General features: G+C 42.3%; 7 protein-coding genes and 1 long non-coding RNA gene across 10 annotated transcripts in view; 6 read left to right on the top strand and 2 right to left on the bottom strand.

The window, feature by feature from the left end:
• The first annotated feature begins 2049 nt into the window (after positions 1 to 2049).
• On the top strand, positions 2050 to 4386 carry LOC113576216 (mast cell protease 1A-like). Its single transcript, XM_027008180.2, has 5 exons — positions 2050 to 2122; positions 2221 to 2371; positions 2818 to 2953; positions 3712 to 3963; positions 4104 to 4386. The coding sequence occupies exons 1-5, from the start codon at positions 2065 to 2067 to the stop codon at positions 4251 to 4253; spliced, it is 747 nt and encodes a 248-aa protein (XP_026863981.2). The 5' UTR covers positions 2050 to 2064; the 3' UTR covers positions 4254 to 4386.
• Positions 4387 to 14349: 9963 nt separating this feature from the next.
• On the bottom strand, positions 14350 to 18741 carry LOC113576181 (mast cell protease 4-like). The gene is made up of 5 exons (XM_027008135.2): positions 18659 to 18741; positions 18341 to 18491; positions 17471 to 17606; positions 14689 to 14940; positions 14350 to 14539 (listed from the first exon to the last, which is right to left on the bottom strand). Exons 1-5 carry the CDS (start codon positions 18714 to 18716, stop codon positions 14381 to 14383), a joined length of 756 nt encoding a protein of 251 aa, XP_026863936.2. The 5' UTR covers positions 18717 to 18741; the 3' UTR covers positions 14350 to 14380.
• A 3587-nt stretch (positions 18742 to 22328) lies between these two features.
• Positions 22329 to 26980, top strand: LOC113576180 (granzyme B(G,H)-like). The gene is made up of 5 exons (XM_027008134.2): positions 22329 to 22386; positions 22553 to 22706; positions 23691 to 23829; positions 24246 to 24500; positions 26478 to 26980. Exons 1-5 carry the CDS (start codon positions 22329 to 22331, stop codon positions 26634 to 26636), a joined length of 765 nt encoding a protein of 254 aa, XP_026863935.2. The 3' UTR covers positions 26637 to 26980.
• A 6209-nt stretch (positions 26981 to 33189) lies between these two features.
• Positions 33190 to 41337, top strand: LOC113576206. Its single transcript, XM_027008170.2, has 11 exons — positions 33190 to 33412; positions 33851 to 34001; positions 34269 to 34410; positions 35665 to 35904; positions 36029 to 36173; positions 36600 to 36634; positions 37812 to 37869; positions 37958 to 38108; positions 38200 to 38338; positions 38440 to 38703; positions 38828 to 41337. The coding sequence occupies exons 1-11, from the start codon at positions 33355 to 33357 to the stop codon at positions 38984 to 38986; spliced, it is 1542 nt and encodes a 513-aa protein (XP_026863971.2). The 5' UTR covers positions 33190 to 33354; the 3' UTR covers positions 38987 to 41337.
• Positions 41338 to 41444: 107 nt separating this feature from the next.
• Positions 41445 to 43198, bottom strand: micos13 (mitochondrial contact site and cristae organizing system subunit 13). The gene is made up of 4 exons (XM_027008137.2): positions 42994 to 43198; positions 42405 to 42561; positions 42099 to 42150; positions 41445 to 41985 (listed from the first exon to the last, which is right to left on the bottom strand). Exons 1-4 carry the CDS (start codon positions 43017 to 43019, stop codon positions 41888 to 41890), a joined length of 333 nt encoding a protein of 110 aa, XP_026863938.1. The 5' UTR covers positions 43020 to 43198; the 3' UTR covers positions 41445 to 41887.
• Positions 43199 to 43922: 724 nt separating this feature from the next.
• On the top strand, positions 43923 to 47557 carry hsd11b1la (hydroxysteroid (11-beta) dehydrogenase 1-like a). Its single transcript, XM_027008128.2, has 6 exons — positions 43923 to 44265; positions 44649 to 44779; positions 45032 to 45235; positions 45549 to 45642; positions 45726 to 45891; positions 46718 to 47557. The coding sequence occupies exons 1-6, from the start codon at positions 44178 to 44180 to the stop codon at positions 46899 to 46901; spliced, it is 867 nt and encodes a 288-aa protein (XP_026863929.1). The 5' UTR covers positions 43923 to 44177; the 3' UTR covers positions 46902 to 47557.
• Positions 47558 to 56871: 9314 nt separating this feature from the next.
• On the top strand, positions 56872 to 59704 carry LOC113576218. The gene is made up of 3 exons (XR_003410487.2): positions 56872 to 58427; positions 59047 to 59168; positions 59332 to 59704. It is a non-coding gene; the product is annotated as an uncharacterized LOC113576218 (long non-coding RNA).
• An 8386-nt stretch (positions 59705 to 68090) lies between these two features.
• Positions 68091 to 69761, top strand: part of rgmd (RGM domain family, member D) — an 11006-nt gene continuing 9335 nt past the window's right edge. For 2 of the 3 annotated variants that reach the window (XM_035523381.1, XM_035523379.1), the window contains exon 1: positions 68091 to 68391. The gene's annotated coding sequence lies outside the window, so the exon portion shown is untranslated. The other variant, XM_035523380.1, reaches the window with a different exon arrangement.

Raw genomic sequence — 69761 nt, 5'->3', positions numbered from 1 at the left:
ACCCAGGTTGTCCGTCTTCATGGGCTGCCTAGCCACATCGTGTCAGACTGCCAGCCTCAATTCACCAGCCGGTTCTGGAAGGCCTTTTGTCGGTTGTTGGGGGCAGAAGCAAGCTTGTCCTCTGGCTTCCATCCCCAATCCAGCAGCCAGAATAAGAGAGTTAACCAGGACCTAGAGTGCACCCTCTGCTGTCTGGCTTCTTCCTGCCCATCCTCTTGGTCTGAGCACCTATTTTGGGTGGAGTTTGCCCACAACACCATGTGGCACTCCTCCTTAGGCATGTCACCGTTCAAGTGCCAATTCAGGTATGCTCCGCCTATGTTTCCCGACCAAGAGGCTGTAGGAGACATAGGTGTACGGTCTGCTGAGCAGACAGTCAGGCGCTGCTCCCTAGCCTGGTGAAGAGCACGCAGGGCTCTCTTATCTTCTGCTGCTGCTGCTCAAAAGCATTATGCTGGCAAGAGAATGCAACCAGTGCCGACCTATCAGCCAGGACAGTGGGTTTGGCTATCAGCCAAGGACCTGCCTCTGCGTGGGTGTACTCGCAAACTCTCTCCTCGCTACATTGGACCGTTCGAGGTTCTTCACCACGTAAACCCTGTTTCCTATCGCTTTGCCCTTCCCACAGTGTTGCGGGTCCACCCCACCTTCCACATGTCTCGCCTTAGGCCCGTATTGGGTTCAGTGGGCCCCTCCGACCCTCCGGGCCCGCGCATGGTGGATGGTGCACCAGCATATACGGTAAAGCGTCTCTTGGACATCCGGCAGGTTTGTGGTGGAGTCCAGTATTTGGTGGACTGGGAGGGATACGGGCCTGAGGAGCGGTCCTGGGTCCCCTCCCATCACATCCTGGACCGTGAACCCATTCGGGCTTTTTGGCGAGATTGTGTGGCTCGCCTTGGGACGTCAGGAGCCACCCCTTTCGGGGGCGGTCTTGTAAGGGTTGGCACCAGGCCGAGGCCCCCTCCGGTCACCAGAGGGAGGCCTCAAGTCAACCACACTACTAATCAGGCTTGATGCCCAACAGCTGGGCTCGATCTATAAAAGCCCAGTGACCCAGTCACTCAGTGCTGGGTCTTTGCTAAAGTTCTGAGCCAAGCTCCTAGCTGGTAACTTCAGGAATTGAGGTCTTTGAGGCCTTGTACTACACTTTACTTCTGCGTTGCGAAGGTATTTTTTACCCCTTGCTTCCCCTCTCCTGTTTCCACTCTCAAGTCTGGCTCTCTCCCAAGGCTTCCCTTAGCCATTCAAGTTCCTCCTCATTTTCTGGTTTTGTATGGGAAGTTTTAGTTTGGTTTTCCCCAGTACATCGGGGCTGCAATTTCTTCCCGTGGCGTCCTTTGTTCTCCCCTTTTCCACGCTCGGCGTGGTGTTTAGTTTTTCCTTTTGTTTCACCTGATCCAAGATCGAACTGTTCTGCACACGGGACCACCATTGGTAGTGTGTGGTTGCTCACCCAGTAAGCTGTTGGTCATCACCCATCTGACCTGGGTTCGAGCTCATGTGCCAATTTATGTATATTACAAAATATCTATTATTCATTTTGCAAAATATTTTGAGATTTGGCACATTTAATTTAAAGATTCAATCAATTACACCTGTAAAAAGACCTACCTCTATTCATCAAAAATAACATATTTAGAAGTTATTTCCAAGAACAATCCCCTAATGGCATAAAATTGGTTTATATGTAACTCTAAATCTTTGTCTTCATTAATTTCATGTGATGTACACAAATAATTAACTCTTTCTGTTTGTTTGTCACATCAGGGCCGATAAAGGCTCCATTGAGGTCGGTCAGAGGCCAGTTACACTTATTCACCACGATATTAACCTATAGCTTCTTTTCCCATGATGTGTCATCAGAATGGTTTTATAGTGAGACCGCAGGTTCACAGAGAAAGGTTCCACATAAACAAACATACTGGTTTACTAAGGTCACAGTGGACAATTCTGAGAAAAGGAAACCTGTCACATGTAAGGGTGGTTATGAGAAACTCTACCTCTCTCTCTGCTATTTAAAGCTTCATTTTCACGGAGGACCCACTCAGTCTCTGTTGCGTCATGATTCTCGTCTCCTTGCTACTGCTGGCTGGCCTGCTGCCATACTTGGCCCTCTCTGGTAAGTAACACAAACACAATTCTGCTTTTTTTGCTATTTCATTTGCAATTTGAGAAACAAATGATGTAGATAGCTCCTCCACCTTCTTGCTTCCTCAGCCAGTGTGAATGTTGGCATAGTGAACGGCACAGAGGCTAAACCCCACTCCAGACCCTACATGGTTTCTGTCCAGAAAGATGGGGAACACATCTGTGGTGGCTTCCTCGTGTCGGAGTGGTTTGTCATAACAGCTGCACATTGTAGGACACTGTAAGCACTTCCTTTCGCTATCTACATTCACAAGCGTTTTTTTTAAACCAGAGTTTGACTTTGATTTCTCAGAGACAACTAAAGTCAGGGTGTACTTTATCTAGTGAGGGCAAACATATTTCCTTTCTCATCTGTATCCAGATTTTATTGACATATTTAAAATTCAAAGGTTTTGTCAATATCACAATATCAAAGTGTAACCACTTTGTAACAAATACAATAATTATAAAACATTTCAAATTTACAAAATTATATCAAAATACAGTTACACACTACCTAGAGCCTTCTATTCAAAGTGAAAATTATTTTTTAAGGAGAAGAATGTAACGTTTGTATTAACTATTATTTAAAACAAGATTATTCATACTTTATATTATTTGTATTTCATTGTTCATTTATTGTTACCAGGAACATAAGATATGTCACATACATGTTTTTCTAAATAGTGGAAGTAAGCTGACGGTGGTGATGGGAGCTCATCTGCTTGGCGAGACACATGGTTCTGAGCGCAGGGAAGTTGAGCCCTATGTCTATGAGAACTACAATGATGTTACGTTTGACAGCGATCTCATGCTTCTGAAGGTAAATAAATACACAAAAATGGTCATTTTAAATCTCTAGAAAGATTTTACACCAACCCCAAATCCAGAAACGATGAACAACAACCTTCTTGTATGTATTTCGCTACATTTTGGCTATTAGCATATAATGTATATGCAATGCTGTGTGAAACTAACATGGGCCTTAAATAATGAATTTAAATCAATCTGAGGTATTTGACCTCTTAAACTTCAAATGTGTTATTCAGTTATTGATTTTACAATCTTTTTGTTTCTTATGTTAGTAACAATGATTTAATGAAACCTAAATAAAATGGGTTTGAAATTGTATGTAGTTACAAAAGTGAGGAATCAAAGGCTGAAACTGCATACAATTCATTGCAGTTTAAAAGGTTAAATGTGTCTTTAAAGCAACTTCTAAGTACCTAGCCAAGATTTCATTTTGGTTCTATAGGAAAATGTCTTTCCATAAATATTGCTTATACAGACATTAATCCCAGACATTTGCAAGTTCTATTGATGTTGAACAGATATATACACATATGAGATCCACAGAAACGACAGATGATTCCACATTTTCTGATAACATCGTGAAAATGCATGAAGAGCAGTTGCCCCAGTGTCCAGCAGATAAGGGTTAATACGAGACAGCAATTTCTCTATGTGCACTGTGTATAATTTGCAGTGAGGATGGCAGTGTATAGAGAAATACTTGGTTTCTCAAGGGAAATAATTTAGATGTTAACATTTTTGCAAATAATACATGATTTTTCCATGTAGCTACGTAGAAAAGCCACTAAAAGTCCGACAGTGAGCTGGATCTCGCTCCCTAAATCTGAGGAAGACATTACAGCTGGATCAATCTGCAGTGTTGCTGGCTGGGGATATACAGGAGACAACAAACCTATCAGCAATGCGCTTAGGGAGACCAACGTCAGCATTGTAAGCACCGCAATATGTAACAGCATGTGGAGGGAATTTCAAATAACCCCAAGAATGATATGCGCATTCCATCCTGGAGGGTTTTGCCAGGTATGATATGAATATGTGCTGATTAATATGGGCTTTCTATTCGGTTTTGACAGAACATGTGAACTGTAACAATATGTTCACTGTAACAGCTACAAAGATAGTAAGGTATGAATTTGTTTCTCTTTTTGCGTTGTTAACAGGGAGACTCTGGAGGTCCTTTGGTGTGTAATAATATTGCAGTGGGAATTGTTTCCTTCAATGAGATGGGCAACTGTAACTCACCCAGGGTTCCAAATGTGTATACCAAAATATCTGCATTTCTTCCCTGGATCAAACGCTTTATTGGTTGAGCTGCCTTTGGAAAGAGAACACAACATTTAATAAATAAACCCCCCCCCCCAAAAAAGCATTATCTAAATTTTATCACAATAAACACACTTATCAAGCATATTCCTGTTTATCCCCAGTTTTAATGTTAAACACATTGTCGGAAAACATAAAGCTGATGTTTATAACTAATTAATAAATGACTGTTGCAAGTTAGTAGGTTTGGTAATACAGAATATCAGAACAGAACAGAAAATTAGAACAGATTAAATTCATCGTGAAGTTGTACATTTGATGTGTAAATACAGATACAACATTGTAAGGACAAAATTTGATGAACAGGCAAAAATGTCTCCAAGGTGGGCTTCTTGCCAAAATAATGCACACACTGCAGGCTCTAAAGTAACATAAAGCAAAAACCAAGCAAAGCGTAAAGTCTTTCCCTGACTCTGTCTAACTAATCAAAAACCAGGAGACAAAAGAAAAGAAAATTGCTCCCAGTGGTATAGTTCATAAAATGGTTTACACAATAACATGCTAACAAATTAGACTTTCCTGATTAATAATAAAGTTCTAATATATCACACTCCATAAACACAAATTCAGAAGCACAGACTAAGACTAGTCTACTGTGGAAAAAGCAACTGTAACGCATGGGAGGCTAAGCGGGATGGAGTGATGAGTCATAGGAAACAGGATGTAACGTTTATTAGCACAAAACAGTGAACGTAGCACTCAGGCACATGTAAGATTAAACACTGACAACATTCACACTTATAGACTTGCACACTAACAGGACTACATAAAGAATCACTGAACAGCCCGGGGAAGTTAACGGGAGCCTCAGCCAGTCCTCCTATCATCGGCTGGGTTGGAGTCCGCCCAGGCAGGGCGGGATCTTTCCTCAATGGCTTGGGTGGAGGCGGCTGCTTAGGCTTTAGCGCAAGCGTGTCCAGAAGCGGACCAGCTGATTTGTCTGTTTCAGGGGCGGGGACTGGTGACGTTTCCACCTTGCCTTTACGAGGCTTAGGTGTAGGCGCTTGACCTCAGGGGCTGCGTGCTCTCAGGGATGGAGTGTCCTCATTGGACAACGGCTCCTCTCTGCAAGCCCTACTGGGCAGCCTGCTTGTTCCGGAGCGGCGTCTCCTGTGCGGAGCCTTGGGTGGTAACTTGGGTGCCAGAGCTTCTTCGCTCTCAGAATCTGCTGACGTGGTGTCCATAACTGAGAGAGAATCCCTGTGGAGGTCCTCCTCCACCTCCATTGCCGGATTCTCCACTCGATCAGTCCGTTCATACTCCCTGTAGCTGTCCCGGTAGTCCCACTATGGATAATAGGACCCCGTGGAGTCCGGACCTGGATACTGGTCTTCCTCGTACCATTGATGGCCTGTAGGACTCCGCAGAGTCCGACCCTGTACTACACCCAGGGCTCCCCCAAAATTTTCCAGGAACACTCTCCCCTGTTGTAGCACTACCGAGAGTTCCCAAGAATACGGGTGCTTCCATTTAAGGGCTGGGAGCTGTTTGGGAGGAGGGGCCATACCGTGACAGCAACTGCATTGGGGCGCAAGACGCAAAACCAGCTTGGGGCAGATGTTAACAAAACCAGAATAGTATTTTATATATATATATATATATATATATATATATATATATATATATATATATATATATATATATATATATATATATATATATATAATGATCTCTACATATTTGTCTTGTAGTCTCCCTCAACACAATGACATCACCAATGCACTAGAGATTAGTGCATACCCCTCAGTAATATTAATTTACACATCCAGTTGCTATTCTCAAAGATACTTTCAGGTTCTGCAGACACTAAATTCACAGATTTTCACTGACATCCTGTCTTTTTGCATGATAAGGTAGAAACACCCTAAATAGTCTGAGATAGAGCTTATATGTTTTTTGCACTTCTAGGCATCAGCATTGATCCCTGTATTTCAACAGTGCTCTAGCTCAGTGATATCTTGAACTCTAACCTACTGTATCGGCTAGGATACATTATATGATTAAATGGTAAAGCACTTTTGTAAATGTAAATGAAATGGCATATAGCACAGTAACAATCATTTTTGGAAGAAGTTCTTTATGGGCAATAAATCCTCAAATGGTAAAGCAAATTTGCTAAACCTCAATAAAACAGCCTTGAACATGAACTGGTCACAGAGACACATGCTCCATCTAAAGGCAGTTAATATATGTAGTTTTAATGCACCCTCGTGTGATAGAATAACACATGGAATGGTGCTGACAGGCTTCTTTTCTCAGCTGCCAGATGACAACATAGCAGCTGCTGTCTCAGTATTTCCCCTGGTCAGCTGTGTTTGTCTCCATGTGCTTTGCTTTGTTTTGGTTCCTCTGCTTTACCACCTCCTAATGCATCTCACCTGAGCCTTGTCTCTAGTCCCGACCAGTAATTGTCTGCAGGTGTTTCTTGCTTGTTTTGGCTTTGGTTTGTTATTTGGTTTGTATTGTATATATGGCTTACTCTGCTTTTTGATCCTCGTGCGTTTTAGTCTCGTGAGTGTCTTCACTGGGTCTTATCTGTGTCTGTAGTTTTGTTCCTCAGTGTGTTCACCACGCACTGTAATTAGAGATGAGCAGAATGAGGCTTTTGAAGGAATAACACATCTGAAGCCAAAATAGTTTGGTCCTTCAAAGCATTTAAATCCCAGCTGTACTCTGTCATCTGCTGTGCATAAGTAAAAATACTACACCTCCATTGCTTGATTCACTTGTGTGTGTCTATAATAAACATTGCCCAAACCCATACCAGTGTTCCATCCCGAGATGTACACATCTTTTTCATTTTTAATTGAATATGTGTTTCTTCATTCTCCTCAAATGCAGATTATTCATGTTTGATCATATATGTTACTTTGATCATATTTGTGTAATGTTGTGGAGTTAGAGCAGGACGCAGGGATGAGTTTCATAGGCATACATTTATTAACACACAAAACACCAAAGACGTAGCACACAGGCTATCATGGTTAAACACCGACAACAGTAAAAGTCTATCGTTTACATGTTATACACGCATACTAATGACACACAACAAGGATCATGGAGAGCGTGACACACACACACACACACACACACACACACACACACACAGACGGTTGGGAGGAGGGGCCGTACCAGCACAGAGCCCCTCCCCAACAGCGCGCCAGCCTATCGGACTACGGCCCCGAAGCCAATGGCGAATGGCGAAGCCGGAGGACCGAGCGACCCGACACAGGCCAGCGCAAGCAGGACAGAGGAGGAAGGACAGGGACCAGGACGACAACAGACACGGGAACAGACACACTGACAGGTACAGGCACAGACACAAAGGGAGACAAACTGATTGGCCCAAACAACGTGATGGGGACAGACAGTGACAGGTACACGTATTAAACTACATAGAGGAGTGCTAGAGAGTCCAGGGAACCCAGCAAGACTGCCAGCCTGTCCCCCGGCCGCCAACTCACCTGTGGGGGATCGCCCCTCGCCAATTTGGGGGGCGGTGACTTCTGCGCACCTGTTTCAGGAGGCGCACCGGCTACTTTGCCTGTCTCTGGGGTGGGCACTGGTGTCGCCTCCTTCTTGCCTCTACGAGGCTCAGGTACGGGCTCACGAGTTCCGAGGGTGTGTGCCCTAGAGGAGGGAGTTTCCTCCTCGGACGACGGCGACACCTCTCTGAACGTCACACGGGGCAGCTTGCTTGCCTCAGAGCGCCGTGCCCTGGATGGAGCCTTGGACGGAACCTTGGCTACCAGCGGCCCGTCGCTCTGGTAGTCAGCAGACGCTGTGTCACTGACTGAGGGAGAGTCCCCATAGAGGAGCTCCTCCACCTCCATCGAAGGATCCTTCCCGCGGTCAAACTCAGAGTCTGACGGCAGACTAACATCTCCTAGTTCCTTTCATAATACACGTAGCCCTCGTGGTAGTCCATGGAAGGGTAGTAGGACCTTGCAGAGTCCTTCTTATGATAAGTACACTCTCTGAAGCTGACATCCCTCTCTCCCAGGACAGGTTAATGGTGGAACATCTGGAAGGTGCCGGTGCTCCTGGATGTTGGTTGACTAGCTCTCCATGCTACTCCAGCAGCTTTCCACTTCCTGTGCATGCTTTAGTGGCTTCCTCTCCTGTGGAATCTATAGTCCATCAGTAGCACTGCTTTTAAAAACGGAAAGTATTCTTGCTCTTAAACCAATCTTAGAAAGGCTGTATATTAATTCACGGGCTTATTAAAACTACAAAATTCAGTGTATGTGCAAAACAAAGCACATTGCATGAACCTAGCTTCTGCATGATTGCTATCATATTAGGTGTATATTTACATTTATCTGGCAATTTTATCCAAAACAACGTACAATTATGTCTGAGTACTATTTGTTCAATTGAGGGTTAAAGGTCTTGCCCAGGAGCCCAAGTGGTGGCAGTAGCAGGGCTTGAACTGGCAACTTTCAGATTACTAATCGAGTACCTTAACCACTGAGCTACCAAATGCATTCCCAGGGCACCACCCACAAGTTAGAGATGAGGTGAGTCATAGAGTTCTTAATGTTCTCTTCTGTTTGAGCTCTAGGCAATTTGGTCACACCAGGAACATTATACACAGCCTTTTCTTTTTCCATTGTACATCTGTATGCCACCATAATATTGAATCAATTGCTTGTAGGCAAGACAGGCTGGGTTCATCTTATTTACAAAAGGCCTCATTCTGGAGTTGACCAGAGCTTCATCTAGTTCTTCTGTCTGCCTAATAAATTGATACATTTTACAAATACATTGATAGAAATAAATGTCTGTATAGTCTATTATGAATACATACCTATACATATGTATACATGTGAATACATAACCTCTACATATGTACATAAATTTTATACCACAATTCTGTATATTCATTTGTAACAATTTTGGATGGAATAAATAAAATTTAAAAAGAGTTCACTTACAACAGAAAATACCTTTTTATTACTCAAATAAAGAGGTGTTATGCAAATATATCATTGGTGTGTCTGGTTTTACTAATAGCTATGTGTTTGAGTCTAATTAACATTTTTTACTTCATAAAACACTTTTCTGCCATTTTCCAAATAAAAATGATGACAACTAGTCAAAATTACAACAAACGAAATTAGCATTTTCAGACCTTGAATAATACAAACAAAACAAGTTCATATTCGTTTTTAAAAGAGTTCAGAAATCAATATTTGGCGCAATAACCGTAATTTTCAGCCACAGCTTTTGTAAATCTTGGCATGCTGTCCACTCTGTCAGAGTGCTTTTTAAATAAGATTGAATAAGATTAAGGATATTAGGGATCACCTAATCAGTACTTCATTAAACAGAATAAGGTGTGCCTGTGTTGCGATTCAGCAGGCAATAGACAGGCTGGATGTTTGAAAGATGTCTTGCTGTGTTCCTTTTAAAGAGCTGCACGAATCGCATTCCTGGCTAATGATATTTGATCACTGTTATTTCTTTCCTTGGCTATTTTAGGGAGCTAAATGTTTACGGATAAAACGTTTTATACTCGAATGTGGTTGTGATGATAACGGATGTGATATTTCTGGTGACTAAAGAAACAGAAATTTGCAAGACAGGAGGGTTCTAGTTTTCGGCAATTTAGTTTAGACACTTCTTAACAATACAAAATAAAATTAGCTCAAGGGCCGTAACTGAAAGACTCAAAATAATATTTCAACACACAATCTGCAAATAGCATTCAGCAAAACAATTTGTACAGATTCACCCCAGTGATACAGCACATTACATTCAGCGAGTCTCCCTAACCTGCGTTTCCAATTTATACACCTCTAGCTACGCCTACAGGAGTAAACCACTTTAGCTATAGGTATAGCAATGTCACAGTCATATAGTTCATCTTTAGTCCAAGGCCATTAGACTGTGATCACAGGTTAACTTGTATGCACAGGTAAGTCACATACAGTTGTAACTATTCTGTTTAAGTTCTGTGTACTATATACCAGGTCTCTGTAGCTTCCCTGTTCTCTGGCCTTGGAATCTACTGATTCTACGAGGTATATGTGCGATCCACGGCTTTGTGCCTAATGAAGAAAAGGGGAAGTACAGTGTAATTCATAAATAATAAAATTCTAAAAAACGTAATTAGCCATCAGGAGTTTGATAGCCTGGTGATGAGTGAGGCCAGCTGTCTCTCACAGTGGTGTTTTGTAAAGTTGATTTATTTGAAGAGAAACTGGGTGTCAAATCTCCCCAAATTAGTGACTTTTTCTCTCTGAGTTATACTGAGAGTGAGGGGGCGTTGTGCCTTGTGAAATGCAGTTCACTACATGGCTTTTGGTTTGAATTAAGTTTGTAATTCTTTCTTTTTTTTCTTCTTTTTTTTTTTTGGTGATTTCCTGATTCGGTGTTTGATTTGCAGCGATGTGAGTCAGTTTCCTTTTGTCCCAGAAGTTTAACTATTTAGTTAATACTATTAAAGTTTAAAGTTATACTGCTCATGTTTGAAGTTACAGTACTGTAGAGCAAACACTGCATATTGAGAAGACCCTAGGCTATCCAGTTTGTTATATTTTATTGTTCTTATTAAATGTGATGTTTTTTAAAAATGTGAAATGTTCAAGCCTCCCTGATTGTACTGGGGAAAGAGTCTAAGTTTGACATTAGTGACATCTAGTGGTGGACAAAAGTTGTAACGGTGATTTAAACATGGAAGTGTGCTCGACAATTTCTTAGTGGTAATGCTGTATGTACATAATAAAAATACAGTAGAAGGCAGTGTGTTTTCATTTTGATATCTACCATTTGTGTACAACCAGATAAGAACTATATATATATATATATATATATAATGTCAGCATTTGAGTTATGATAGGGCAAAGTGAAAGTGAATCATAGGGGATTCAGGGGAATTGTGGAAATAGCTGGTGCAAATATTTTCTTTTGTGGTGAACAATTTCACCAGCTTTTGAAAAGATCCTCTCACATGGCATAGAAGTAGTTGAAGTGCAGAGATACTGGATGGCCATGTTAATCAGGTGTGTACAGAAGACTTTCCAGGTGACAGTGGTGGCCAGGTTGCACCTTTTGGGTGACCCACTACTGTACTGTAGATTACATTATGTGCCACTGTAATCTGCCATTGCTGATTTAACCATGTGTGATCTATCATTGCTGTTTGTGAGGATTCCCTGTTGGAGGATGGTATGACCTGCGGGAATTCCAGGATTTACGCGTAGTTTTGTGGTAATGGGGTTCACTGCACCAAGAGTACAGGACACCTTCAGATAAACTTAGCATGCTCAAGTTATTAGTAAAATGGTGAAAATAAAGAAAAAAACAAATAAATGGTTTTAAAAGCAGTTCAGTAGGACTGTAATATTCCTCCAAATTAACCAACAGTCCTATTAATTAACACTGGACTAGACTTGAGTACCAGGCTGAAACAGAGTTGTATACCGCTCAGTCAGCAGGTAATCCTCCAATGAATATGCTTTCCATCTCACCATCCTCCACCTTCTGTTCTACACCCCTTAAACACAGGTTGGCTCACCACTGGTTTAGCCCCTGGGCTAAACCAATATCTCTGGAAGGTGACTCTACAGAAGGACAATAAAATCCACCTCAATATAATGCAGTGTGTCCATGTCAATCCTGTGCACCGTTCAATGGCAATTACATGAATATGTTTACCAGCAAATAGGACCATTTGCTGACTCGGTTCTTTTCTCTCCACAGGTGTTCGTACAGTCTTGGGCCCTTCCAACCTGTTGGAGCTGCTCCAGCTTCCACTCTTGAAAGCAGGACCTCAGGTGAGTGTGCTTCTTTGATTCACTGCATGTTGCCTCAAGTATCTTTACCGTCTGGCAGGGGACATGGTGATGGTGCAGGTCTCTGACTTCATCACACTTGTTTTGATAAGTAAATGTTCTTTCTGGAAGAAAAAAAAGCTATATTGACTAAATTCTTGAGAATATGCTAATAATGTGCTAAGACTGGATTTTCTTTCCTTACTAGCCATTTCATTTCAATTATTTTAAGAAATACCATGGTAATGATTAAAATAAAAAGATGTTTTCCTTTCCTTATTATGTTTGTCACAAGTGACTCATGCTGGCTGTCACGATCGCCCCTCCTTGGAGTCCTGTGTTTGGTTACCCTGTTTGTCGTTTTATTTTGTGTGTTTGGTTTGTTTGGTTATTGCACTGTTCTGTGGTTTACCCTGTGTTTGCTTATTTTATTGATTTCATTACAATATTCTTTTTGGCAAGATTTATTTCCCATACAAAAAGAAAAAGTTTTGTGTTTGATTTGTGATGAATTAATCAGTCACAAGCAAAAATAGGTTGGGGGTTAAATGCTATCAATTGCTTCCAACCTAACAATAGCTGCTACTAAAATAAATACATTCTCTGGCACATGTTACAAACAGTCTCATTTTACATTATACAAAACAGCTTACTGTACCATGGGATACTCTCACATGCTATGTGATGTATTTGGGCAGTTAGACACAAATCTTTTTAAACAACAAAGCTGTACTGGTTAACTGTAGCAACTGGGCGGGTCAGCTTCATTATAAACATGCATCCTTTTCCCATCTAAATACTACAAATGTGAAATTATTTCATAACTCACTGTAATGTTTGTAACCCTCTTTGGGAATGTCAGTCTATGCTTTCATACACACTGACCTGTTTGTTGCATCCTTCTTGCCTAATTAAGTTACTGATATTGGTTAATCTGGCTCAGTGTTAGACATTCCACAGACATTTATTCATGGTTACCGGTTAAAAGTTTCAATAGCCTAATTTATCACACAGGATTTAATAAAAGAATTAATTAACTCTAGTTAAGTGTCCCAAAACACAATCCAAACATGCAGGTTAGAGACCTGCAGTTGAACAATAAATACAGACGGAATCAATCAGAATCTGATGGAAAAAATCAGACTCCTAATCCTAATCTGACTGTTTGAAATCATTTGGGTTTTATCACACAATTTCAAATAAATATCAGAATTAAGGAATGATCCTTCATTAACCCACATTAAGCAAATACATGTAAACAGAATTTTGAACTTCAGTAAAAAGAAAGTGGATTCTTCTGCAGTATCTGTACAACTACAGCTGAACGCAGAGTGGGCACATCAGAGAACAGGTTAGAGCAATTGTAGTCTAATTAATTGCTTTTACTAATTATAAATTGATTTTATTCACTATATATGATTGTTCAATTATTTATAGCAGTATGGTAAACACTAAACATATATTTAAATGGTAGTGTCACTGCATGGCCCCCTCCTCCTAGACACCTCCCTGTGTGTGTGTGTGTGTGTGTGTGTGTGTGTGTGTGTGTGTGTGTGTGTGTGTGTGTGAGTGTGTGAGTGTGTGTGTGTGTGTGAGTGTGTGTGTGTGTGTGTGAGTGTGTGTGTGTGTGTGAGTGTGTGCGTGCGTGCGTGTGTGTGTGTGTGTGTGTGTGTGTGCGTGCGAGTGTGTGTGTGTGTGTATGTGTGTGTGTGTGTGTGTGTGTGTGTGTGTGTGTGTAAGTGTGTGTGTGTGTGTGTGTGTGCGAGTGTGTGTGTGTGTGTGTGTGTGTGTGTGTGTGAGTGTGTGTGTGTGTGTGTGTGTGTTCATATGCATGGCTGCAGCCCTCTCATGTATCACACCTGTTCCTCATTTCACGTTGTTACTGTGTATGTATATAAAGTCCTGTCTAGTCATTGGTGTTAGTCGGTGTTTGAGCCCACATAAACTGTGTGCTTCATTGTACTCGTCATGTTATGTGTGTTAAATAAACATCTGTGTCTGCAACACGGTTCATCTCTGCATCCTGCTCTGCCTTCCTGCATTACAGGTAGCTTAATATACTTACATATTGAGTATATATAAAGAGTTTAAGCTCAAGGCAACAGTTCGAATATTGGGTACACTGATCTGATACTGATGCGTTTTGGTGGGGCATTGTCACTTTTTTTGTTTTTGCTGCAAATTTAGAAAAATTAATGGCCAAGAAAACTTTTTAAAGATTAAAAATACCAAATAAAGATTAATAATTACACTCTGTACACATACTAGAATTTTTATTCAATGTAATGAATTTTTTATGTATTTATTCAATTATGCATCGGTTGCTTCATTGCTTTTCACTTCTTGGTCTTAATTATAGCCCTGATCCAGGGCAGAAATTTGGCGATCTTCGTATAGATATTTGGTTTGTGAGGGTAGTCACAGTTCTCCCACTCAAATTTTGATACAATACCAACTGCTTTGTTATTGCACACCAAAGGACCCCCAGAATCTCCCTGCAAAACATAAATAAATAAACAAATACATTTGAAAGTCATTTCTAGGTACTTATAAGTTCACATTGAGTAAAAAAAGCTCATTATGCTGCTGTAACACAGCAAAATTCAAAAGATTAAGGGCTCAGTGACTTAATTTCAAACTTTACCTTACAAAATCCTCCCCGACCTGCTGTACAGATCATGCTAGGAGCTGAGTAAAATTTATGCCAGGCCTTTGTGCACGCCTGTCTGCCCACGATGCTGACGTTCACCTCCATAAGTCTTGTGCTGGTGTGCCCATTAGTCATGTTTCTCCCCCAGCCAGCGATGCTGCAGATGGTTTTGTTCTTAATCTGTTGTCTTCTTTTTCTTAAGGGAATCCAGTTTATAACAGTGCTGTTTTTGACTATTCCTTTCAACTGGAAAAAACCATCAACATTTTAGTGAATATACCCGTGTGCTGTTGAGAATAAGGTGTAATGTCTCTCTCAATCATACTTAAGACACCTCTTCAAAGAGGAGCACACTCCTACTCTATTTTGCTAAATAATAAAAAAACTAAACTGAACAAAAAGAATGAATCATACCCAGCAACTGGGAGTCCTTTGAACGCACAGTGACATGGAACGCCACCCCTGACATTTCACATTTCTCTACATTTCAAGTGATGTGACAGGGCACTTCTGATCTCAGCGATGTTTCAGATATCAGTGATGTATGCACTTTTCAGATCATAATATTTTGTCTTATAGGTAATTTGTCTGATATTCTGTATGATATCTCATTTTTGTCAGATTTGTCTACCTACCCAGCCAAACAAACTCAGTCCAGAAAGGCTGAGTTACTTCATTTTTGTGTACTCTTATCTTAAGGTTGCTTTTACTGGTGATACTTTTTTTTTAACAAAATAAAACTTTTTAGTTTTTACTTATTTTTTCTCATGATTTCAAGATAACGAAAATTATTTTCTCTAAAGCACAACTCATTTTCCTCATAGTGTCAAATTGCATAATGTCACGATCAGTCCCTTCCGTGTTGTGTGTTCCGTGTTTGCCCTGTCTTGTGTTTAGTTCCGTTCCGTAGTTTTGTTTTGTCCTTACATTGACTGTCCCTCATTCCAAGTTCATGCATTTAAACTCTGTTGTGTGCCTTGATCGTGGCTGTTCATTGTTTCATGGTTTCATTGTTTGAATGCGTTTTGTTATGGTTGTTTCTTTGTGCTCCCTGTCTTTGTGTTTCCTAGCCTTGGTTCCTCTCCCACTCCCTGTGTGTGCCTTTGTGTGTTGGTTTTGTTTAATCATGTTTCCTCATACTCTCCATGTTGGCTCTATGATCCTGGACTGCCTAAACGACTCTGATTCTGGATTTGCCCATAATAAATCTTTCTCCTCTCCGCACGTGTCCGCCTCCTTACCGCTCTGCGTTACACATAATTAGATATAATTAGACATAGATTCTTTACATCATGGATGACTGCAGTCATTTAGGCTTAGTCGGTGCCTGATGCAGGGAGATGTGACAAAAATAATAAAAGCAAAGCGCTTTTATCTCTCTTGTTTTTTTTAATCAAATCATTGCTAATCCGTTCTCATTCCTTACTACACAGGGCAGTTTAGGGTAGCTTGTGAAGCATGGAACCAGCAGACTTCACAGTTATTATTATGTATCCATTGCTGAAAGTTGACAAGTCAGTGATTGAAATGTACAAAAAAACTCTACACATTGTCATAGCCTGCACAGTCTCTTTGGTTCCTAAAAATGGCATATTTCACTGCCAAGTTTGGTATTGCTGGTATTTTGAACTTCTGATGTCCACAAATTTCACAAGATTCAGGTCAAAGAAATTCCTGAATATGTCAATTTGTTTAAATTCTCACTGCAACAATTTGCACACTCTGCAACCTATAGATGAAGTTGTTTTGGTAGACCAGAAAGGAAAGAGTTTCATATGAATACACTGTTGAGCAAATGTCAAGGACTTTGGGTGTATTTGTCAGGTCATATAACACATTTTTGCAAACATTACTTATATGGTTCTTCATGCTAAGGAACACCCAGGTTTTGTGCAGTTTCTGTTTTTCACGCTTATTGCAACTGTCAGGAGGAAATGAAAATGATGAAAGATGAAAGTTGCCACCAAAGTGGCAAAGTGAAATGTTTGCTAATGATATATATATATATTTGCATGCAAGAACAGACATTCCAAAAGACTGTTTGGTTGAACATTTGAATTCTATTACAAAGTGGAACCCCCTTTCTAACAGTCCAGTGAGGTTTACACCAGTTCTTTTGAAGGGGACCTTGAACAGCTGAGGGGTTAACCAGCTGACACGCCTGACATGGTGCACACCACCTGCATACATTGCCTCAAATGCCGGACCCATAAAAAGAGCTTTAGTTGGTTTAATGTTTTGTCCTGTCCTATGTGCCCTGCCGTGGGGTTATTATGACTCACACAGAAAATCATTTCTTGTTGTTGTTTTTTTTTTCTGGAAGCAACAGCTGGGGCATTATCTCATCTGTCTGAAAGTCTCATTTCTCTATACAATCTATTGTTAATAATCGAGACGTGTGGATTTGACAGACCAACTCTGACGTGAACGTCAATTACCGTGAATCTCTCTCTTGGTTAGAAGTATGTTTCTTGCCTTAATGTAAAAACACCCATACAGCAGTCCTCTCTATGACCACCTGTGGGGAGGATTATCTCAGGGTGACGAGCAGTGGTTGGTTTGCCTCATATGGAAACACTTCACTTCACAGCCAGGCCCAAGCATATTTGTTTTAGAATCTTAAGAATCTACTGAGAGATGTACTTTAACAATGACTGAGCAGCACCTCTCATGCTTTTGAAGATGCTTGGGAATTGAAAGAAAGCCATAAATCATTAAGCAACTGATTTATTTGATTTTTTATCAAATGTGGATTCAAGCAAAAACAGCTGAATACCTGCAGCAGCATGATGTCATTGAACCCTTGAGGATTGTATTCTGGATAAATGTGGTAGAACTTCACTTCCATGTGGGTAGAAGAGTACTTTTCTGACAGATCATGAGCCCCCATCACTACTGTCATGTTGTCTCCGCTGAGAAGAGAAACCATTGCGCAAAATGTTTAGGTCAGTGTAACACATATATCTGCAAATTACTGTACAGCCTGTGAGCATTTGGCCAGTGACACATTTTGTTCTGTTATTTCTACACACTGGTTTTAGAATGTAACCATGATGAAAATACACGGTAGATGTATAGTACTGTAGGAACTGCACCATAAGTAAATGGAAAGTGGGCAGCTTAGGTTTTTCTTGGACAGCGTATGCACAAGAGAGTTAATGAAAGGATCGAGGTGTTGAGTCGATTACAGACGTCGTTTGTATCTTGAATCTGTTGCTGTCATTTGGCTAAATTAAACGCCAATGCCACAAGGAAGTAACCAGTCAAAACACTGTCTGTCAGTGTTAGTATCAACGGTTTGGTAAAGTGTTGAGAACTGGTCCACTGGTGAGCCTAAACAATAATAAATCACCAAGTAGACCATCGAAGTAGGTAATAATAGACCATTTCACACAATTTTTAGCTGCTCAAGAAGATGCTCCAGGACATAAACATAAACAGGACAAAACACTGACACAACCTGGGACTCAACCAGGTTCTTAGAATGAGAAGCCTAAACCGCAGGGCACACCAGTGGTCCAGAGCAACTATGAAAGCAAGCATGTCTATGAAACGTGGTGGCAGTGTATGAAGCATCCACAATGGTGTTATTGTCCAAATGCTTACAGATATATCAGTGGGGGGGGGAGATGTTTTAAAACCATACTATTTCCAGCAGTGTCCAGCTGTCATCACAAACTTGTCAGATATAAGGAAGCCACCACAGATGTGTTCCCCATCTTTCTGGAGAGAAACCATGTAGGGTCTGGAGTGGGGTTTAGCCTCTGTGCCGTTCACTATACCAACATGCGCATGAGCTGAGAAACAATGAAAGAGTTGAATCGATAACGGCTGAAAACCTCACACCATGCGTGCTTATTAAAGTAGTGTAGCTTTCTCGTGGTTGAGTTTTATGCATAGGTAGAGTTCTACACTGAAATCAAAGTCCAGGAGACCAGGGGTAGTTACAATGGACATCACTTACCGGCGTGGCCCAGGGACGGTAGCAGAGCGCACAGCAGAAATAACAGGATGATAGTCATAGTGCAGCAGAGAGAATGAGTCAGTCTTAGAACAGAAGAGGCAATTAGAGTGAAGGCAGTTTACTCCCCCCCCCCCAACCTTTTCCTGTAAATTACACAGAATGTTTGAAAAGTATTCTTAGCAACAAACATGCACTTAATAGCAGCAAGTGTGCAGCCTGCACCAACATAACCACATTTTGTGGGTGTGGCTGTCTCAAAAAAACATAGTGTTAGTTCCTTCTAAGAAGTGTCTCAAACCTGCCATGGCACAATAGAAACGCATGATGGTCATCACAGCAGTATGATGCATACATTTAAGCTTTAACGTCAGAGTCTTATCCTGTATTGTATAATGAAGTGGCATATAACATATAAGTAAGGTTTCTGTCATTTTTTTATGTTTGCATAAATGGCCTTTGCCTTTCAAACTATCCCCACTATGCATGGAGGCCTGTGTAATCTGTTCCCGGGTTTATCACAGATGTTTTAAAACTTTCAGTTATTGCCCTAATAGCACAGGCTGGAATTTTCAGGCATCTGTTTGCAGACACTCACTGCATCCATTACCTGTTTGCAGGAGACACAGGCAACAAGTAGATTCATGGAGAAAAATAGTTTATGGAATGAACAGCAACATCGTGTGAGCAAATGTTGGAGTACTTGTTACTGTTAAAAAGGGGCAAAACTTCATTGTGCCTTACGTTCTGGGGATTCCCAGGGAAACACAGCACCATGTAATGTATTTCACATATTTGATCCTACAACATGCTCAAAATACCCAGAAATAAGAAAAAAAGAAAAATGGATCAGAAACACAAGCAGGCAATCAGGAAAATAATGCTCTGTATGCACAGTAAACAATAGAGGCAATACTTTGCAAAAAATAATTTGGACATGGCAGGTTTAAATATACCGAGTCTACACTGTGTGCACAATTATTAGGCCAGAGAGTATTTTGATCATATCATCATTTTTATGCATATTTTCCAACACCAAGCTGTATAAACTTGAATGCTTATTGCATTTAAGCATATCGGGTGATGTGTGTTTGAGTAATGGGGGAGAATGTGGTCTAAGAAGATCAATACCCTATATCAATGTGTGCAAAAATATTAGGCAGCTTCTTTGCTTCAGGCAAAATGGGCCAAAAAAGAGATTTAACTGACTCTGGAAACAAAAATTGTAAAAAGTCCTTCAGAGGGGTGCAACACTCCTAGAATTGCGAAGATATTGGGGCGTGATTGCAGAACCAAGAAACATTTTGTTGCAAATAGTCAACAGGGTCGCAAGAAACGTCTTGAGAAAAGTAAAGACGCAAATTAACTGCCAAAGATTTGAGAAGAGTCAAACGTGAAGCGACCAGGAACCCATTATCCTCCAGTGCTGTCATACTCCAGACCTGCAAGCTACCTGGAGTGCCCAGAAGTACAAGTGTTCACTACTCAGAGACATGGCCAAGGTAAGGAAGGCTGAAACCCAACCACCACTGAACAAGACACACAAGGTGAAACATCAAGACGGCCAAAAAATGTCTGAAGACTGAAGGTTTTATGGACTAATGCGATGCGAGTGACTCTTGACAGACAGACGGATGGGCCCGTGGCTGGATCAGGAACGGCCACAGAGCTCCACCTCGACTCAGACCCCAGCAAGGTGGAGGTGGGGTACTGCTATGGGCTGGTATTATTAAAGATGAGCTAGGTGGACCTTTTCGGGTTCAAGATGAACTCAAAATCAACTCCCAAACCTACTGCTAGTTTTTAGAAGACACTTTCTTCAAGCAGTGGTACAGGAAAAAAAAAAATGTATGCAGGACAATGCTCCATCGCATGCATTGAAGTACTCCTCTGTATGGCTAGCCAGAAAAGGCTAAAAGGCTTAAAGTTGAAAGAATAACAGCATGGCCCCTATCCTCACCTGACCTAAACTCCATTGAGAACTTGTGGGTGCTTCTTAAACGGGAGATTTACGTTGTTGGAAACCAGTTCAGCTCTCTGAACAGTGTCTGGGAGGCTGTGGTTGCTGCTGCACAAAAGGTTGATCATCAACAGATCAAGAAACTAACAGACTCTATGACTGGTGTATGACTGTTATTGAAAAGAAGTGATTGGTTGGACTTTCCTCTGGGTGATGAACAGAATGTTGGGAGTTGTAGTGTATTGAGGACATGGGTGGCATGACACATTATAAATAAATATTGCTGTATGCTGGAAACACTTATTAAACCTTTAACGTCCACCCCTGGTGTCTGTCCCAGTACCTGCAAAACACTAACAGGGTGGATAATAACAGGAGGGACATTTTATGCTAACGTCAGTCATTAATACTTGCGATGAGCAACAGGCTAGTACATGGTGACTACAGAAGACAGAACTCTAAACCAATGGACTATACAACCACACATCTGCAGCGAGGGACTGGATTAGGTCTCATCCACACATGCTTAGTTTACTTCTCCCCATTTCTCAATCCTACTGAGGAATTATGTTCATGTTCGTGACTGGCCGTAGTACAGTGTTCCATCTTCTGTATGCTGTGTTCTATTTTCCAGTATATATTTTTCCATATATTACCATGTTCTAAGCCCTGCCTGGTATCCTGATTTAGATTTTGGTTTTGTTTCGTGTTTTGGCTTCCGTCTCCTGTTCCCTTCCTTACCATGTGTTCCGGCTGTATTCCATTTGTGGCATTCCCACCCTGGACTATTCTATGGACTATGTTGCTGGGTTTGCCCTCATTAAAAGTCGCTCCCCTCAGCATGTGCATCCTGGCCTCCCTCACCACTCATTACAACCACATGTTGTGATCTGGAGTTTGAGGCTTCGTCATCTCTGAGTTCTGTAGCTAGTATTTCTCCTGTGCATGGTTCATGAATGCTTGTGTGTGTCTACTGTTGAGCTGCTGTGTGTTACTGTTTGTGTGAGTTATACATTATACATTTTTGCACTGCGTAATTATTGTTATTGAAGGAATTTTGTAGAGAGGATGAGTTTTGCAAGAGGTGTTAGTGTTTTGTAGGTTATTTACTACTGGTTTGAGAACATTGTTACTATTTTGAGTTATGTGGTTGAGCACCTGTGAAAAAGAAAAAAAGACTAACACCTTCAACTAGCTATGAAAATTGAAAAGAGTTTGGGGACAGCTTTGTTGCTGACGCTGAGTAAATTCATGCCATCGGTTTCATAAGGTAGATGATACTTTGAGTAGGCATGTTAGAACCCCAGAAAGAGCATTTTGTTCAAAATGTTATCTATGTCAGATATCTCCTTTGTCCTGGCTCCAGTGGAACGAACTTTCACGGGCTGCCTGAATAGCAGGGTCCATCAGTCTTCAAACGTAGACTGAAAACTTGTCTATTTGTCCAGTATTTAAATGGCCTCTAATCCTGCACTGATTCAAATATCGTATTGTGTTGTAACACCCTGAATTGCACTACTATGGAATAATTGATTGATAGAGTTCATATAGCCCCTACTTGCACTGTATGGAACATTATTTCCTAAAGAATTAGAGACGTATTTGGGGAAGTCAACCATTATAGAGAATACAGGAAATACTTTTAAGGAAGGGCATGCACTGCTTCAGCTCCTCTGTGCTTCCTAGTTAAGGTCATTCTCATCCTTCTGCACCATGACTCTCACCTCCCTGTTTCTGCTGCCAGCTCTACTGCCATACTTGGCCCTGTCTGGTAAGTATCACCTAAGCCATATTCCTCATTTTATGTTCATTCTAAACCTAGAAACATATCTTGCCTTTCTCATTAAAAAAAACAAACAAAAAAAAAAAAAACAAGCAAGTACATTTTTGTTTCAGCATTAATCGTAATCTTCTTTTCTAATTTCTCTTGCTCTCAGCCAGAATGAACATTGGCATAGTGAACGGCACAGAGGCTAAACCCCACTCCAGACCCTACATGGTTTCTCTCCAGAAAGATGGGGAACACATCTGTGGTGGCTTCCTCGTTTCTGAGAATTATGTCATGACAGCTGCACACTGCATGCATACACAGTAAGCTATTGTGTATTTTAATGCCTTTCCTTGTTCTTTGGATGCTCTTTACACCAGCGTAAAGTGTCCTGTGCTGATACCCTGATTTTTCTGTCATCTGAGAGAAGTGACATTTCTGAGTAAAAATAATAAGAATTCTCATAATTTTAAGAAATAACATATAGACAGCTGCAAGAAATTCCCGATGCAGTTTTTGTGCTAATGTTGCATCCAGAGGCAGACTGGAACTCTGCAACAGTGGTAAGGCGATTTTTGCAGACACAAATATTTAAGCACTCATCAGCCCTGGTCTGTGAGTCTACCACTTTGTGGCTGAGCTGCTATATCTGTTTATTAGACAGCTATCTGTGTAGTGTGAATAATTAGTCACATTTTAGCATATCAATGATTCTTCAATTACTGAAGTTAAGTGCTCTGAGGAAAAACATACATCATAATTATCATACTTTTTTCAAGTGTAACATTAACTTTTATATAAATGATTACCTCCCAATTACTAAAATGTGCATAAAAAGGGGCTTCAAGTTTCACATTTATTGTTCCACCTGAGGTGGAAACGATCAATAGTAAGGTGCAATATGGACTAATATTTTGGCTCTCCAAGCAGAAGAATAGCTTGCGAGATAGCAGATGTTTAAAAACGTCGGCACGTTTCTCATTATGAAGACAGGACACCACTGGAGTTCTATGCTTCCTGTACACATTCTCAACCATTTCAGATGTTGTACTGCTGACACTGACAAGCTTTGTCCAGCGCTAGTTCATATGTCCAGTCTTGTTCGTATGATTTTATCTGTATTTATTGCGTGTATTTTTATAACTACTGCAAAGCACTTAGTAACTTTGATTTAGGCGAGTGTGATTTACTTAAAGACCATTTACTTTTGAAGCATGCATTTTACCAAAAAAAAAAAACCCCACAAAAATAATTTTAGAAAGCTTTATCTACCCATTAACATGGTATCCACTGGTTTCTGTCGACAGTACACAAAATCTTACAGTAGTGGTGGGTGCTCATAATCTAAAGGACAGGGTTCATATCCGCATACCTGTGAAGTCATACCACAGACATCCAGATTATGAGGCTAAGATATGTCTGCTCAACGACATCATGCTCTTGCAAGTAAACAATCATAAATCAATCATTTTTCTTTTGTACCCTTTGATGTGTGAAAAGTACGAATACAATTTAATGCAGCAATTACAGAAATACAGCAAATGCAGCAGAGGAATGATTTAGCAATTATTATGGATTATTTTATAGAACCTTGGTTCTCTACGTGTTCATTGTACCTTATATCATTGTATTTGTAATTATGCTGTAAATAACTAAAAAAACAAACCAAAAAAAACAAGACTACACTTCTATTACGACCCAATTTTGTAGAATAAAGCTTTTATTTCCAAAAATGTTATTTAATTTCCTCATAAAGAAAAGGAGGATGTGTGAACAGCTAGTTTCTCATGACAGGCTCAGCCTTAATAGTCCTGTTCAACTGTTTACTGTTCTCATTAATGATTTTTATTATCTTGTTATAGCTTGAGACCTCAGCCAAAAAAGCTCCAAATGTTGACATGATCTCCTTCCCAGAAGAACCAAACCAGGGCATCAAGGACAATTCAGTTTGTAGCACAGCTGGTTGGGGAAGACAAACAACCGATGGTACTGCAAGTGACCACCTTATGGAGACAAATGTCACTGTCATGAAAAACATTTGTGAGGCTCACTGGAAACAGTGCTACAATTACACAGCTATGCTATGCGCGGGCGGTCGTTCTCACGGAATCTGTAAGGTAAAAGTGCCATTACACTTACACATATATGCAGTTCCTTTAAGGAACCGGGCTAAACCTCAAAAAATCATGCATGTTTAGGTGTTCAGTGTAATGTTACATGAGTCTGCAATGTGTTTGGGTTTAGAGCTGTATACGGTGTCGTCATTACCTCTCATGGACCTTCCAGGGATTCGTTTTTTCATTCATTTACAACCACATGCATAATTTAACAATATCACATCCTCATCTAACTTTGTGAATTATTAATTATTAACCACATTTCAACTGTTTACTATATGCTGGAAATTGTAACTACAAATTCTTATTTAAATATTACCTTGAAAGCTTCCAGCTGGTATTGCTATCATGCATGAGGGTGTTGGACACCTTAGGTACAGGATCGCTTTCCACAAGTATAACACTTTACCCTCGCCTCACACAAATAAGCACATCTGAAAACAAGGTAGGAAAACTTTTATGTAATGCAAATCCAGATTTGAACTGTTGAGTTATAGAGTTATAGAGATAGAGGTTAAAACAATCCATGTGTGTTACAGACAATATAATGAAAGATGCAGAAAGGCATCACGACTGCAGGCCAAACTCTGGTCTGTGAAGTCTTGTTCTTGTCTACCGCTCAATTCTATGCATACCTGCAGTCTCTCAAAGAGATACAGGTGACCAGATCACAGTGGTGTGAGTCCCTGGGACTGGGATTTCTGATTGTTGTCTTTTCTGCTTTTTTAAAAATGTTTGGATTGCCTTATTACAAAATACAACCAATTGCAATATTTAACTTATCAGCTTGCATTACACAAATAAATACTGTGCTACCTTGCACTCACTTATACACATATAATGTAACTGTTTAAGTACTCATGTAATTAGCATGAATAACCTGCTGTAGATTGCCAACACCAATTCCCTGTGAGGTATCCAATCTATGATGTGCATGTCTACTAGGTTAAACATACAGTTAGCTGAGTGGTATATCTCTGACTGCAGACTGTTTCGGCATTAAGGAACTTTAGACATGGATTGTGCATGTTCTCGTGACTTACTAAGGGCTACGTAACAGAACTTGCTCTTTACAACTTATTTGTTAATTATAATTTGGAGTCATATGTTTATTAGGTTTTACATGCATCAAACCTTTGCCCACACCTATGTCCGTCACTGGTAGAAGGGGATAGTGGGATAGGGTTAAGTCAAGACAATAACAAACAATCCTACACTAGCTACCACATTCAGTTTAGCTTGGAGCATTAATGTAACTTCAGGAAAATTAGAAGATATGCAAGTCTTCTTCACTCTGTCAGATCTCACTATAAAATGGAATTAGTATCCCAGCTGTAACATCACTAAATTAGCAATATGTTAGAGTTTTTAAAAGTATTTTGTGTTCATAAGATTATGCCCTATGGAAGCCTATGAAGTCATTTCTTCAGCATACTTAATACCACAGTGACAAATAAATGCTGTACATCTGTTCCAAACTATCCTCAATTGAGCTAACATGAACGATCAATTACATTTAATATGTTTTTTAGCCCCAGAAGAGAATTCATGTTTACTAGTGAGACAAAAAAGGTATAACAAAAATGCAACATTCAGCAACCATATGAAATGTATCCTTCCCACAAAGATAAACAATAACATTTTGTTAATATACTTAAATGTCTATAAACGATATTTTAATATTTACTATAAAAACAGCAAAGTTGTATCAGGCAATATATTCATAGTGATTAAATAAATAAGCCGTAGAAAACAGAATTCAGCTGCGATCATATTAGGCCTTAGCATGTTAGCCCTTACATCAGTAAGGGGTAGGTAGGAACAAACCGTATACCATACCAGGCACAGTACCAGAAACGGCACAAGTGCACACTTCAATATACAGCCAGTATATTTTGAGCTTTGTTGATGTTGTTGTTATTGTTGTTGATGATGATGTTGTTGTTGTTGATGTTGATGTTGTTGTTATTATTGCAGGGAGACTCTGGGGGTCCACTGGTGTGTAACAGCACTGCAGTAGGAATTGTCTCCTTTTATCAAAAGAACAACTGTGATCATCCCACTGCACCAAATGTCTACACAAAGATATCCGCATTCCTGCCTTGGGTCAGAAAGATTATTCATCATGTTCAGTGAAACATAATGAACCAATCACAAATAAACTAAGGTTTCGGTCTTCTTGGATTTATTAGTAGCATATTTGTGCACCTACATTGGCTGCGAAGCACTGGTCTGTGGGGGGAATTATCTTTACTAATATAAATAAAGATGACAACAGAAAGAGTGAACTGGGGTACTATAATCCTCACAAAGCAAATGTCTACACCAAGACGTTCTGAGTTTTTCATTCCTGCCTTGGAGTAGGGGACTCATTTACAATGCGAAAACATCAATAAATAAACAATATTTGTAATAAATAAACAATGTTCTTTATAATGTAATGATGTGATGGTTGTAGTTTTTGAGGTTGAACAAAACTGGCTTTGCAATAAAGCTGTGATGTGATGTCTACACTGGGTTTAGTTTTCGTAATATTACTGAAAGCTCTGCACAAATGATGCACGTTCCTTACTTGAATGAAGCTGGAATCCTACCTTGTCACATATTTATAATTATATGATTCAGTGAAAGAGCATGACTGACTTTAATTTGAAACACAACATTTTCCACAAATTCTGCTCATATTGTCATGTGGGGGGAAAAAAACTGCCTCTTAAGCAGGTAGAAACCTGGCTAACAACTCTTTATCACAGTGAAGATTAAGGTTAACTGTCATGTGGTTTAAAAAGTGATTGTAAATCAAGTACATATTTGTTTCAGTGCATCTTACATGATTTATGTTTAAATTATTTACTTATTGTTTCACTATAAGTCAGGTACTTTGTTAGAGCTATTTTTTCTTTGATTGTGCTCAGATTTTAAATCAGCTCCAGATAGTTATTCTTTCTGAGATTTCAATAGTAATGTACCTAAACTATCTAATTGAAGGGGCGAGGAAACTAGCTGTAGCCTACTTTCCAACCTTTGCTGTAGCTTTGTCTGTTTTTAACATGACTTTCCTTTAATTTACAGGCAGTAATGTTGCATTCTTTAGTTTTCATTAATCATTTGATATCCAGTCTACAAACCAGTCACTTTTCAATTCCACGCTAACCTCTCTATCTTTTAACTAGGCTACATCAATTTGTTAGCACCTCCACCGTTTGTCTAGGCTAGCATTTGTACAACACTTTTTGTTTTAGTATATTCATTCCAGTCCAATATTGAGGAAGCCAAGGTGACCTTGACAAGGAAATATTCCTTCGAGAAGACGCGAAGCTCAGAAAGGTGACCCATCCTTCTCTGACAGAGGATAGAAAAGTAATAGCACACGATGAATAAAGTCATTTTTGTTTTTCACTTTAACTTCTCATAATTTTAACTTTTCCTATATAGAAGCTGTCAAAGTAATGACAATACCATTGGCTAGCTAATTTTGGAAGCTAGTTATATAAGAAACCTATATTTTGCTACTTTTGTTAGACATGTGACATGAAAATGTTTGATACACATGTAACTGATCAGACATGACTTTTGTCAAGAGACAAATCTCTTAGAGGGGATTTTTATATATTATTCAAGAATCAGCTTAGATATCTGCACTTCAGTATAAAAACTGTTAGAGAACCTTGGCTAGATTAGAAAATAAAAAGGAAATTCCTCCACATTGTTAATCATTTCCGAAAAAGTCTCTGCAAGTGTTGAAGGTTGCTATGTGACAATAATTTCATTGTGTCTTTCACAATCAGGTAATTACTATTGTACTGACTTGTAGTGTAGAAGCTCTGGGTCCACATGAGCAACTACCTGTTGCTTTTATGTTATATGTATAAATTCTGTAGTAGAATAATAGATGATCATGTGATATACGCGCAAGCCGTGGGAGTCCGTTTAGTGAGAGCTCAGAATCTCGGTTAGCCTGTGGGTTTAAGCTCCTCCCAGCACATTTAATGTGATCCATTTGACCTCAGCAGTACATGACAGGGTTGGGAAGTGCCCTTGATGATTCCCAAGGCTCCCGACCTGACTCGATGTACGTGTCCTGCAGGAACGGAAGTGATGGTCTAATGATATGTTCAGCTGAACGTATCATCCTCTGCACGGCTTGGAGGTCTTGGATGGAGCAGTTGCCATACCAGGTAATGAAGGACGTTACCCATCAGAATACTCCGAACTGCACATGTATAGAATGCCATCCGGTACAGGATTATTAGCCAGGGGCCCCTGACCTAGGGCATCTGCCTGATCCAAACAGGCCTGTTCATCACTGTCTGTTATCGGACCAATCACCACTGTGTCATCAGTGAAATTGATGATAAAGTTGAAGATGTTGCCGTGGGTATGGATTGAAAATGGCAGGGAGCCCAGGACACAGCCTTGGAGGCCACCGCTGTTAGAGGGAAAGGACCTGACATATGGTCTCTGTTCTCTTACCTCTACTGGGTGTGGTCAGCGAGTGAGGGGGTCGAGAACCCATTTGCAGAGCGACAGCCTGAGGCATCTTATTTTAGTGACCAGAATGGGAACGATAGTATTAAAAGTTGTAGTCATCCTCTGCCCTTGTCCTGTTGGGATAAGGTGGAATGCAGCAGGCAGGAGATGGTGACATCAGCACCTCTGCTGGGCATGTAGGCAAACTGGAAAAGGTCGACTGAGCTGGGAGGGAGGAGCCGGTGAGGTTCTTTGGACGCCTTTCGAAGCTCTTCATCCCCCAGCTATGTCACAGCTGCAGGACAGTACTTCAAGCATGACGGTGTGTTGCTCTTGGGCATTGTTACGGTGGTGAACTGATAGAAGTGTGGAAACAAAGACAGGGCTAGAGATGCACGGATGTGCTAAACAGCAGAAGATAACAGGCAGCAGACAGAAATATGTGTTAGTATTTACTGAAACTGAGTTCTGATTGCGTTCACTTGTTCCTTCTCCCTATATAAAGCCCACAGGTGCTCTCCTCCAGTATTATTCATCTGCTGCACCTCGCGCCCTCCTTCTACTTCTCCACGTCTGAGTTCATTCTCCCAGCAGACTGTAGAACTGTGTGACAAATCCTGTGGATGCATATGTGTAGACTGCTCAGAAAAGAACACATCTGCTGGGTCTCTGTTTGGTGGAAAAAAAAAAAACAACCAAAAACCCCCAATATTTTAATATATTTATTTTGTAAATAAGTTTATTTTTGAAGCTTGGTCATTTTTATTAGAGTCTGTGAAGCTTGCTACATATGGAACTGATCAGGTGCTTTTGCAAGAGAAGAGTCTATACTTCCTGTTCTGGGGAATTCTGCATCACACAAGATATGCAGTCCCATACAATTAGAGAAGCTTAACTACATTAGAAAATAAAAAGGAAAAGTGTCCACATGGTTAGTAATTTCAATCAATGTCTCTGAATGTGTTGACTGTTGCTATGTAATGGTAAATTAACACAGTGTCAGTTATTTATTATTGCATTGACATGCAATGTAGCTAAGCTCTGGGGCCATGTATTTACTGGTGTGTTGCAGTGCGTTGTATTTACTGGTGTGTTGCAGTGCGTTGTATTGAGTGCATATGTCAGTTATAACCATGTCTTAAGTCACTTATGTTGAATGCTTTTAACATCTGTAAGCAAAACCTGTAACCAAACCTATTTTTTATTACAAAAAACATAACATTTAATATCAGGCATATTGTTTAAGGTCAGTCCCAGTCAGGATGGTGAATCAGTTAGTCACAATCAGTTACACTTACAGCATTCAGCTGACACTTTTATCCAAATTGAATTACAATTATGTCTGAGTACAACTTGAGCAATTGGGGGTTAAGGGCCTTACTCAGGGGCCCAACAGAGGCCACTTGGCTGTGGTGGGACTTGAACCAACCTTCTGATTACAAGTCTAGTACCTTAACCACTGAGCTACAACTGCCCAGTTCAGAGGTAACACTTCAAGAGAATTCAGCTTTGGTGAAGATCGTTACCAGATGTTTTCCAGGAAGTGACAGTATCTCACTTAATCATACACATAACAAAAATTTCTTAAAACAATTCTTAAAATTATATTTTTCAGTCCCTTATATATATATATATATATATATATATATATATATATATATATATATATATATATATATATATATATATATATATATATATATTTATTTATTTATTTTGCCTTTAGCACAAAACAAACAAAAACACGCACACAAACAAAGGGACACACACAAGCACACATATTTATGCAGATTACTAGATTCCTGATTGAGAACCACATATCTCTGTAGGCCTTGCATAATCAGGGCAAAACCACTTAAGATGCTTCAGCATTTAAATATTAACAAAAACACTTTCAGAGTTATTTTGCTTGTGTCTTGTCTTTACATACAAATGGGATACTTATGCTTACATTTCACTATTCTGAAAAGGTTTCCAAAGCTATCTTAATTTCTTGCCAGTGCAGTGCAGTGGAAGAATGAACAGTGCATTGGAAGAATGGTAACAGACTACTAACTGCATTTGCCTAAGTCCAGATCATACGTTACATAAATATGTGTGTTGGCTTGCTAATAGTGACTTGTGCTCACAACTTCTCAGCAGCAAATTTTTTTTTTTTTTTCAGTGCTGGACAAAGTAAAATGTATCATTAGTTGGAAAAATAAGAACAATAATCATTATTAATGTAATTCTGAACATGCTACAGTACAATGTTAACCTAGATATGTTCAACAAAGCCACTAGTGGAGAATGCTCATTCATGGATGTAATCTGCCTGTATAAATACTTAATTATATGAATAATGGGAAAATGGTTATCATTTTTCACAGACATTGAGATGTTTATTGCTGTCTCCATGTCTGTACCACAGCTAGCCACTACACAGATGTGGCAAACTCCCTCTTACATGTGAATCTTTTCATTGGTGGTGAATAACTAGTGAGTCAGTCAGGGAGTGAAAATACATCTTTGAAATATGGGCCTTTTTATGTCTCTGCTACATGGAAGAATGCCAGCAACCAATGTCATCTGTTTGAATATTACAAATCAGATTATCAAACACTTCAGCGTGAGATGTACTGACAGCCTTGATACTCATAAATGGTTTAGTGTGGAAAACAAAACATGTTCTAGCATAATAAAGAATGACTTTTCAAAGCACGTGTGATACACCAACATCCTGAACGGTTTACTAACCACAAGAATAAAACTGGAGATTCAGTGTGATTCAGGCCATTCTGTTTCTGATGCTGCCAAAAAAGTCAATACATTACTAAGAATCTTTGGCCAATTAAACCATTTGCTAAAGTCAGACACTCTAGACAGGAAGTGTGTGGTGTTTGAGGACGAGAATCTTGCTGTCTCAACTTCCCCTCTGAGAGTGAACACTTGTCTTCCACACAGGCTCACCTCTCTGCTGCTGTGTGCGGCTTTACCTCACCTCCATGGGAAGTGTCACACACAGCAGAGCTGCTCCTATTTCTCATACTCTTTAATATATGAAATCAAACTACAATAATAATAATAATAATTTTATACTAATAATTTTTCATTTTCATGTTTCTTGCAGTATGCCTTTGGAGGATCTTTGTGGCATTTTTAAAAAAATTTGTTTATTGCAATTTTTTGAAATAATGTATTAGTAAACCTTGTGTTCTGTCATTTAAAAAATCTTGCCATTAATGCATCATGTGCAAATACATAAGAAAAATAGTTAAAAATAGTTAAAATTAGTTCATGTAAAGAATACAACTGTAAAATATATCAGGCCAAGCAGCACTGTTGGTAGGGAACACTATACACTCAGCAGTATCTGTGTACTGTGAAAGGACATATGGTAACAACAACCAACCGTTGTTCCATACTGTCTAGCCATGTCTTGTAGTAAGCACCTGTCTAGTCTAGTTATGTCCTATTGTAAACACTGACATTTGTCAGTAAACATTAAACTTATGAATGTGCATTGTCTCTGATAAATAAATAAACAAACAATAAACAAACATTAAACTAGTTTCTGTTTCAGTCTTCAATCTCAAAATGACAGGCAGTCAAAGTGGTAATTGATCTTTTTCTCTGTCTCTAAACTTCAACCACTGCAGGGGCCCCCTTTCTGGAACTGGGAGGATGGTGGTTTTCTAATTTGTGGCTATTCATCACCAGGCTCATCAACCGTTTACTGCGGTGTTCTTTGCTGTATGTGCATATCGTGCTGAGTGTGTGTATATTTTGGGCACTTTGATTCTTGCTGTCCTCACGGTCCTGGGCAATGAAATAAAGTAAAAAATATACTACTGCATGTTATTTTGCTGTCTGGTCAGTTTTGGTTTACTTAATGAATATGCATTGGGCAAATGATAGCCTAATCTTTGGCCTTGTTCATTCCCATTATAAAACAAATAACCCAAGGTGTCATGCTGGACCTTGGGAACAAAACAAGACAATAACCCTGGTCTCTATCAATCACATGTGGTTGGAATGAGAATGTGTATGAAATCTAGAGACACTGCACTTTTGGCAGCTATCACAACAACAATCACCACTCAAAGCACAGCACCTGCTATGAACAAAACTTAACAAAACAATTTACAGATATCTATATCTAATTAATCATATTTATTCGTTCTCCGTCTTTCTCAGTAGCCACTGGTCCTGAGCCATTTAACTCGTCATAATTTCTACTTCTGCAGAACAATGAAAGGAAATGAGTCCTCCTGTGCAAAAGACCCCAAGACCTCAATTTCTGCAGTGACAGCAACACCTTCCCACTATATGAGGACCAGGCTTGACTGTGTTGAGCTTAACCCCCTTCCACTCTAAAGAGAAGAACCTCTACCCCTGTTCCGCCATGGCTGTTATGACCCAGCTGTTGCTGGCTGCTCTGTCACCATACCTGGCACTCTCTGGTAAGGTTGATCTGATCTCACTGACACGTTCTTGGAAACCGTCGGTCCCACATATCATATGCGACTGAATTTGGGTTATAGAAATGGTAGGAATTAGGGGGAAAAAATGGAAAAAGTTAAGCTTATATAGAAAGTACTAATATATGGAAGCTTTGAGGACATTGGACATGCAAAATCTGTTATAGATAAATGCAGAATAGAGAATTAAATAAATCAAGGTTAAATATTCCTATTTATTTGTTAATGAAATAACAATTTTCCACTTTCTCTGTGTTTTGACAGTCTGACTTTCAACAATGTCATTCAATGTTCGGGAATATGTCATTTTACTGAGTTTTTTACTGAACAGTATTATTTTCTAGTAAACGCTCAAAAGTGTTACTACAGTAGAAAATAAGAACCATTGCTTTCCTTTCATCCGTCTTCCATTTGGAACAGCGTATTTGGACGTGGGCATAGTGAACGGCACAGAGGCTAAACCCCACTCCAGACCCTACATGGTTTCTGTTCAAAAAGATGGGCAACACATCTGCGGTGGCTTCCTCGTGTCTGAACACTTCGTCATGACAGCTGCACACTGCTGGAAAGGGTAAGCACTTCTCTCATCAAGAGTCTGTAATGGACAGACCAGTGATTTCCGAGAAAGGGGTCTCAGCGGGGCTACTTTCGAAATGACAGGATTGCTAATGTCAATTCTAATTGAACAGTCACTGAATTAGTCATGGATACTTATGATGTGGCGTTTCACAAACGTACTACAAAGCATACTTCATGCTATCTCAGGAATAGATTGCATGTGCATAAAGATGTCATATACTGAGAAGGAGTTCCGTTACTCACATGCTTTTTCGAACAGGGAGAAGAAGCTAACGGTCGTGCTTGGTGCTCATGATTTGTCCAAGAAAGACCCTGCTCTGGTCCATATGACAGTCAAGTTCTACCATGTCCATCCAATGTACAACTCAAACACGCTTTCCGGTGACATCATGCTGCTACAGGTAAACCACCCAACATAAGAGTATTCTTCTGGCTCTGTTAAGTATGTAAAAGTATGAGTCATTTATTAAAATTGTGAACGTTTGCAGTAGCTATCTACATCCAGTTACTATTAAGCCATCCTGTTGCACAGACGTTATGGTAGAACACTGTGTGCTTTAAAAGTGATGCTACTGGCTCACAATATGACTGAAATTCTGATCATATTGTAAGTCAGATAAACCTGAAATTGTCAGATCTTACTGAAGTGTGTTGCCAGTTTAAATAACACACACACACAATATATATATATATATATATATATATATATATATATATATATATATATATATATTAGGGGTGGGACTCGATTAAAAAAATTAATCTAATTAATTAGAAGATTTGTAATTAATTAATCGAATTAATCTTCACAATAACCCGTTTTACTTCCCGTTCCTCATCATACAGCTGCTGGATTTTTTTCGATATCGTCTTTCTGGACGGCAGTTCGTAACTTGCATCAGCTGACGCAATTTGCAGCGTCTCTTGTAACCCTTTATCTTCGACCACAGAGCGCGGTCTACAGTCCACAGCAATCCTTCTCGCCAGTGAATTGGTCAATTTGTCTGACGTAGACTTTGACATTTTGTTTCCGAATGTGAACCCCGACATGTGGTCGAGTGTTGACTGGCGACACCGTTTGCTCGTACTAGGAAAACTATCACATTTAGCAGCTAAGTTAACATTACTGACCTGCGCGCATGCCCCAACATGTTTTGCGTTGAGGTGGTAACGAAGGGTGGAAGTGCTCCTGTGATAAGCAGGAGCAAAAGTGCAAATAACAACATTTTTGTTTGTACTTCCATCTGGAAGGTTCTTGTATTTAAATTTCCCATCCACCAGCGTAGCCTCTTTCATCGTCTCCATCATGCTCGTCACATTGTGTGTCAATATAATCTGTATGCCTGGAACTCGTGCACTGAGAAACGTTCCACGGTGCAAAAGTGTGATTAAAATGCGTTAAATTTTTTAATTCGTTATTTTTCCTGTAATTAATTAATCGAAATTAACGCGTTAAAATCCCACCCCTACATATATATATATATATATATATATATATATATATATATATATAGTGTGTGTGTGTGTGTGATATATATACATATATGTTGCAATAGTAAGTAGAACAATTGTTATCTGAAATGTGATTATACAGATAATTAAACAATCACCAAATGATTATATATGAATCATTAATCAAGTCAGTGTTACCACAGCTAAACAAAAAAGCTAAAAAGAGCAAGAGAGTCAACTGGATCTCCATACCAAAGAAAGAGGCAGCTGTCAAGGCCAAGGCGTGCAGTGTGGCTGGCTGGGGGAGACAAGCAGACAAGGGCCCTGTCAGTGTATGTCTGCTGGAGGCAAATGTCAGCGTCCTTGACAAAAAGATATGTCAGCAATGGACCCGCCCATCCTCCAGCATGCTGTGTGCTGGAGGTCCTGAAGGATTTTGTCAGGTCTGAGATAATATTACTCAAGCATCAGTGTACCTTACCTAAAGTTTCACATGCAAAGAATACTTCACGCATAGGCTGTACGAGAGAAGGAACATGGCTGTAACATGTACGCGTTGTTTTACAGGGAGACTCTGGGGGTCCTTTGGTGTGTAAGAATACTGCAGTTGGCATCGTTTCTTTCTATATAGGAAAGTGTACAGCCCAGTCCAGGTTGAATGTCTACACCCAGATTTCCAAATTTCTGCCTTGGATTAAAGCTCTTTTAAAAAGCATAAATTGAGCACTTAATAAATATTTTTGCATTATCCGGCATTTGTTGTAGTCATTTTTCTAAATATAAAAAAGTGTGTGTTGGAGTCAGTTTAGCATTACCCCGACTAGGTATTTTCTAAACATTTTCTCTGACCTCCATCTTCTGCTGTGCAAATTTTAGAAGTAACTATACCAGAGGCCAATTTCATTAAGGGTTGTCCCAGACTAAATTGGAAAGAGCCTTAAAACACTTAACATGCTATTTGTACAAAATTGCATGCATTTCTTGACTGAGACCATATTAACTTTGCTTTTTTAACATGTCATGACATCAGAAAAGGTTCCTCTCTTGAAGAGTGGCTGCTTATGCTTGATAAAAGAAGCATGTGGTTCAGTCAGGCCTTTGCATTACAGGACTGCTTCTTTCCCTGTTGGTGGTCTAGGGTTTGAGTGTCTTAGCAGAGGCGAGATGTTTACGGTAAGCCTCCGTCACTGAGCAAAAAGAGTGTGGTAGGAAAATATTACTCAGCGCTGTGCAGAAAACTGGCCTCAGTGAATCAGTAGTAACGGCTTTTTGCATGAGAATGACACAGCTGTAATAATGATATTGTAGATGCAATAAAAGATACACTTTTCAAGCCGTAGTTGAAAATAATTTAATTGAAGTTTAGCCATAATATATACCCCACACAAAAAAAATGTACAGAAGAATAAAATATAATAATAATTTTAAAAATAGGCCTATGAACTCCTTATACAGTCAACTGTTAGGCATGCGCCTATTTGCTTATAGAAGTTTAATTTTATGGAACATCACTGAAAAAGCATTCTTTTGTAAATTTGTGAATGCTTGTGGTATTTCCAGATGCATTTATGACATCCTGGTAAAAACATATATATGCAGACACATATTGGAGTAGATCTTATGGTCAGCAGGGAGACAGGATGCGGGATACAGAGGTAAAATTATTCCCCCCCCAAAAAAACAAAAAAAAAAAAACCCACCAGGTGTCTCTCATTCAATATTCAGTGAGCTGCTGAAGGAGAAGCTGAAATAAACAAGCTTCTGATAATCATACACAGGTACAATCCAACCGAATCACCTGCCGGTTCACCTGGGCCCATCCCGTCCCCCACACCACTACTTCCACATGTGATTTCAACCGTCAATGATTAACGACAAAAGACACAAGTTGGCAAAAGGAAAAGGTGACCATACCTTCATCACAATAAGCAGGTGTATCTAGTATGACTGATAGGTGAATTCTTTCATGACTTCACTTTTTTTTTTGTTGGGATTTTTTTTTTTTTTTTGGTCCTATTCAGTTATCCAATTAAATCATGCACACTTTCTGGAAGGTGTGGAAACTTTTGAAGACATAAAATGCAGCACAGAACATACGTTACTTTTGCTCCGCTAATATAGAATAACACAGTGCATAAGTGCCATTTTATACATTCTGGAGTGTTACAATTGTTACTGTTGTTGGTTTGAGTGATAATAGACCAGTATCCACTGTCAGGGTTCGCATGCACTGTGCCCTTTGTGAAAAAGAGGTGGGTGCATCATTGCTTAAAAGTGAAAACCACAATGAGCAGGTCCTGAAGCATATATAACTAACCAGGGTGGTCTCTGAATCTGTTTTACTGGCAAGATGAGAGCAATGCACAGACTTCTGCTAGCTGCCGCTCTGAGCTCCCTCGCATATAACGGTAAGCCCTCGGTCCGCAGCTTAAGGCTGAAATATACTCTGGGCAGTTTCTGGCAGAAGCAGGCTTGACTGAACACTTCTTTCTTCAGCCACGTATGGCGGGAGTATCATTCATGGGGTAAAAGCCAAGAAGAACACACTGCAGTTCATGGCATCGGTGCAGCTCAACAGGAAACACATTTGCGGAGGATTTGTCATCGACTCCCGCCATGTCCTTACTGCTGCCCACTGTAACAAGAGGTAGGCATTCTCCTTCTGTTGGTAAGCAGGATTGTGTTGCTCTTTGATTTTTGCTAATCATGAAATGCTCCTTTTACTCTGAAATGGAAAGTGGCAACATGAGCGTGGTCCTCGGTGCTAAAAACATAAAAGCGCTGGCTGAAAATCTGCAAAGATATACAGTGAAGAAGAGCTACATATACCCATCATATGATAATCCCAAAACTGGTGGGGACATTATGCTTCTAAAGGTATGGTTTTGCTCTTAAAGTCAGTACATTAAGAATATACTCAATCAGTAGCACAGCAGAAATCTGAGAATGTGTGTTCTTTCCATCACAAACACTTCAAGCTTTCCAAGACCATCGCAAGGAATAAAAACGTGAAGATCATCCAAATCCCGAGCAAGGACAAACAAGTCAAAGCCAACACAAAGTGTCTGATTGCAGGATGGGGCAAAACAGAAACTCAAAACACAGTGGATGACCTTCGCATGACTGACGTGCGGACTGTAGATTTAAAACTCTGCCAGAAGAAGTGGAGAGACATGAATGTTGAACTCCCAGCCGCAGCACTGTGTGCAGGTGGTTACAAAACCAAAAGCGGAGCATGCCAGGTAGAGTGATAAACCCACGATATTTCTCCTCAACAGGTGATACAATGTTCTCCTGCAACACTTTCAAGCACCAGGCCATGAAACTGATTCTATTTTTCCTCTGATATCCCTCATTTCCTTGCAGGGAGACTCTGGTGGGCCGCTGGTGTGTAATAATGTAGCAGTGGGCATCGTCTCCTTCAACTTTAAGCGAAATTGTGACTATCCAAATCTGCCAAACGTCTATACTGAGATTTCAAAGTACAGAGACTGGATTAAAAAAATTATTGGGCAAAGAGTTTAAGGGGTTTTCCCTTCGTGTTGCTTTGCCTAATTTTATGTCATTGTTGTTTACAAATGTATAAGTCCAAAATAAAGGTACACAATCAAAACATGTCAGTTCTTTGAGTTTGTCGTAAAGGTAGAAATATTCAGTCAGAATCCTCTCCGGTACTGAAAACGTAGTAGAGGGAGAGTAATATTGTGTTACAAGTATATCAAGAACATCAATTTAATGTAGATTATTAATAATATGGTCAGGCTTAATGAAAATTCAACATTGATCAAATTCAATTTACTCAGTCATCTTATGCAGCCTGATGGAAACCGAAACTTAAAACAATACTTCGGAATTGTGAAAGAAACCCACAATAAACACACCATATCACCACATGAATCACTTTTGCTGCTTTTATGAGTATGAGAAAGGCTATTAAATGTGCACAGCACAGGCTTTCCCTTACTGCAGAACACACTAACCCCAAAACAAAACAACTACTATGAAGAAAATTAATCTACACTATATGGTTAGACGTACAAACCACGTGCTATATGAGCTTGTTGGACATCCCATTCCAAAACCATGTGCATTAATATGAAGTAGGCTCCACGTTTGTCCAGCCTCCTCTCTGGAATGGATTTCCACAAGATTTTGGAGGGTGCATGTGAGACCTTGTGCCCATTCAAATCAAAAGAGCATTTGTGAGGTCCAGCACTGACGTTGGACAAGAAAGCCTGGCTTGCAATCAACTTCCCAGTTCATCTCAATGGGGTTGAGATAAAGGCTGCTGGAGTTCCTACACACCATGTCAAACCATGTCTTTGTGGTACTTGCTTCATTCAGGGGTACACTAACACTGTTACAGGAAATGTCCTTTCCCAGGCTGCTGCAACAAAGTGGGAATTATTTGAAAATATCTTTGTATGCTGTAGCATTACCCTTTGCTGATATCAGTCTCCGCCATTTACCCAACCCAGACTGTCCAGCAGACTACCAGATTGTGAAGTATGCCTCATCGCTCCAGAGATGGTTTAGTGACGGTATGATTTACCCCACTCCAGCAGAAGCTTGGCATTGTGCAGCTTCTTGGCCATGGAAGCCCGTTATATGAGACTCCTGACAGTTCTTGTAATGTTGCTTCCGGGGGTAATTTGAAACTCAAAGTGATGCAACAGATAAGCCATTTTTTCATGGTGCACGGTGCTGCACTCATCTCCCCCCTGTGAGTTTATGCTGTCTGCTGCTTTGTGGCTGAGTCATTGTTTTGCAAACAGACTTTCATTCTGCAATAGCAGCATGTGCAAACGTTTCACAAATTGACTTGTGACAAAGATGCAATTAAAACTACTGAGCTCTTCAGTAGAGTGACCCATTTTACTGCCAGTGTTTGTCTATGCAGCTTGCATGACTATGTCCTTTACTACATACACCTATTAAGACTGTGTGTGGCTGAAACTACTGAATTAAAAACCAACAAGGGATGTCCACATAGTGTATATCATCACAAATGTTTATACAATGCCTGTGATGGCTGAAACAAAGCACTTGACCTTTGAGCACTGCTTTCATGTAGGATTATATCACACACGTGCACGCACAGGGCCACATGAGCTCTAATAGGAAGACTTGATACTAGATAGCTACAAAGGACACTAGTCATAAGCATGGTAATGCTACTGCCACACTTCTTTGATAACATTTTATAATGCACATACGCAAGCGTCTAAAACATTAGGACTGCCTATCCTATATCTCAGACAACTACAAAGACTAAGACCAGATGAGACTTAAGTATTTTGGGGCCATTTTTATATTCAGAAATAATGTCAAATCACAAAGTAAAATTCAGTTATTAATGATGGAGTGTTTACATAATCTGGTTTTATCTGACACAGTCTGGCTTCTGTTAAGTCTACACTGGTTGAGAACAGAAGAAACCAGTGATGAATAACAACGCATTTACAAATGACACTAATTATGGAGTAACACCAGCAAAAACTTCTCCATAGGCACGCTAATTAAAACTAGTGTGGTGATAACAGTCTGCTTTAACTCCAATAGGACTGCGGGTTAATACTTATCCATCTTGACTCAGTGCACCTCTGCAAGCATGATTCAACATTCTTGCAGTGTGAACAAGAGCTTGTAGAATAATGGCACATTATTCTGGTACATAATGGCACATTATTCTGATGCCTAAAGGAGGCAAATCACACAACTAAACACCTTATAATATCCATTTATGAACAGTATTCAGCCAACACCTGCTCTGTGAACAAAAAGAGGTTACAACCTGTGGTCCCCAAATAGGCATGTTGCAACTCACCACTTGTGCACAAGTGGCTGCCTCTTGTAAATAAGCGCCATTTATGTTGTAGAATTTCTGCAATACTATATCCTAGCACATTTTATACAACACGTTGCAGGGTCAAACTAAAGAATGCTTTAGATTTTAGTATTAACATAGAAATTACACCTGTCAAACAGTCTTGATTTATTTTACTTTGAATAAAGCAGTGGAATTAGATACATATCAAATTAAGTTTTCAGTGTGAATTTGCCCATCAAGAACAGGGAAGGAAAAAACTATAAATGATAAATAAAATAACATAACCTTATGCCATGTTCACAAATATATGCTTATCGACATATTTATTTTACTTGGCAATCAATACCTTTAGAACAGGTATCTGGTTTTGTAACACCAACACAAACGGGAGAACATAAACAAAATCCCTTGCAACTTACAGCACGTGTAATGTCTTCAGTTTTCAATCCTGCAGTCCCTTGAATTTAGCTTGCCAGTCAGGGACTTGTACATGTGGGAAACTAGTTCCGTGTGAAGCAAACTGTACACCATTAGATATCAAATTTATCCACTGGAACCATAGATGCAGCTTCATTGTTGGCTAAATGTGACAGTGTTCATTTGGTTAGGTCTTTAAGGTACTGCAAGCCTTGACTAGTGTAGTCACATAGTACAGTTGGAGCAACTGATAGAGCATGGATAGACTTCTTCACTCCTGTGTGAAAGATGTTTGAAAGGTTTTAGAAGTAAGTCTTGCATAGTTTATTACATAATTAATATTAAACAGCATAAGGTACATCACACATTCTGTTGACCACAAAGGTTTACCTGAGTTCCACGCATCGACAGGGGAGAACTCAACTTTGGGTGCTGCAGGAAACTGAAACAAAAGTAAAGCAGTAAGCAGTAATTTTGCATTTTTAAGAAAATCTTAATGTTAAATTAAAAGCTGTTAAATATGAATTTTGTAGATATGACAAGCATATACTGCTTTTGAGCTTAAATGTTCTGACAACCCTGCACGCTGAGAAGTAAACGAACCTGTGACCTTTTCAAGGTAGGAGCCATCAAGGCTGCCACAGCAAGCTACTCTACAGTGTAAGGGTTTCCAAAATGATTTAAAGTATACTTTACCTCAAAACCAAAGTACTTGGCCCATTCATTCACTGCAGGAGGAATAGCTGCTGTAGCTTTGCTCAGAGCGACCGCACCCTCTTCACCGCCCCCGAGAAGCCCGGAGTCATACGCCACATAGACCGCTCCTCCGGCGACGGCCACCTTAGTGGCAAGTCTGCGGGAAGGAAGGAAGACTACACTACACTGCTATAAATTACAAATAAACACGCAGATATTAATCCCAACCTTGTGAGAACAAACGCACGCACACAAGAAAATGAATCTGAAACGACACGAAAACGTCCCTTTCTTACACGTCGGTAGCGAAGAGTCAGACGAGCTTACTCTAGTTTAGCCTAACTCCACATACAATTCCGTCCTTGAATGTTAACTAAACAATTCCTTTAAATTGCTAACAGCCGCACTAACAAAACGTATTTTTCAATGGATTCGCACCAATAAATCTCTCATACAACATAATAAAGTGTTAATATCCCAACGTAAAATTTAAAGATGTCTTGTTTAAAGTAAAATGTGAAATGGTGCCTAGTTTGGCAAATGACATCTAGCCGGGTTATCTTAGCTAGCTGGGGTTAGATTAACTTACTTGACTACTGGCAACACCTTGGTCATGGCTCCACAAGAACTGCCGCTGCCTGAACGCAAATGTGTGGGTCAGTATATACCCACCTAGCTATCTATCTATCTATATATATATATCTATATCTATATGCTCTACTATTTCACACACGCTAGCTAGCTATCTCAACAGCCAGCTAGCTCCATGCACAAGGGCAAAGCTATCAGGAAGCTGACGCTGTGTAAATAAAGTTGCAAGAATTTGAATTCCGGGTCAAACTTATAAAAACTATTTTAGCTATAATTAGAAAGCTTAACCAGCTACATTTTCTGCTAATGTTTTATGATTTGAATAACTCTTAACAGATTTAACAGCCTTCCTTATGAACTAACGGTGTGCTAGCTTACAATAACCTATGATTGATAATTTACCTGTCAACCGACTTTCAGTTAGAGTAGTTAGCTGTTACTGTAGTTTTAGCTAACAGCATGTAGGTTAGCTAAGCTACTTTTTTTCCAAAATAAATCAAGGTAACTAACAGTACTCCATAGATGATATAATAATAATAATAATAATGACGTTGTTATTGTTGTTTTATTGTACTTTATTCCGTTTACATACAATCATCCACCCACCTACATGGCTAATTATCCTAGTAATTGTCGTGTCTGTTGATGCAGGAAAGAAGAGACAGGAACCAGTGCGTTACCCTGTGGCCTTTTATTAATGCAGAGCTCTGGAGATGTCACTTCACAACGCAGTGCTAGTGAGATCTAAAGCATAACTTTGCAACAGACAGACTTATAGTTTTCTCGCCTTGCACCACTTCTGCTTTTGTGTTTTTCCGTCGCCTCTGACGGTCTCGTACACATGTCTTCTTGCGTAATCACACATATGCACGTCTAGGGCATTTCCTGTTATGTCTGGACATACAGTAATTATTTTTATTAATTCAAGCATTAGTCCTATTCCATTCTGCGCATTATTCTCTATTAGTGTAAGCTTAGCATTCATTTAATTTATGAAACCCCACATTAGCCATCATTATTTGTGTAAGGATTGCAGTTCTAGCTAGCTGCTACTACGCTCATTGCATTCAAGGCAGTGGGAATAAAACAACTGCACCCTTGATCCCTGAGAGCCCCCTACCTGCCAGATCTTCAAAACATAGCTAGTTTCCCACGAACGTCGGTCACAGGTTTTCCGTTAAAATGAAGTTTCCCGTTAAAATATTTTTGTTTGGGAGTCTGAGCGCCGCTTTAATTGCGTTTCAATGGTACGACCCATATTTTAGTGGAGGTAAGGTTTCACCTATTCTGTTAACGCTTATACTGCTTGATACGTTTATACGAGTTCAGCCGCTCATAACAGACGGCTTGTTACAGTTGTTCATAAGATTTAAAGATTTAACTTAATCGATGAATTTGCAAAACTGTAATAACACAATAATCGGTTTAAGTAGATGGTTTATGTGTTTGCAGTACTTGAACTGTTTTACACTTTTGAAGCTAACTGACCTTTCTAAAGCAAGGTTGTACGTTGTAATATTTTTACTCTCTCTGCGATCTTTCTTTGGTATATTAGTCTCAGAAGAAAGGAGAGATGCTCTTAAAGGATTGTCTTACCTTTGTACATGACTGTTGTGTCGTATGTGTACATATGGACCTTCCTGCTCTGTCTAGAGTCTCTGAAGGGAGTGAGAGTGTTAGTAACTGGTGCTAGCACTGGCATTGGGGAGCAGGTGGCATACCACTATGCCAGGTTGGGTGCTCAGATCGTTATCACAGCAAGAAGAGCGCATGCCTTAAACAAGGTTAGTCTGGCTTGACATTACTGGAAACTTTAACACACACACACACACACACACACACACACCTGTATACACTGTATACCTGTATGTTGTTAGTGCGTCTCTCCTGTTCTCTTTTAAGCCCTCATGAGACCTCCTTCTCTCATTTGCCTCTCAAACCAATACTGCCCCATCAAAGTTCACACCTCTGCTTTCAGCAACCTGTCTGAGCATAACCATATTAGATTCCCCCCCCCCCCCCCCATTTGATTGCAGGTTGCAAAGAAATGTCAGGATCTAGGAGCTCAGAAAATACTGTATATCCCAGCAGACATGGCAAGTCCTGCTGAGGCCAACCGGGTCGTAGAGGATGCAGAGGAACAGCTCGAAGGACTGGACTACATAGTGCTGAACCACATCGGACCCAGTCCGTACCGAATGTGGGACGGAGATGTGGATCACATGCGATGGCTAATGCAAGTATGGCAATGCAGTGACAGTGAATTAGAGCTTGGTCATGTGTAGACATTTCCTTTGTTTGTTGTAACCAAACTCATTTGGTGCAGAGAACAGTGTTTTCCAGCTGCACTTATGAAGCTGAACCTTTTCATGCCTTCCCCTGAACCTGACCATTAGTTCATTAAGGCAGCTAAAGCCAAAGCAGGCAAAAATCAAAACTGTTACAGTCACAGGAAACCTGGGAAACACTGAAGAACATCTTTCTGCATTTGTTTAAAATTCAGTCTGCGCACTGACATTTGTTAGCTTTCCTTTGTACTTGTATTGTGTGAAGGTGAATTTCCACAGTTATGTGCAAATGACTCAGAAGGCTTTACCGGCCCTTGAGAAAAGCATGGGATCGATAGTGGTTGTCTCCTCCTTGATCGGTGAGTGAACAACCCTCAGACCCCTAGCCGCCTAAAACGACCTGCGCTGTGAGTGGTTAATGTTCTCAAACTACTCTCCACAGGAAAATTGTGTTCACCCTATGCATTGCCATACATTGCTACCAAGTTTGCAGTGAATGGCTTCTTTGGGAGTCTACAGCATGAGTTGGCTATGAAGCAGAGTAACGTTTCTGTCAGCGTCTGCATCCTGGGTTTTATCGACACAGATTCTTCCATGGAGAAAACCAAGTAAGCCATCGTTCACTAGATGTTTGGCCCTGTCGGAACCATTGTTGTCTCCGTGGGTGGAAGGACATTTTCAACTATATTCTCACACTCAGAGAAGGCAAGGACCATCTCCTATCTCCTGCTTGGTTCATGGTTGTATGGAACAATCAAGTGTGTAGCCCTGTCCTTCTCTTTGAACCCATGGCGTGCTGCATACACACTGGAGGAGGCACTCGTCATGTCGGCCTTTAGCCTTTTAGACTTGCAAAGTGGCAGTATACAGGTGCGACTCCTGCTATGCTGGAGATCGGCTACAGCTCAACTGGGAAACCTGAAGCAAGTGTCTTTTTTAGAAAGGTGCTAACAGGATAGGGTCTGTGTCTGTCACTTGATGTAAAATTCAGCAGTCTGACAAGCAGGGCCAATTGTACATAGAGTAGTTTATGCAGCAATACAGACTGTAGTGCACATCCCCTCACACAGTGCCCTTTCCACTGAAAAGCAAGAGGCAAAGAGCAAGTGTCAGATATTTGTGTCTGCTTTATCTGAGTGAATAGCCTTTGCAATTTCTACAGTGTCGCCCAACACATGAAATAATCTTTTCTTAATATAATAATATATGAAATGCCTGGTTCATCAGAGTACCTGCCAAACACTCTCAGAAAAAAAATTTCTGATTAAAAGTATTTTTGTTATGGGGAAAAAAAAAAGATTTGTTAGAAGGCTGAATTGCATATTGCAGCCTCGTGTGATACCAGTATTACAAAAAAACAATTACAATAATGATTAACCTACAGTGTTTTATGTAGCTCTAAGATGGATTTATCTTGCTTGTTTGTGAACACAGAGGCTACATAGACATGAGGCCTTACCCTGCTCGGGAGGCTGCATGGCAGGTTGTGAAGGCTGGAGCTCTTCGTCAGAGCGAGGTCTTCTATCCCTGGTACACCTACTACTGCACTCTCATCAGAGACTGGTTTCCTTACTTCAGAGATCTGGTGATTCGGAATTCATACAACTACATTCCATAAGCGTTCAGTGACCTCTTATAGAGACTGAGGAACGCACGGCTGGTGAATAAGGGGGGATGATTATGGGATGCAATTGACATGAACTTTGTGGTACTCTGGCCCTGCATATCTTTTCAAACACTGTATTTCTGTTTTTTTGTTAGGGTCAGTTTACCGAATATATGATCAGAGCACAGCTAAATAGCTTTTAGGACCTTTAGACTCACTTTTGGATCTGTGATAATGAGATACGAATGAGATAATGAGATCCCTGCACAGGGATTCTGTAGTTCAAATGTCCAGGTGATATGTAAAGCTTAGATGTTAGATAAACCCTGAATCAGTGTTCAAAGGATTAATTCATTGTTTATATACTGTACCTTTAATTATTTTAAATGCTATTGTAATGTAGTTTTTCAAGTATAAACGCGATTGAACTACTGAACTTAAACACTACTGTACAGTTTGAGAACAACCTTAAAGCTTTTTACATGATTTTTACTTGTAAGAAGGGAATATGGGGCTATGATAAACTGGTTAATGAGTTATTATATGCAATTCATGTCACTGATTGACAGTTATCACCACGAATCAACTTTCCAAATGCTTGTCCCTTCACCTGTCTCTAGTTACACCTCAACAACTTACACAAAAAAATTAAAAGTCAAAAGAGGTGATGATTACAAGGTCTGTGGCATCTGTCTTATTGCAACTTTAGTGTTCAGTGTTTAGTGTTTAGTGTTCTTTTTAAAGTCTGTTCTTCATTAGGTAATGGCAAAACAAAAAAAAAAAGTTATTATCTGCGGTTACTGAATGAGAAAGTCATCTCAATGACCAAAGCATAAATCATCACACAGTTCTCTGTATCTCCTCAGAGATCAGATGATGCAGCACACAGGCACATAAGCTGAATGTTTAAGTTTAATGATCCATTTGGTCTTTTCTCCTGGGCTTTGCTCTGCTTCAGTGACGGGGCCTGGTCATTGCTTTCATTACCGATTGGTGACCTTTCCAACATGCAGCTTGTGATACTTATGTATTTTAGGATAAATGTTTCCCACAATTACTTTTGGTCAAACACCATATCAAATAGCCATATTAGCTGATGGGAGTGTTTTTTGGTTGTTGTTTTTTTTAAATGAAACTATTAGCCATATGTAACATACTCCTGCAGGACCCTGTACCCTCTGCCCTCAAGCACAATGTCCCAGTCCACAAGCTGGAAAAAGAACTTTGCGTGATTGTCAGACTGTTGTTATTTAATTCCAGCAAATAACACTGAATTGTGTGTTATGATTTATTACGGATGTGTTATACAGCCATAATTCGGGTGGTTTGTTTGTTTGTTTTTTGCTGTCCAGTTTTTCCCACGTACAATCAGTTCCATTACTTCCCGACACAGAGCGACAGCCTTGTTTCCATATCAGATAGCATGTCATTGCTACAACGACGTCAATAACATGCGCTCAGACTTTTAAACTGCAATAATTCAATTTGTCCACCAGGGGGCAGTGGCTTACTTATCTTTATAGTGACTACCATTTAACAAGCACGTTCCCACTGGTCAATGTTGATGTCCACATTTGGCGGTTCTTTACTGTTTATTATTAAAAAAATAATATTGTAGGAGTGTTCATTAAACATGAAAGTGAAATTATATCATTCAATTATAATTAATTACATAAATAATAATTGATAATTTGCAGAATTTGGTATATGTCCTGACAGGCGTGTTACTTAGCTGTTAGTAGTGCCTACAATTAGTACATTGTAAATAGATTATGTGCTGTGTGCATTCTACATGGAACAGTGTAAAGTACAGTAATAGGCATTGAACACCATTCCTGATTCGTTTTCAAGGTGTGTAAAGAGGCCCGGTGGTGATGGCAGAGTTTCAGGAACTGACAGAGAAAGTGTCCTGGGACTACAGGTAATCCGGAGGTAAAATATGTTACGACGTAATGCAAAATATATTTGGAAATAATAACAAAAAGAAGAATGAGGAAGCACTCAAGTCTCCATAAATGGTAACAGCGAGCTGTACTCCGCCTGAGGACACATAAGCGCAGTCTTTTCCTCTAACACTTTCACACAAACACTTTCTCTTACTTTCTCCACCCCCCACACACATACACACACACACACACACACACATTGGGGCCTCGTGAGGTAAGAGCACAGGCTTCGCTGTTTCGGGTAGCAGCCAGTAACACCTGCAACAGATTACTGTTTCTAATGCTGGGCAATAAATCCCCTCCCACGTCCCCGCATCGCCAGGACTCTAGCAGCGCAGCACACATGCACAACTTTCTGTCTCTGTCTTTCTGTTTCAGGGCTGATCAGTATGAGGTGTTTTGCTTTCACAGTTACCCTGCTACCTTTGACAATTTCTATCTAGCCCTAGTTACTGTAATGGTGCAGTTATTATATATCCGCCATTCAGGCTGACCCGGGGGATGTAGGTTTTCGGCTACAAACACGAATATTGGCAAAACACTTCTGGCCTTGAACGTCGATGAAGGAAAGAGACGAGGAGAGAGAGCAGAGGAGGAAAACTGCTAGCAGGACAATGCCGCGGCTCATACATCACTGTCTTCGCTGTAAGCGGCTGTCGACATGGGCTCGGTCGTAGCGCCTCTTTCCCGTGTGACCGAGCGGCGACGGTCAGCCGGAGATCTTAGTCAGCGTTCTGAGGTGTGCCACTTAACTTCAAAAGATTGCGAGGAATATGCCCATATGTGTGCATGAACGCGTGATACCGTAGTTTCTGGGAGACTCTTGTGCAGAATAGCGAGGCAACATTCTGAACTCTGACCAGTCTGTTCCTGTTTCTTCAGAACCACTTGTCAAGCAATGCAAATGAGTCATTAAAAATATTTGTTTATGATGTTTATGAATCAGCCATCTTTAAAGTTCGGCCCACATTTGAACCTAAACCAATCCCGAATGGCTGTGCTGTTCACAGGATGACAGAAACACTGACCGAGAGGGTGAGGAGAGGGAGATGGTGTGAGGTAGGAGGCAAATCACCTTCAACTCATTCTCTTCTCTTCCTCTCTCTCTCTCTCTCTCTCTCTCTCTCTCTCTCTCTCTCTCTCTCTCTCTCTCTCTCTCTTCCCCCCCCCCCCCCCCCTCTCTCTCCCCTCTGTGCTGTCAGAGTGGCCTCTGTTATTGTTTATGCATTCGGTGAACGGGAAGACGAGGCCAAAGGTTCTCTGAAATGGGCCAAAGCCATGCCAGCCCACCTTCCTCTCTCCTTCCTCTCTCCTTCCTCTCTCCTTCCCTCCTTCCCTCTCTCCCTCCATTTCTTTCTCCCTGTCTGTCTAAGCAAGCCTCCTCGCCAGTGGCCAAACTCACACCGAAGGTACGAGTGACCCTGCCCTTCTGTTTCTTTGTTGGTATGATTGACAGCTAAGCTCAGCTCAACTTTTGTTATCGAACTACTACTTAGTTCAGGCTTGTGGAGGCAGATAAAATTCCATCAGGGATAGAGGGCAGTTGTGCTCTGGCTCCAAATGGCTTCGCTTTTATGTTATTTTTATTTGATTTTAGTTTAGTTTTAGTTTAGTTTATTGTAACTAGTTAGACTGATTAATCCTTGGTGATGCACTGATCTGTTGATGAAATAACAAGGCGTCCAGAGCCGTGGACGCAAGTGTGTATGAAAGTGTTCTGGATGTCTTTGCCACACGCTGGTTTAACGAGGCTCCACGTGCTGCCCCGTATGGTGGAGCTTAGAGAGCTTCAGCCCCTCCTCTCTGCCTCACACTTTTCCGGGGAGGATCCGAGCACGGGTGGTGCAGGAGGTGGGGGTGGGATGAGTTCTTCTCTCAACCTTTCCTTCCTCCTCCATAAAAGATCGAAAGACCCATTAACAAAGGATAAGAAGTGAACCGTAAATACCCTCAGCGAGGCCCAACAAGAACAAGAGCTCTCTCTCTCTCTTTCTCTCTCTCTCTCCAGCGCACACACTCACACACACACACACACACACACACGTGCGCGCGCACACTTTCACTCTGCCACTCTGCTCTCCACCTCTCACAGTGAGAAGACTCCAAGCTTACAAAGTGCCAATTAACACTGAACATTCTCTTCTCACACCCCCCTCCTCGAGCTGCTGACAGCAGTGGTGTTCGGGTTAATACCAAAAGACGGCAGAGAAATGCTAAAACTCCTCCTTGCGCCGCATTCTCCCCGAGCGTCGCTCCCCGGTGTCTTCCCCTCCCTTCCACAGACCTTTTATTTTGTTTCCAGTGGGGTGGTTTTACAGTTCAGTGCACCTTCAAAGAGTGATATAAAGTGACTTTCCAAAGAATTTTCATTTGGAGAGAAGAAGAGCCTTGAATTCTTCACGGTGGTGGTGGTGGGGTGGGGTGGTGGTGGGGTGGGGTGGGTGGGGTGCGGCAGCAGCACGTGAGGTGAGCAGGAGACACAAACATAGCTGCTCGAAGCTTCGCCACCATTTTGATTTCATGTTTAGGTTTGCATGCAGCTCCGTAGCCCTCTGTGTTATGCACCTGACAGTAATGTTGCTTGCAGATCAGGGCCACGTGTTTCAGATAAAATGCTGACCTGCTGGAAAACCCGTTTGGACTCGGGCGTGTTTACGCCGGCTGAGCCGCCTGGACTCCTTCTAGCTTTACGCTGCGATGCTGCTCCGCTTCTCCTCTCGTTCCACCATCTGCGAGTGATACGCGTCCAAACCTTTGGGTGAAAACGCACACAAAGCCCCGTGGGTTGCGGTGCGCTCGCACCGCCCCCGGCCATTAATCAGAGGCGCGGAAGTGACACGGGTGTGTTTCCTCCCCTCTGTGTGCTCCCATAAATCAGTCTGCTGAATAAAGGAGGGAAAACAGAGGCAGCTCGTAGCGGAGTTAAACCCTCGGAGAGGCACACGCCTCCGTGCCCCGCCTCACCCAGAATCACGCCGAGTCACGCCGTCCAGCGCAGGGTGAGAAAGTTCACAGCACCAAAGCCACCGAGGTCCGATGGCACGTTATTACCGTTGCCCTGTCAGTAGGCCCGCAGAGTCAATTAGGTGGCTGATTGCAAAAGTGGATTTAAATGGCTGGAAAAGCACATCTAATCATTAAACTGAAGTGTGACGCAGACTAAATCAGGCCATGCAAGCTTTGTCTTAGATGTGAGATGAGTTCAAAGGGAGAGATGAGAGAGAAGTGCAGTACATCTGTGCAAAGTAACGTGTGCAGGGTGGAGCAGAGAAGTCCGATGAGATGATTTTCTGGTTGGAATTGGAAAGGGGTTTGTTTCCATCATGAGAACGAAAGAAAAGAAAAAGATATGGGGAGAGAAATAGAGAGAGAGAGAGAGAGACACGTCTGAGCGACTCCAAGTCTACGCAGTAATTAAACAAATTTTGATGAGGCAGAGATACAGGGGCAAAATGCAGATCAGCCAGAGGACAAAAAAGGAGAGTAGGGGAATAGGGGGTGTGGTCTAGGGTGTAGGGGAGTAGGGGGCGTGGTCTAGGGTGTAGGGGAGTAGGGGGCGTGGTCTCGGGTGCAGGGGAGTAGACAGAGTGGTCTAGGGTGTAGGGGAGTAGGGGGCGTGGTGTAGGGGAGTAGGGGGCGTGGTCTAGGGTGTAGGGGAGTAGGGGGCGTGGTCTAGGGCGCAGGGGAGTAGACAGAGTGGTCTAGGGTGTAGGGGAGTAGGGGGCGTGGTGTAGGGGAGTAGGGGGCGTGGTCTAGGGTGTAGGGGAGTAGGGGGCGTGGTCTCGGGTGCAGGGGAGTAGACAGAGTGGTCTAGGGTGTAGGGGAGTAGGGGGCGTGGTCTAGGGTGTAGGGGAGTAGGGGGCGTGGTCTAGGGTGCAGGGGAGTAGACAGAGTGGTCTAAGCTGTAGGGGAGTAGAGGGTGTGGTCTAGGGTGTAGGGGAATACGGGGTGTGGTCTAGGGTGCAGGGGAGAAGAGGGCATGGTCTAAGGTGCAGGGGAGTAGAGGGTGTGGTCTAGGGTGCAGGGGAGTAGAGGGTGTGGTCTAGGGTGCAGGGGAGTAGAGGGTGTGGTCTAAGCTGTAGGGGAGTAGAGGGTGTGGTCTAGGGTGTAGGGGAATACGGGGTGTGGTCTAGGGTGTAGGGGAGTAGAGGGTGTGGTCTAGGGTGTAGGGGAGTAGAGGGTGTGGTCTAGGGTGTAGGGGAGTAGAGGGCGTGGTCTAGGGTGTAGGGGAGTTATAGGGTGTGGTCTAGGGTGTAGGGGAGTTATAGGGTGTGGTCTAGGGTGTAGGGGAGTTATAGGGTGTGGTCTAGGGTGTAGGGGAGTAGAGGGTGTGGTCTAGGGTGTAGGGGAGTAGAGGGCGTGGTCTAGGGTGTAGGGGAGTAGAGGGCGTGGTCTAGGGTGTAGGGGAGTAGAGGGCGTGGTCTAGGGTGTAGGGGAGTTATAGGGTGTGGTCTAGGGTGTAGGGGAGTTATAGGGTGTGGTCTAGGGTGTAGGGGAGTTATAGGGTGTGGTCTAGGGTGTAGGGGAGTAGAGGGTGTGGTCTAGGGTGTAGGGGAGTAGAGGGTGTGGTCTAGGGTGTAGGGGAGTAGAGGGTGTGGTCTAGGGTGTAGGGGAGTAGAGGGCGTGGTCTAGGGTGTAGGGGAGTTATAGGGTGTGGTCTAGGGTGTAGGGGAGTTATAGGGTGTGGTCTAGGGTGTAGGGGAGTAGAGGGCGTGGTCTAGGGTGTAGGGGAGTAGAGGGCGTGGTCTAGGGTGTAGGGGAGTAGAGGGCGTGGTCTAGGGTGTAGGGGAGTTATAGGGTGTGGTCTAGGGTGTAGGGGAGTAGAGGGCGTGGTCTAGGGTGTAGGGGAGTTATAGGGTGTGGTCTAGGGTGTAGGGGAGTTATAGGGTGTGGTCTAGGGTGTAGGGGAGTAGAGGGTGTGGTCTAGGGTGTAGGGGAGTAGAGGGCGTGGTCTAGGGTGTAGGGGAGTAGAGGGCGTGGTCTAGGGTGTAGGGGAGTAGAGGGCGTGGTCTAGGGTGTAGGGGAGTTATAGGGTGTGGTCTAGGGTGTAGGGGAGTTATAGGGTGTGGTCTAGGGTGTAGGGGAGTAGAGGGTGTGGTCTAGGGTGTAGGGGAGTAGAGGGCGTGGTCTAGGGTGTAGGGGAGTAGAGGGCGTGGTCTAGGGTGTAGGGGAAGTTATAGGGTGTGGTCTAGGGTGTAGGGGAGTAGAGGGCGTGGTCTAGGGTGTAGGGGAGTTATAGGGTGTGGTCTAGGGTGTAGGGGAGTTATAGGGTGTGGTCTAGGGTGTAGGGGAGTAGAGGGTGTGGTCTAGGGTGTAGGGGAGTAGAGGGCGTGGTCTAGGGTGTAGGGGAGTAGAGGGCGTGGTCTAGGGTGTAGGGGAGTTATAGGGTGTGGTCTAGGGTGTAGGGGAGTAGAGGGCGTGGTCTAGGGTGTAGGGGAGTTATAGGGTGTGGTCTAGGGTGTAGGGGAGTTATAGGGTGTGGTCTAGGGTGTAGGGGAGTTATAGGGTGTGGTCTAGGGTGTAGGGGAGTTATAGGGTGTGGTCTAGGGTGTAGGGGAGTTATAGGGTGTGGTCTAGGGTGTAGACTATACACTCATTCACCTCTTGTCACTACCAACCAGTAGTCGCCTCACTGAACAATAATAACACTGTCATATTCCTTCAGCTCCCTCTTAGTTAAAAGCATCAGGTTAATTAATTAGAAACGACCTGTAGGTATCCAAAGATTATAGTCTGTATGTGGTGCCTGTGTGTGTTTGTGTGTGTGTGTGTGTGTGTGTGTGTGTTTCAGCCACCTTCAGACTCCTCGTCAGTGTGTGGCCACGGGGCCGCTGTCGAGGGGCCACTTTTGAGCAGTTGACCACTTTTCAACCCAGCAGCAACGCTGACACTTGTTCAAAACCCCAGCAACACTGCGACACACGATGTTCACACACCAGCATGACACCCACAAACACACGAGCATTGGCGCTGTAGTGGCAATCATGTCCGCCGCGGTCGAACGCAGACGTGGCGGTGAGCGGGTTAGGGAGCGCCTGGCTGCGCTCCTGCCTGCCGTGATCGTAGGCCTAGTACGTGCGTCAGAAACTCGCCATCCCTCTTACGGTGGCCTTGCAAACGCAGGTGCAGCCTAGCTGCTTATAACAACGTGTGTAGTGAGCCATCACCCCGATTTACTGCGTCCGGCTCTTGGGGGTAAAAACTGCCTTCCATGTCGCTCAGGATGGCGCAGCATTTCACTCAGGCCGTGGAAAAAGCATCAGAGGCCGTGGTTACATCTGAGAGTCGCCATCTGAGAGCCGCCATCTGGGAGCGATTGCTCTGACAGGGGAGTTTGGAAGCCGGCGGAGCGGACAGCAGGAGGGGGCCACTGCATGGGATTCGCCGCTCCGGTATCTTTTTCGCGTCTTGCTTTTGTGTTCGCGTAAGTATGCATCATGCGTCCTCTCTAAGCCACACACACAGCTTCTTCCCATGCTCTGTTTCGCGAGCTTTCAGAAATGTTTCGCTAAGTGTCTTACTCTGGCCTGGGTATTGCCATGGGAAGATGGAGCCACATTTCTGTTGAGTTCTACAAGACAGACACTCGGTGTCATGCTCTCCGATCCACGTCTGTGGCTTATGTAGCTAGAACAGTGTGAAAAACACATTGCTGTTATCATTTGGGATAAAGAAATTAATCTTTTCACACGTGGGGGCTCCTTTCAATCGTCTTAATAATGAGGAAATACAGAATAATACAGTGTTGACTTAATAATGCATAAATACAATTTGTACACACTTTTAGAGGTAAGCAGTCACATAATACTGAAAAATAGATGGAAAATGTTAAAAATAAGATTGCCTGATGGAACAGGTGATTCTGAATATTTTTTTTAGCACCAAACATGACCGCCGCGTGACGTACAGCACTAAGGATTCGTTGAGATGTCATGGCTGCCGCAGAGAAAGATGGCCCGGGTCCCCCAAGTAGCACCAACATAAGCGGGTTAAAGTCTCCACCCATGGATCCACGGAGCCTAGCCAGCCAGCACTGCAGCCGCAGTATGGCCGCTGACGCCTTGGCACGCCACAGTTCTTGTAGTTGGACGCGATCGCTACCCATGCTGTCTGTGTGCCCCCCCGCCCACTCTCGGGCCTTCGCGGCTCGCCGTGACCTGTCCTGCACCTCTCGGAGCTCACAGCAGACGCCGGGTGTGAGGAAGGGGTCAGCAGTTCGGCCCCAAAGCCTCAGCACAGTGAGGAGCGGCAAGACTGATCCGCTGCTGCCTCGCAGAGTGGGTTCACATACAGTGCAGGGCTAGCAGCAGCCCAGTGGGGGAGGGGGCAGAGAGAGAGAGAGAGAGAGAGAGAGAGAGAGAGAGAGAGAGAGAGAGAGAGAGAGAAAAACATGCTTTGCTGATTAGGCACTGCTAATTGCCGGGGATTTGTTTGCGATTCTTTTTCTTCTATCTTTTCTTCGGTGGTCCCACCTGCGGTATATAAATGCCCAAAGAACCAGGGGAGACAATGTTTTTGGGTGTCGTTAACACGTTTACAGTGTCTGGCAGATGCTCTTGTTCAGAACCATTTACAGCAGTGTTTTGCTGTCTATATGAAAAGCATCTCTCCGTGCCGCTGGTCCATTAGGCTGGAGTGTGAAGACACCGAGCTAAAGTCATGCGGTCCCGTTCCTCCACGTTTGGGTGATGTTTTGCTGTGTTGTTCAGTTTCTCAGTTTAATTGCTCCCATATGATGACCCTTCCACCCATTCTCACAAGAAGAGCCTCAGTCAATTTCCAAACCTTTATTATACTATAATCATCTGACTATCACAGGAACCAAGTGTCTTAACCAAGCGTAAAATCTAGAAACTGCAATTTATGTATGACACTATAATCTTGAAGATATGAGCAAAATATGCTGAAAGAGTGTGTGTGTGTGTGTGTGTGTGTGTGTGTGTGCACGCGCGCTGAATGCTGAAATCCAGACCTAACAGCTCAGCAACTGTGAAAATATGAGCGGGAGAAGTGCAGCAGTGGAGCAGATGTGAGCCTGGAGTGTGGCCAAGCTGGGCCTCTGTAGCACACGGCCTTTATCTCAGGAGAACACGCGTGGAGCTAAAGAGACAACAAGGATGGCCGAGAGAGAAACGCCTTTGTCCACTTTCACACTGTCCTCTGTCGTCTGTGCGCAGCTTGAAGCCGTGGCTGATGCTCAAGCCACACGTCTGCTCTGTAATATTTCAGCTCTGTATTATTCCTCTAAAACCTGTATTATTCATAGATGAGACATTGGTTAGTATTTCCTTAGCCTCTATCCGAGTTTCCATTTATTTTTGGATGGATGGATGGATGGATGGATGGATGGATGGATGGATGGATGGATGGACGGATGGATGGATGGATGGACGGATGGATGATGTTGGTACTGCACTGCTGCCATCATCCAAGATTGGAGGTTAACTCTTCAGGTTCTTGGATGGACGTTGGCTGAAGTGGGCAGTGCAGATGGTCTACAGGCTGATTCCACGTCGTCTCCTCACACTGGGCTCAACCAGGAGGCAGAATCTCACTGCTGGGACTCTCCAGGGGCAAGTGGAAGTGTGTATCTGACTCCCCCACCCCCACCTCACTGGCTGCTTCACACAAAGTCTGTCTGTGTGTGCACCACTGCCTTGATTTTCCATCAACACTAGACTGTGGAACAGGTCACTGGCCATCCGACTGCACCGTCAGCTGTGTTTTCCAAAGTGTGTGTTTAAGTGCGTGTGTGTGCACATTTGCGTGTGTGTGCACGTGTGTGAGTGCTCAAAGCAGTGCTCTATGTCGCCTGGAAACCTGCTGTTTACAGTCTGATTGTTTAAGTTTGAAGACTGATGAAAACTTAGTCATATGGACATGTGCATAGCCATAAACTATCATGTAATTCAAATTGTGCCAGTAATTCAGCTTGTGCTTTCCAGTCCATTTGCTGAATGCTACAGACACAGGGCTTCTAAAAACCTTTGGTGAAAGAAACTCAGTTAGGATAGTATTGAACTTTTGCGTTTGGCAGTCAATCTATGTTTAACTTTTATATTGCTAAGAATAATATTGAAAAAAAGGAGTAACCGAATGGTCTGATCCCACTGGTGCGCATGCATATAACGTACATTCCACAATCAGGTGGACCTTACTCTACCTTACTCTATTCTAATGTTACCTACAACTGCCCCCTATACATAAATAGACCTGCACTCAAGTGGATAGTATTGGTAACCTTTATTTGTTAATTGCTTTCTGTCTTTGGATGTTGTGGAAAACGACCCCCTCACTGCGGCATGGTCTCCAGCCCGAAGGGTTTCTCGCTGGAGCGCCGGGTGGAAGCACGGGAGGCCTCAGCCATGTGCTCTTTGTTCCCACTACAGGCACTGCAGGCTTTTCCTGGCCAAAGTCTTTTCCTTTACAGCAGAACGTCTGGAGGACAAGAGCCTCCACGCTGCATCTGCGCTCTTCAAATGGACCAGATGTGCCTTTGGCTCCGTGGCCAAGTCTTTTAGCGGCTGCAGAACAAGCCTGCTGCCTCCCCTGGGGAAGCGCACATAATAGCAGAACTGTTTTCAGGCAACAGGTAACCCCCCCCCCACACACACACACACACACACACACTACCCTAGGCACTGCTCCGAAGGGAAAGGCAAGCTGCGTTAGCTGAGCTGAACGAAGCAGATTTACAGTATAGACAAATGAGGGGACTCATCGGCTGGCTACGGAAAGCTTTCTGCACTGGCTCACTGCTCCATTTCAAACAGCAGCAATGCCAAGAGTTGCCCCCCCCAACCCGCCCGGCACAGCTTCGACTAGTGTAAGGCACAGTTTTAAATACGTCTTTAGAACACAAACAGAACTCCCAGGGAAAAGGAGCTGGGATACATTTCTATTTTAATTCGTCCAGCTGTGATAGCAAGGACCGAAATGGTTGACTCCCAGCTTCTCAGAGATCAAGGGGGGAGTCTTAAGCTAGTCAAGCAGAACTGCAAGCACTGCTGGTGTTTTCCAAGAAGACCTCTCATGCCGGCCTAAAGCGCTCCAGCCTTTCCTCTGTCCATGTTCCTGTCCTGGATGTATTGTTACAGTTTGGGAATTAAGTAGTTTTTAAGGAACCCCCCCCCCCCCCCCCCCCCAACAATATTTATCTCAACAATATGCAGACATCATTCATTCATTCATTCATTTGATGTTTTTGAAAGAGACTCGGCCCCGGCGTGAGATGAACTGCTGTAGCTAACTCAGCCACGGCTGCAGGGACCAGGAGCTCCACAGAGGCAGACTGGCCAAGGACTAGTGCTGAGTTTACTGACTACAAGCAAAGGTAAACCTGTCTGCTGCACATTTGTTAAGCTGTTGGAAGGTCTCTGTTGTTTCTGCAGCATTTTACCTCCTGCCCCCTCAAGTATTTCCTGATGCGGTCTTAACGCTTTAACACGTCCATGCGTTTCTTTGTTACCCAAGCCAAATCATTCTTGTCGCCTAAGGCAGGCAGGCCGGGCTGGAAGAAGCCCCAAGACAAGCAGAAGGACAAGTACAAAGGATGTGAGATGAAGCTCCGGTCCGTGTTGACAGACTCATCTTTCAACTGCCCATGTGTGTGTGTGTGCAGCACGTACCATTTCAAAGGCAAGCTAGAACCCACTGAAAGACAGAATACGCCATTATGACACCAAACGGCTCTGCTCTTCTGTTACCAGTGAGTTTCAGGTGTCGGAATATCTGGTGGTCATCTCTAAATTACAGTTAGCTGACACAAGATACGTGTGTGTGCTAAATATAGTGACCTTAGGAATGTTTATAGGGGAAAAAAATCTAACTTGAGCAAAGATCTATAAAATTTGTAGATAAATTCAAACAATAAATAATTTGATCACTGCTTTTTTGGTTTCTTGGGCATGGGGGAGGGGTTTCTGTGCTTCCCTACCTGTGTTGACCAATCAGGAATTGGCATCCTGAAGAGTTTTCTTTCGTGCGTGAGAGGCCTGTTTATTCACTTTGTTTTTCTTCTTGTTTTGGTTTCCTTCTGCCCAACTGCAGGTCTTTAGTGTGAGTCTTGCTTTGACAGGTGAAGATCAACCAGAACCATCACTGCTGGCCACCGTGCATGACTGAAAAGCAGAGGTCACACCAGGGTCACTGACAGCTCAGTCATTCTATACCCATTCAATAATATGCCCATCCCCCTTGAGGGCATAGGTCACACACAACATACCTTACCATCCGGAAAGTTTTCCAAACAGGGTCTGAGATCACCAAATCGAATTCAGATTCACCACAAGGGAAAATGATAACAATAATATAAGACTCCGGAAAGGAAAACTTAACATGTCAAACAGAGCCACTGTTATCTCTCGTCTCCTCTGCTCTCCTCTCCTCTCCTCCTCTCCTCCTCTCCCTTTTCTCAATTTTTTTGGGATTTGCCAATGTTAGAAGAATTCAATCCCGTTGCTTACTAATGAACTCAACTGAATGCGAGTCATAGCTGAAACCACTTGGGCACTTTAATTAGCAATTTTCCTAATGCCAATTGTGCCTGTCACTGCTAAAAAACATTCTGTGGGAACAGTAAAGTATACTTAACGAGGCTGTGCTAAACACGGAGCTGTTAACTGCTATTAACACGTAATGTTTAGCACATGGGTGAAAATACATTGTTCAGCTCAACTACCTCATCCTACGTCCTCCCTATTGACCTGTGTGACTGGAACCCATTCAATGAACAATTATGACCAAATGCTCAATGCTTTCTATAGTAAAACCCCTACACTGAATATTATTATTTTATATTACTACTCTTTACAGCATCTCTCTGCACTGCAGTGCAAGTGCTGGTGCAATCAAGCCACTGATTCAGTCTTTCATGTTGATTTCAGTCTTTCATGTTGAAGCAGCAATGTTGGAGCAGGGAGAAGTTACTATATACAGAGACACAGTTCTCTCCAAAAAAAGACTGTTTATTATCAATCCTATAAGAGGAGCCAGACACAGATAATCGCTTGCAGAGATATATATATATATATATATATATATATATATATATATATATATATATATATATATTGATAGAGAGAGAGAGAGTGAGTCAGGACCAAGAGATCCCCTATTCAGTTTGTTGCAGCGGTCCCATTCACTGGGCTGTGGTGACGCACCCCACTCGTAGCTTCTCCCGCAAACACAGCAGCATTCGCTGCCACAAGCACCAGCGCGCGGTGCATCTCCACCCCTGGCCCTGACCCTCCCTGTTCCACCACCCCTAAGAAGGCATCCGCGTCTGCAGGGTGCCCCGAGCTGTTATCAGTGCACCCTTTGATACTGGGGGAGTCATCACTTACAGGCCTCGGGCGACTCGGAGAATTGCACCTGTTGGAAGGGTCGAGTCTCGATCGATGGCTGTCCCTGACAAAGGTCACATTTGCTTGATTATATTTTGGTAGAGAACTGAGCCTTTTGACATGAGTTCATGGGGCATTTGGGAGTGGTTATGGTGACCCAGCACGTCAGAGTTGACAATCTTTAACAAAAATGTTAACTGTGCTAAGGTTGAAGTAAAAAGTGAAGCCAACATTTAGAAAGTGTAGGAACACCCATACAAGGCTAATGCTGTAATCTTACAATCTTACATGCTTACAATTTTTCAGTGTTATAACCGAGTGCTATTAAATTAACTGAATTAAATTTGGTCGTCAGTCAAAATATTCTTATTTCAGTCCTCTGTTCTTTGCAAAGAAAGGCCTCGTTTAATATATTTTACCCGTAAGCAATGGAAAATGTGTTCAGGCCATTTTGAATGTCATTTGTTCTTCACACTGATCTCAGACCAGTGTTCATGGACATCTGACAGTATTCACGTCTAAATGCTCAGCAGATCACACGGGGAGGAAATGGTGCTCTGGGCCGTCCGTTGCCTCTGGAAATGGTTGAAAGTAGGCTAACACGTTTGCACAGAGACTACTTCCTGTGCTTTCTCCTGACTCTTACCTTAATGGATTACATGTGTGGCAGTGATGTATAGCGCAGAACGAAAAAGCATCAGCGACTGCACTGTGACTACAAAAGAAGGAATGTCCACTGTTGAGAAGTCAAGAAGACACTGAGTGGTTCATCAAATTCTAGGGGAAAGGTAAGAAGATGCAGAATGATTGCTCTACCAGTCACAAACGGTCGCGGAGCGAGTGATGATGACATAGCCAGACCGGGTCGTCTCACGGGACCCTTGGGAAGTCAGAGGTCAACCACCCCTTTCCTGATGTGCCATATGTTAAAGGAATTCACCGGTGCATTGTGGGAGCTGAACCCCCACAACTTGGAAATTACTAACACATACAGCTCCTGCTTTCTGAGTTAGCTCTTTCCTCTCCCCGGAGTCACCTAAACCGTGCCTCTCAGACTCGGCTCCTCTGGCGTAGAGACTTGAGAGCCCAGTGAATACGGAAAATGTTTTGTTGTTTTCACTGACTTTTTGTCTTGAACTTAAGGAAAGTCAATGGTACCCTCTGGCTTTAATGGCAAAACTGGGAGAATAAGGGAAAAAGAGAATCAGACACTGGGGAAGACAAAGAAGTTGGACACTGTATTTGAGTGGCATCCCGCCAAGGATATGAGTCCCCATACTGACCGTTATTGTCAGAAGACAACACATCTACATCTCAGCTGACTGACTGAAATGAATTAATTTATGACTTACTGTAAAATTAATTTACCGTAGAAAAATATGATGAAAAATAACCTCTAAAACTTTTTTGGGGGAATTCCCCCGTGCTTTGTGGGTGTGTGCACATGTATTTCTAATCATTTTTGAAAATCTATTTATGATAATGTGAATCTGTGTCTGTTCAAAGTTTACTTTGCTTTAAGTGAGAACCAGCTCGTGATCCCTAAAGAACGGATACCTGTTCACAGCACGGCCCGAACCAGAGGCATGGAGATCTCAGAGGCAGGATGGAGAGATGTTTGCCAGGAAAGGAAAGGCTAGGGGGACAGCCACTGCTCGGCAGGCTACGAGACGACGCAGAGCTGCGCTTCTAATGAGAACTTGCGTAGGATGGTGTTTAAAAAGTAAAATTGTGATAGACGAAACATAAGGTCCACCACGGTGAGCAGAGAGGAGGTGGAGAAGCAGGCAACATGGGCAGAAAGGCATCAGCAGGTGGCAGGAAGCTTAGGGCGCAGATGCTTCCTGTCAGCTGTTTTGTGTCCTTAAGGAGAAACACTCACACATGTGAATGGGGAGACATGCTTCCTATACACACACATACACACACCCTACAAGAATAACCCTAAGACAAATGAAAGCATGTTCTTCACACTTTGAAAATTGACATCTTCACACACACACACACACACCCTACAAGAATAACCCTAAGATAAATGGAAGCATGTTCGGCACACTTGAAAAGCACACAATCACTCACACACACACACACACACACACACACACACACAAGCATAGATATAAAGATTCTGCTGCCTTTATGCCCTGCAGTTTAGTCATATTCTGGTGTGAGAGAGAAGAAAGTAAAGCTTAGCTCTTCAGCACCCTCACACTCTCAAAGCAGTTGTGTTTAATTACACACGCACGGCGTGAGTGTACAGTACCTTTCGCACACCGTTCACACACTCACCCAGGGTCTTTCAACCTGTTGAACTGTATGTGCAGATATATGCAGGCCTTAAAGGAAAAACCCCACGCCAGCCTGCAGTCAACACTATGTCATCCATGAGTCTGCTCTACTAGCCAAAAGGTAAAACACTGTGGCTTAGTTACTTTCAATATTCTGGGTACTTTTTAAGAAGCCATACAAATGCCTTGTTTCTTTGCCTTGTTGCGCTAGAAAATGTGATGGCTTGGATTTGATTTGATTTGATTTATTGGGGACTGGAGACCTTAAATGCTCCAAAATGTTAATGTGAAATAAAAATGCAAAACAGTGGAAAAAAATCACATTAGCTGTCCTGGGGCCAAGAAGCCTGAGTCTAAATTTCTGAAGTGTTGCAGGAGGCACTCAAGCAAAGCTACTGTCTTCTTTATTTATGCGTGTGTTTGTTTTGGTTGTCGAGTCATTGCAGTTGTTTGCTTGGCTTTGCGTGCAGCTTGATGGACTTAGTGTGCGTCAACTTTCCTGGGATTTTTTGCGCCTCAGCTCCATGCAAATCACACACTTTGAAGTGCGTCCCCGGGTGGACAGGTACCTGTCCCTGTCTCTGAGCCTGGGAGCATACCGCCACCGAGCAAGCCGAGGACTGCCCGTATGTTTCGAATTACCGCCCTGGCGCTGGGAGGACTTTTATTTGTCTATCAGGTGCTATCAGGGGGGTGAACCCTAAAATCTGACAAATTGCTGAAAATTGCAGGCATGCACTCGTTCCTGCTCTGATGCTCTCGTTACATCTGGATGTGATTTCAGCACAGAGGATGCTCAGTGGAGTTACTCACCCTGGCTTTCTCTCTCTTCTCCTCAGCACAGTAGAAGAATGATGCTTCTCTCTCTCTCTCTCTCTCTCTCTCTCTCTCTCTCTCTCTCTCTCTCGGTGGGAGAGCATGAGCCCATTGGCTGTGCGCACGGCGGATGTCCCGCTCTGAGAGCTCCTCTTTGCTGTCTTCAGCCTGTGAACTGCAGCAGGTTTAAACTGAGGACTCGGGAGACAGATGCCACACCATGACGGTGTCGTGCGTTTTAAAAGGCCCTCCCAACCTGACAACTTAAGACGGGATAAAAGACACACAGATACATTTGCCATGCGTGACAACATGCTGGCCATACCCAAATGATCAGCGCTGAGGCATTGACGCCACTGATAGGCTGAAGGAGGTTGCAACCTGGTGGGCGTTATGCTGTGTGTTTTGATTAAGTGATTTGTGCACCAGATGACTCTATGTGCATATTTCTAGCCTCTGATCAGAGACCGCGAGACTGCACTGCGCTCATATAGCATGTGTACCATTACTCCATAATGATTTAAGTCATCTTTGGTGACTAAAATTATTAGGCAAAAAGGGTTTTAGTGTGGTAATGTTGCTTTTTGTATTTTTAAACTGTTGGTTGCAAACCAACGAACCCCAGTTATGGCTGGACCGCTAATAGTACGGTGACTTCACAACACTTTGAAAGCCGCATTCGTTTCGGTGACCCGCAGGGCAGCTCAAGGTCAGTGACAGAGAACCATCTCATAATACACTGCTAATATGGAAGCAGTAAAAATGACCCAGCTGAATGGAATGGCAGTTACAACATCTCTCATCCCTCGCCTCTCACCAGCAGGACACCAAAAGCAGGCAGTGCAGCTAAAACGCCGGTCACTCGCAGCCCTGCGCTGGTCGGACAGAGCCTTCCCAATGCAGCTGCTGGGCTTCTCCGGTTTCAGATTCCTTCACCCTGGTTTCCTGCCCTCAGCCCCAACCACACCCTCCCATAGTCCCCACCATCGCAGCTCCACCTCCACTCGTCCCTCGGAACATCGTGATGTCTTCGGTGTGCTCCGTTTGCCCCATTCTGGGACTTCTGTTGTTTGCTAAATAATAACAGCTTGCCTTTCCATCGTCTCTGTTCCTGTCACATCTGGCCTGGTTTGGGTCTTTGTTTCTGCCCTTGTTCAGCTTCCCTGAGAAGGGCAGTGGTCACACTTTGATGCCTTGGGCCTATTACGCTCCATGTTCTGGGCCTTGGCCAATTATACTCTGCCTTCAGATTTCCAGAGGAACATTGATTTAGCACGGTCTTTTAAGAACAGTGTGGCAGTCAGAACTTAACGCATCTCATGCATCAAGGTCCAAGATGTGTCTTAAGGTGCAACACTAATGCAGGTGTGCACAAACGCACCTTAATGTTTACAGCTCAGGAGTCTATGGTGTTCTGTCAAATACTTTTTTTCTCTACACTCTCTATTTTAGCCAGAATAAACATACTACCCAAATTGACTTCTTTAGTTTCTTACGTGCAAGGATGTGAAACTCATCAGTCATATTCAGACTGACTTATGTTTGTAAGCTGGGCTGAGGAGGATGGATTCCATCTTGAGTCTTGTTCCTCCCAAGGCTTCTTCCTTAATCTGCCCAGAGAGTTTTTCCTTGCCACTGTCGCCACTGCCTTGTTCTTTAAGGATCTGGATCCAGGAATTTGTAAAGCTGCTTTGTGACAATGCATGTTGTAAATACATTTGACTTGATGTGACTCGACTACATTTCTTAAGCTAACAATTTATAGCATGTAAGTTGACTGGAAATGCAAGTTTATCCATTGGAAATGGTTCTTGTCCATGTTCATGACAGGCACAGGACTCACTGGGGAACCTCACCCATTTAAACAATTTAGGCCGAAGTGCCTTAATAAAGGAAGGACTTCAGTTAAGTTAGAGAACTTCAGTATTGCATCAGTGTTCCTGACAGCCACCCAGGGGATAAGGTGGCTCTGTGGCTCATTTATTTACATTTACATTTACATTTATGGCATTTAGCTGACACTTTTATCCAAAGCAACTTACAATTATGACCGAGTAGCTCCACACTGCTCCGGGTCTTCACATGAAGCCATGACCTACTGACCACTGCTCCCCCAGTGAAGAGACCCTTGAAAGTGGAGTTTCACTGTTTTGTAGCCAGAGAGAAGCACAGGAGGTTGCAACTGGCCTTGTGCAAGCCAGCTCCGTTCTGCAGCTGCGCTCCCGCATTCCGCTAGGCTGCACGAGTGCCATGCACTCTTCTATACTCATCATGGGACAAACACACGACCATAACAATAGCAGAGCTGTTCTACCAAAAAAAGAAAGAGAAAGAAATCCAGGGTGCACCCTACACCTGCTGTGTGTAGTAAGATCAAGGAACAACTGGAGACACAGTATGTGTGTGTGTGTGTGTGTACGCATGTGTGCACAAGCGCCTGCCTACGCACATGTCGAGAGACGAATATTTCCCGCTCATTTCGTCTATCTCCTGAAAGCCAGGTTGTCGCCACAGGGGCTTTAGATGGTCCCATTCTCCTCGCCAAGTGAGATATGGAAAAAATGAGAGGAAGAGTGAGGCAGAGATTAGGAGGCCCAAAGCCGTTGGTGCCATGCTGGTGCTATTTGGCCTCATCTGTATTTGGAAAATATGTGTGCAATGTCTTCCAGGATTGACACTCTGACACTATTTCATCACTTTATGTGCTAATGTTTGTGTCACCATGCATTGCTCTCTCTCTCTCTCTCTCTCTCTCTCTCTCTCTCTCTCTCGCTCCCTCTCTGCATACGTGTGTGTGTGTGTGTGTGTGTGTGTGCGTGAGAGGCAGGATTACTTGTTGAAATAGCAATGGATCAACTCAAAGACAACATTGGCTTGATTTGTAATCACTGCTATTGGAGTGAAAGGCCAGTGCAGCTGTCTATTTGAGCAGCTGCTCATTTGAAAATATTTGACAGAACCAAAAATGTAATCTGAACAAAGTCAGAACAGCCATGGCCTTTCTTTAAACAACTTACATACAAGCATCCAACTGTTATTTTGGGTCAAGTTAATACTTCATGGACTAGTGTGCCAATTGTACGAGAAATTCTGTTAACACATAAGACGTTATAGGACTTATAATTCTTTATATATGTCTGCATTTTAGTTGCTTAAGAGAGTTTAAATGCTAGTTTTGGAAATGTGATGAAACAGGTGTTGATTTCCTCAGAACATGTGACATATACATTTGTGTTTAGCCATTTCTTGTCACAAGTGTGCTGGCATATAATTTACTCAGCAGTGTATAAGAACACAATAGGCTAATTCATTTTCCACATAACTTCACATGATCATATTATTAGCATGGGCTTGTTGTGCAGCACATTCACTTTGTCTGTCTCTCAGGACTTCAGAGAATATGGGACATTGGCCAAGGCCAACACATGTTCAAGTCTGTAAATGCGTGCATGCGTGTATATTTGTGTGTGTGTGTGTGCATCCGTGTGTGTGTGTGTGTGCATGTATTTGTCTGCATGTGTGTATTTGTGTGTGTGTGTGTGCATGCATGCGTGCGTGCGTGTGTGTGCATGTGCGTGTGTGTGTATCTGTTTGTGTATTTGTGTGTGCATGTGTGTGCGTGTATTTGTGTGTGTGTGTGCGTGCGTGCCTGTGTGTGTGTTTGTGCGTGTGTGTGTGTGTGCGTGCGTGTGTGTGTGCAAGTGTGCATGTATTTGTGTGCATGTGTGTATTTGTGTGTGTGCATGCGCGTGCGTGTGTGTGTGTGCGTGCATGCACGTGTGTGTGTGTGTGTGTGCGTGTGCGCGTGTGTGTGTGTGTGTGTGTATGTGTATTTGTGTTTGCATTTTTTCCCTCTTCTTTCCCCCTCTAAGCTCCCTTCCCCAACATCCAGGAATCAGAGAACATCGCTCAGCTAGACTTATCAAAGTCATTCTTTAAAAGACAGCTGTTGTCATGTGCTTTAATTCAAGGCTACGTCTCCGTGCAGGGCGAGGCTGAACCTAGTCGCGCAGCATAATCAGTCAGGAACCAGGCAAAATTCTCCTCTCATAGAGAAATACTCTCCTCTTGGCCCTTACTTCACGTACGGGAACCTCAGAAGCACAAGGTAAGTTTCATTTGGGTTTCCTGTTATTTTGGTTAAACCTTTTCACAGCATTACACTAATTATAACTAATATTTCTCCTTAAAATACACGCATAAATTAATCCCAAGAAATACTGTGTTGGTCTGGAGTTTTAAAATTGATTTTGTCACCCCAGCCAAGTGCTGGTGTCTTGCTCTCTGTTCTATTGGGTCAAATATTATACTTCCTCTTGATTCAAAAGATCAATTACTGCCTAATCCTTTCTTAAGTCAACGTTGAAATGGAAAACTAGGAATCTGAACGAAGAAAGTCATGGCTGTCATGAGCTGCCCAGGGTTCAGCCTTCCACTAATTGTATAAGTAGATTTACTTAACCTAAGAGGACATTTTGGACAATTTTTGGAGCCGTTTTTGGGGAGAACGGATCATGATAAAGATCTTTCACTGGATGGTTACTAGGGGAAGTTGTCCATTTTCTAGCTTTCAAAATTGTAAGTATAGGATGGATGAAGGACCTTACAGGATGCTGGTAGAGGACACCATGTTTTAGCCTCAATACAATACACAGCTTATTCGAAGTTCAGGAGTTATTTGGTTTCACGTAATAATCATAAAAGTATCGGACAGCTACGGTGGTATTTTTGTATGGGCTGTGTTAAAATAAAATAAAAAAAAGACTCAGAGAATGAAGTCACATCTGATTCCAGGGATTTATTGGGTCATTGTGTTCTCCCACACACTGCCATGCAACAGCTGAGGGGTTTGAAATGGGATCCTGAGCAGGTGTTGGAGTGGGAGAGAGGGAATTCTGGAGAATTCAGGAGAGCACTGCTTCTCTCCCTCTCACTGCTCTCCTGGAACATTTGTACACGGAAACATAAGAACTGGGGAAAAAAAAGAAATTCAGTCAAAACCTGGCTAAAAAGATGCCCGAAGAATCCGTTTGGTTAGCATTAAAAAAAAAAACATGAAATCAACATAAACAATGACTAAACGCAATTAGATTTTATATATAAAGTTATATGTACTGTATCTATGTAGACAAAAGAGAAAGTGGAAACATAAACGTTGTCCCAGTGGCGACAGGAGCAGTTGGGGCCGTGACCCGTAAGTCAGAGGAGTGTCTCGAAAAGATGTCAGGAATGACAACATTGATCTCAGCACAGAAGACCGCAGTCCTAGGAATGGTGTAAATACTGTGCCACGCCCTCAAACTTCCTGGTCTCTGGTAGAAAATAAAACAGGATCACTCACTGGAAGGATGAGTCAGGTATAATACACAAGCTGCTGATCTGCTGTCAGATGTGAGTTAGTGCAGCTTGCTGGTGAGTGCCCATCGTTTAAGTTGTCTCAGGGCATTGCCCTGTGAGAAGAGAACAGTGGCTTCTCCA

The sequence above is a fragment of the Electrophorus electricus genome, chromosome 26, assembly GCF_013358815.1.
Source record: "Electrophorus electricus isolate fEleEle1 chromosome 26, fEleEle1.pri, whole genome shotgun sequence".
Taxonomy (NCBI): Eukaryota; Metazoa; Chordata; class Actinopteri; order Gymnotiformes; family Gymnotidae; genus Electrophorus; species Electrophorus electricus.
Note: the sequence above shows the minus strand (reverse complement) of the source record. Positions and strands in the feature narration are given on the sequence as shown.

Bases quoted from the DNA above. Each gene is read 5' to 3' on its own strand.
- LOC113576216 (XM_027008180.2), top strand. From the start codon at position 2,065: ATGATTCTCGTCTCCTTGCTACTGCTGGCTGGCCTGCTGCCATACTTG. The intron at 2,372-2,817 runs GTAAGCACTTCC...TTTTCTAAATAG, and splicing joins GCTGCACATTGTAGGACACT to TGGAAGTAAGCTGACGGTGG. The intron at 3,964-4,103 runs GTATGATATGAA...CGTTGTTAACAG, and splicing joins ATCCTGGAGGGTTTTGCCAG to GGAGACTCTGGAGGTCCTTT.
- LOC113576181 (XM_027008135.2), bottom strand. From the start codon at position 18,716: ATGACTATCATCCTGTTATTTCTGCTGTGCGCTCTGCTACCGTCCCTG. The intron at 14,941-17,470 runs GTATTCAGCTGT...GGTTTTTTCCAG, and splicing joins ATGACATCATGCTGCTGCAG to TTGAAAGGAATAGTCAAAAA. The intron at 14,540-14,688 runs GTAAAGTTTGAA...TATGTTTTGCAG, and splicing joins GTCGGGGAGGATTTTGTAAG to GGAGATTCTGGGGGTCCTTT.
- LOC113576180 (XM_027008134.2), top strand. From the start codon at position 22,329: ATGACTCTCACCTCCCTGTTTCTGCTGCCAGCTCTACTGCCATACTTG. The intron at 22,707-23,690 runs GTAAGCTATTGT...TTCTGTCGACAG, and splicing joins GCACACTGCATGCATACACA to TACACAAAATCTTACAGTAG. The intron at 23,830-24,245 runs GTAAACAATCAT...ATCTTGTTATAG, and splicing joins ACGACATCATGCTCTTGCAA to CTTGAGACCTCAGCCAAAAA.
- LOC113576206 (XM_027008170.2), top strand. From the start codon at position 33,355: ATGGCTGTTATGACCCAGCTGTTGCTGGCTGCTCTGTCACCATACCTG. The intron at 33,413-33,850 runs GTAAGGTTGATC...CATTTGGAACAG, and splicing joins ACCATACCTGGCACTCTCTG to CGTATTTGGACGTGGGCATA. The intron at 36,174-36,599 runs GCATAAATTGAG...TTGGTGGTCTAG, and splicing joins GATTAAAGCTCTTTTAAAAA to GGTTTGAGTGTCTTAGCAGA.
- micos13 (XM_027008137.2), bottom strand. From the start codon at position 43,019: ATGACCAAGGTGTTGCCAGTAGTCAA. The intron at 42,562-42,993 runs GTAAGTTAATCT...TCCTTCCCGCAG, and splicing joins AAGGTGTTGCCAGTAGTCAA to ACTTGCCACTAAGGTGGCCG. The intron at 41,986-42,098 runs GTAAACCTTTGT...TCTTTCACACAG, and splicing joins TGTCGATGCGTGGAACTCAG to GAGTGAAGAAGTCTATCCAT.
- hsd11b1la (XM_027008128.2), top strand. From the start codon at position 44,178: ATGAAGTTTCCCGTTAAAATATTTTTGTTTGGGAGTCTGAGCGCCGCT. The intron at 44,266-44,648 runs GTAAGGTTTCAC...TGCTCTGTCTAG, and splicing joins CGACCCATATTTTAGTGGAG to AGTCTCTGAAGGGAGTGAGA. The intron at 45,892-46,717 runs GTAAGCCATCGT...TTGTGAACACAG, and splicing joins TCTTCCATGGAGAAAACCAA to AGGCTACATAGACATGAGGC.